This window comes from Rhizophagus irregularis, chromosome 1, assembly GCF_026210795.1.
Source record: "Rhizophagus irregularis chromosome 1, complete sequence".
Lineage (NCBI taxonomy): Eukaryota > Fungi > Glomeromycota > Glomeromycetes > Glomerales > Glomeraceae > Rhizophagus > Rhizophagus irregularis.
The window spans coordinates 1,021,075-1,093,163 of NC_089429.1; the positions used below are offsets into that span (position 1 = coordinate 1,021,075).

The 72,089-nt window shown below is 26.8% G+C and overlaps 18 protein-coding genes across 18 annotated transcripts; 10 read left to right on the forward strand and 8 right to left on the reverse strand.

Moving 5' to 3' along the window:
- Positions 1–7,038: 7,038 nt before the first annotated feature.
- Positions 7,039–7,461, forward strand: OCT59_000175 (uncharacterized protein; the record flags this gene model as incomplete). The annotated part of the gene is made up of 3 exons (XM_025325939.1): positions 7,039–7,048; positions 7,117–7,187; positions 7,267–7,461. 3 exons carry the CDS (start codon positions 7,039–7,041, stop codon positions 7,459–7,461), a joined length of 276 nt encoding a protein of 91 aa, XP_025178815.1.
- Positions 7,462–10,616: 3,155 nt separating this feature from the next.
- OCT59_000176 (uncharacterized protein) lies at positions 10,617–11,515 on the forward strand (the record flags this gene model as incomplete). Its single annotated transcript, XM_066138643.1, has 7 exons — positions 10,617–10,713; positions 10,792–10,803; positions 10,990–11,058; positions 11,127–11,180; positions 11,255–11,290; positions 11,362–11,430; positions 11,505–11,515. 7 exons carry the CDS (start codon positions 10,617–10,619, stop codon positions 11,513–11,515), a joined length of 348 nt encoding a protein of 115 aa, XP_065988121.1.
- A 4,860-nt stretch (positions 11,516–16,375) lies between these two features.
- Positions 16,376–16,777, forward strand: OCT59_000177 (uncharacterized protein; the record flags this gene model as incomplete). The annotated part of the gene is made up of 1 exon (XM_025325937.2): positions 16,376–16,777. One exon carries the CDS (start codon positions 16,376–16,378, stop codon positions 16,775–16,777), a length of 402 nt encoding a protein of 133 aa, XP_025178811.2.
- A 304-nt stretch (positions 16,778–17,081) lies between these two features.
- OCT59_000178 (uncharacterized protein) lies at positions 17,082–17,282 on the forward strand (the record flags this gene model as incomplete). Its single annotated transcript, XM_066138644.1, has 1 exon — positions 17,082–17,282. One exon carries the CDS (start codon positions 17,082–17,084, stop codon positions 17,280–17,282), a length of 201 nt encoding a protein of 66 aa, XP_065988122.1.
- A 273-nt stretch (positions 17,283–17,555) lies between these two features.
- Positions 17,556–17,783, forward strand: OCT59_000179 (uncharacterized protein; the record flags this gene model as incomplete). The annotated part of the gene is made up of 1 exon (XM_066138645.1): positions 17,556–17,783. One exon carries the CDS (start codon positions 17,556–17,558, stop codon positions 17,781–17,783), a length of 228 nt encoding a protein of 75 aa, XP_065988123.1.
- Positions 17,784–20,027: 2,244 nt separating this feature from the next.
- On the reverse strand, positions 20,028–21,879 carry OCT59_000180 (uncharacterized protein). Its single transcript, XM_025317225.2, has one exon. It carries the CDS (start codon positions 21,859–21,861, stop codon positions 20,215–20,217), a length of 1,647 nt encoding a protein of 548 aa, XP_025178810.2. The 5' UTR covers positions 21,862–21,879; the 3' UTR covers positions 20,028–20,214.
- A 4,916-nt stretch (positions 21,880–26,795) lies between these two features.
- Positions 26,796–27,473, reverse strand: OCT59_000181 (uncharacterized protein; the record flags this gene model as incomplete). The annotated part of the gene is made up of 1 exon (XM_066138646.1): positions 26,796–27,473. The coding sequence occupies one exon, from the start codon at positions 27,471–27,473 to the stop codon at positions 26,796–26,798; it is 678 nt and encodes a 225-aa protein (XP_065988124.1).
- Positions 27,474–29,584: 2,111 nt separating this feature from the next.
- OCT59_000182 (uncharacterized protein) lies at positions 29,585–30,585 on the reverse strand (the record flags this gene model as incomplete). The annotated part of the gene is made up of 3 exons (XM_066138647.1): positions 29,585–29,782; positions 29,846–29,994; positions 30,060–30,585. The coding sequence occupies 3 exons, from the start codon at positions 30,583–30,585 to the stop codon at positions 29,585–29,587; spliced, it is 873 nt and encodes a 290-aa protein (XP_065988125.1).
- Positions 30,586–30,674: 89 nt separating this feature from the next.
- Positions 30,675–31,352, reverse strand: OCT59_000183 (uncharacterized protein; the record flags this gene model as incomplete). The annotated part of the gene is made up of 2 exons (XM_066138648.1): positions 30,675–31,168; positions 31,262–31,352. 2 exons carry the CDS (start codon positions 31,350–31,352, stop codon positions 30,675–30,677), a joined length of 585 nt encoding a protein of 194 aa, XP_065988126.1.
- An 83-nt stretch (positions 31,353–31,435) lies between these two features.
- On the reverse strand, positions 31,436–33,046 carry OCT59_000184 (uncharacterized protein; the record flags this gene model as incomplete). Its single annotated transcript, XM_066138649.1, has 3 exons — positions 31,436–32,130; positions 32,230–32,613; positions 32,686–33,046. The coding sequence occupies 3 exons, from the start codon at positions 33,044–33,046 to the stop codon at positions 31,436–31,438; spliced, it is 1,440 nt and encodes a 479-aa protein (XP_065988127.1).
- Positions 33,047–37,679: 4,633 nt separating this feature from the next.
- On the reverse strand, positions 37,680–38,254 carry OCT59_000185 (uncharacterized protein; the record flags this gene model as incomplete). The annotated part of the gene is made up of 2 exons (XM_066138650.1): positions 37,680–38,101; positions 38,251–38,254. The coding sequence occupies 2 exons, from the start codon at positions 38,252–38,254 to the stop codon at positions 37,680–37,682; spliced, it is 426 nt and encodes a 141-aa protein (XP_065988128.1).
- A 6,180-nt stretch (positions 38,255–44,434) lies between these two features.
- Positions 44,435–44,802, forward strand: OCT59_000186 (uncharacterized protein; the record flags this gene model as incomplete). The annotated part of the gene is made up of 2 exons (XM_066138651.1): positions 44,435–44,658; positions 44,748–44,802. The coding sequence occupies 2 exons, from the start codon at positions 44,435–44,437 to the stop codon at positions 44,800–44,802; spliced, it is 279 nt and encodes a 92-aa protein (XP_065988129.1).
- A 654-nt stretch (positions 44,803–45,456) lies between these two features.
- OCT59_000187 (uncharacterized protein) lies at positions 45,457–45,846 on the forward strand (the record flags this gene model as incomplete). Its single annotated transcript, XM_066138653.1, has 3 exons — positions 45,457–45,477; positions 45,565–45,672; positions 45,736–45,846. The coding sequence occupies 3 exons, from the start codon at positions 45,457–45,459 to the stop codon at positions 45,844–45,846; spliced, it is 240 nt and encodes a 79-aa protein (XP_065988130.1).
- A 182-nt stretch (positions 45,847–46,028) lies between these two features.
- OCT59_000188 (uncharacterized protein) lies at positions 46,029–46,978 on the forward strand (the record flags this gene model as incomplete). Its single annotated transcript, XM_066138654.1, has 4 exons — positions 46,029–46,048; positions 46,111–46,149; positions 46,327–46,573; positions 46,748–46,978. 4 exons carry the CDS (start codon positions 46,029–46,031, stop codon positions 46,976–46,978), a joined length of 537 nt encoding a protein of 178 aa, XP_065988131.1.
- A 3,913-nt stretch (positions 46,979–50,891) lies between these two features.
- OCT59_000189 (uncharacterized protein) lies at positions 50,892–52,718 on the reverse strand. Its single transcript, XM_025325936.2, has one exon. It carries the CDS (start codon positions 52,699–52,701, stop codon positions 51,043–51,045), a length of 1,659 nt encoding a protein of 552 aa, XP_025178802.1. The 5' UTR covers positions 52,702–52,718; the 3' UTR covers positions 50,892–51,042.
- Positions 52,719–54,307: 1,589 nt separating this feature from the next.
- OCT59_000190 (uncharacterized protein) lies at positions 54,308–55,994 on the reverse strand (the record flags this gene model as incomplete). The annotated part of the gene is made up of 7 exons (XM_025310791.2): positions 54,308–54,508; positions 54,607–54,687; positions 54,759–54,808; positions 54,998–55,265; positions 55,562–55,605; positions 55,668–55,740; positions 55,875–55,994. The coding sequence occupies 7 exons, from the start codon at positions 55,992–55,994 to the stop codon at positions 54,308–54,310; spliced, it is 837 nt and encodes a 278-aa protein (XP_025178801.2).
- Positions 55,995–62,199: 6,205 nt separating this feature from the next.
- OCT59_000191 (uncharacterized protein) lies at positions 62,200–62,718 on the forward strand (the record flags this gene model as incomplete). The annotated part of the gene is made up of 2 exons (XM_025325935.2): positions 62,200–62,404; positions 62,480–62,718. The coding sequence occupies 2 exons, from the start codon at positions 62,200–62,202 to the stop codon at positions 62,716–62,718; spliced, it is 444 nt and encodes a 147-aa protein (XP_025178800.2).
- Positions 62,719–67,589: 4,871 nt separating this feature from the next.
- OCT59_000192 (uncharacterized protein) lies at positions 67,590–69,232 on the forward strand (the record flags this gene model as incomplete). The annotated part of the gene is made up of 4 exons (XM_066138655.1): positions 67,590–67,773; positions 67,873–68,111; positions 68,205–68,463; positions 69,219–69,232. 4 exons carry the CDS (start codon positions 67,590–67,592, stop codon positions 69,230–69,232), a joined length of 696 nt encoding a protein of 231 aa, XP_065988132.1.
- Positions 69,233–72,089: the final 2,857 nt, after the last annotated feature.

The following is a 72,089-nucleotide window of genomic DNA, read 5'->3' on the forward strand; positions in this document are numbered from 1 at the left end:
GATTATATTAGAAAAAAATGTTTTGCAACTTTTTTTTTGATATTTTATTGAAAAACGTTGCAAAAACATTTTTTCTATAAGATTATATTAGAAAAAAACGTTTTTAAAATTATTTTTAAATTAAAACTAATACTAAATTAGCTAAATTAGAATTAAGCAGTATTAAGAAAAATTCGCGAGAATTTCCCTTGATACTGCTTAATTTTTTAAATTAAAACCTAATACTAAATTAGCTAAATTAGAATTAAGCAGTATTAAGAAAAATTCGCGAGAATTTCTCTTGATACTGCTTAATTTTTTAAATTAAAACCTAATACTAAATTAGCTAAATTAGAATTAAGCAGTATTAAGAAAAATTCGCGAGTATTTTCCTTGATACTGCTTAATTTTTTAAATTAAAACCTAATACTAAATTAGCTAATTAGAATTAAGCTATTAGGTTGTAACATAGATTTTTTCGAATGTCATGATTTTATTGAAATGAACAAGTTCAAAATAAATCATATTTCATATACTTTACATTTTATAGTCCTAACTCCCCTTTAAACAGAACTCTTGTTTTATTGAAAAATATTGCGAAGACGTTTTTTCTATAGAAAAAAACATTTTGCAATGTTTTTTTTTGATATTTTATTGAAAAACGTTGCAAAATATTTTTTCCTAATATAATGATATAGAAAAAAACGTTTTCACAACGTTTTCCAATAAAATATCAAGAAAAATGTTGCGAAATGTTTTTTCCTAATATAATGTTATAGAAAAAATGTTTCGCAACATTTTTCTTGATATTTTATTGGAAAACGTTGTGAAAACGTTATTTCTATATCATTATATTAGGAAAAAATGTTTGCAACATTTTTCTTGATATTTTATTGCGAAATCGATTTTTCTATAAGATTATATTAGGAAAAAATGTTTTGCAACGTTTTTCTTGATATTTTATTGAAAAACGTTGCGAAAACGTTTTTTCTATAACATTATATTAGGAAAAAATGTTTCGCAACTTTTTTTTGATATTTTATTGAAAAACGTTGCGAAAACGTTTTTTCTATAACATTATATTAGGAAAAATGGTTCGCAACATTTTTTTTTTATATTTTATTGAAAAACGTTGTGAAAACATTTTTTATATAACATTATATTAGAAAAAAACATTGCGCAACATTTTTTTTCAATAATTTAATAAAAATCATTTGGGTTAACCTGAAATTTTTTAGGTTTCAGGTCAGGTCAGGTCAAACAGATAATCTGATATAACCTGACCTGACCTGACCTGACTAGAGCTCCGCACAGGTCGGGTCGGGTCGGGTAATTTGTCTGACCCGAACTGAAAATTTTTATCAGGTCGGGTCGGGTCGGGTAACCTGCTCTGACCTGACCTGACCCGTTTGACCTGAAAGTATTCGGGTCATTTCAGGTAACCCGTTTTGACCTGAAAATATTCGGGTCATTTCAGGTGACCGGGTAACCTGATTTATAAAAAAAAGAAAAAACGTTGAGAAACGTTCTTTTTAAATTAATTGTATATTAAAAAACGTTTTTGCAACGTTTTTTTTATTTAATAAAATGCTAAAAAATGCCGTTTCAGCATTTTTCCATCAAATAATATGAAAAAATGCCGTTTTGGCGATTTTTTCATAAAATAAGTGGAAAAAAATGCCGTTTTGGCATTTTTCCATAAGATAATATGAAAAAAGCCGATTTGGCGATTTTTTTCATAAAAGAAGTGAAAAAAAAATGCCGTTTTGGCATTTTTTCATTAAATAATATGAAAAAAATGCCGTTTTGGCATTTTTTCATTAAATAATATGAAAAAAATGCCGTTTTGGCGATTTTTTTCATAAAAGAAGTGAAAAAAAATGCCAAAACGGCATTTTTCCATAAGATAATATGAAAAAAGCCGCTTTGGCGATTTTTTTCATAAAAGAAGTGAAAAAAAATGCCGTTTTGGCATTTTTACATAAAATAATATGAAAAAACGCTGTTTTGGCAATTTTTTTCATAAAAGAAGTGAAAAAAAATGCCAAAACGGCATTTTCCATAAGATAATATGAAAAAATTGCCGCTTTGGCGATTTTTTTCATAAAATAAATGAAAAAAATGCCGTTTTGGCATTTTTACATAAAATAATATGAAAAAACGCCATTTTGGCGATTTTTTTCATAAAAGAAGTGAAAAAAAATGCCGTTTTGGCATTTTTACATAAAATAATATGAAAAACGCCGTTTTGGCGATTTTTTTCATAAAAGAAGTGAAAAAAAATGCCAAAACTGCATTTTTCCATAAGATATTATGAAAAAATTGCCGCTTTGGCGATTTTTTTCATAAAAGAAGTGAAAAAAAAATGCCGTTTTGGCATTTTTACATAAAATAATATGAAAAAACGCCGTTTTGGCAATTTTTTTCATAAAAGAAGTGAAAAAAAATGCCGTTTCGGCATTTTCCCATTAAATAAAATGAAAAAACGCCGTTTTGGCAATTTTTTTCATAAAAGAAGTGAAAAAAAATGCCGTTTCGGCATTTTTCCATTAAATAATATGAAAAAACGCCGTTTTGGCGATTTTTTTCATAAAAGAAGTGAAAAAAAATGCCAAAACTGCATTTTTCCATAAGATAATATGAAAAAATGCCGCTTTGGTGATTTTTTTCATAAAAGAAATGAAAAAAAATGCCAAAACGGCATTTTTCCATTAAATAATATGAAAAAACGCCGTTTTGGCGATTTTTTTCATAAAAGAAGTGAAAAAAAATGCCAAAACGGCATTTTTCCATTAAATAATATGAAAAAATGCCGTTTTGGCGTTTTTTTTTAATAATATTATATGAAAAAATGCTGAAACGTTTTTTCTACAATTTTTTTTATTTTTTTGCAATATTTTATGAAATTTTAATGATCAACAAAAAAATGAAATTATGCAAATATTGAATGATGCAACAATTTAACAGGGAATTTTAGTGGCACAGGAAGAGTTTTTGCGAAAAGTTGGCATTAGAAGTTTTTTTCATTGACATTGTCATTGACATTGACATTGACATTGACATTGACATTGTCACTGACATTGACATTGTCATTGACATTGACATAAAGTTATATAAGATTAATCTGAGAGTTTTTTACCAAAAAGGAAATTTTTTTATAAAAAGGGAAATGATTTTCAATTTTAAGGCAATTCAGCAGGTGTTTTAATAACAAATTGAGAAATGATTTCCATAGAAAATCTCGTGACAAAATTTATAATAAATTTAAAAATAAATGATCAACAAATGATCAACAAAATCGTTACTAGTTTTATAAAAAACGCCCAATAATATCTTTTTATTGTTTTAATATTATGTTGATTCTTATTTTTTTGGTGAATTTTTCTCATCTTTCTTTTTTGCTTTCTGCTTTTTGGAGTTTTTCTGGGGGGTAGGGGGGTATCCCAAAATTGATCAACATCAGGTGGTTTGTAGATCTTTTCTTTTGAGAGAGTTGGGTGTAATTTAAGGGGGGTGCAGATCTTGGTAATCAGTTTTTGGTCAGGTGAGGTCAAGATGGCACATGTTTGGACTATCATGGGTTTTTTTCTGCGGTTTAGTTTAGATTGGAGGGATCGTTCGAAATGAGGTGGGTGTCCTTTCGGGGATTGCACGACACTAAAAAGTTCCCCTTTAGTTTACTCTTAGGTAGTTTATTAACTCTGGTAATATAGTCACTTGGAGAATTTATTTTTATCGACCAGTGTGGGGGGATTTTTCCAACCAGGGGCTGGCGGTTCAGTTTGATAATCTGCGGGGTACGGGCTTCAACTTACCAAAACTTAGGTTTACCTAGGCGAGAGTATGGGAGGCAGTGGCGTTATCTGGGTTTTTGTGTCATGGGGTCTAATTTTAGTATCTCACATTATACCTTCTGCCTGTTAATTGCCCACCGGTTTGAGTAGATTATTTTCACGTGTAGTTTAGTTAGTATTTTTGTCAATTTTGACTTATATGTAATTTTCTACTTATAATCGCGTCCATGTTAGGTTTCTAACTGGAATCCATTAATAAAAATAAAAATAAAAATATTATGTTGATTCTTGCATGACACTAAAAAGTTCCCCTTTAGTTTACTCTTAGGTAGTTTGTTAACTCTGGTAATATAGTCACTTGGAGAATTTATTTTTATCGACCAGTGTGGGGGGATTTTTCCAACCAGGGGCTGGCGGTTCAGTTTGATAATCTGCGGGGTATGGGCTTCAACTTACCAAAACTTAGGTTTACCTAGGCGAGAGTATGGGAGGCAGTGGCGTTATCTGGGTTTTTGTGTCGTGGGGTCTAATTTTAGTATCTCACATTATACCTTCTTCCTGTTAATTGCCCACCGGTTTGAGTAGATTATTTTCGCGTGTAGTTTAGTTAGTATTTTTGTCAATTTTGACTTATATGTAATTTTCTACTTATAATCGCGTCCATGTTAGGTTTCTAACTGGAACCCATTAATAAAAATAAAAAAATAAAAAATATTATGTTGATTCTTTTCAATGAATAAGTAAATACTATTATTATCATAATAAGGTAAATTCGAATAAAAATATCTAATATTTTTACAATATTTCATAATAAATTCAAATAATTGTTGTTTATGTTCATTATATTCGACTACTATATCTCCATTTTCAAATCCAAAATTTTCTAAACAATCACTAAATTTTTGTAATAATAATAGTAATGATTCAATATGTTCATCAAGTATTATTTCTTTCATAAACAAAGATCTTAATTTAAAAGGTTTAATGACCTAATAATTTGTTGAACGAAATCTGAATTTAAAGAATCACAATAAAGAATGTGAATAGATTCTAAAACATTCAATTGATCAAAAACCTCTTGTAAAATACTATTTATATTTTTAAAATCAATGAAATAAAATATAATTGTATTTATGTATGTATTGTATGATAAATGTGGTAATTTCATGTATTTTATTACCAAATATAACTATTTCACATTTTTCATTATGATTGTGTACTGGCTAAAACAATTCAACGTGTATTATTATAATCTTTTTTTCTTTTTATTTAAAAATAAATATTTCTACCATGTTTATTACTTTTCATTTAAAAAAATTTAAAATAAATATTTCTATCGCGTTTTTATTACTACAATCTCTTTCTTTTCATTTAAAATATTTCTATTACGTTTATTATTATGTCTAAAGTAAATTCTATTATTCTTTCAGATATTGAGACTATATCTGATGATGAAACTATATCTGAAAATGAAATTTAATTCCTTGAGTCATCATCTATGAATATTGTAAATATTTGCATTATCTCTAGCAATACATTAAGAAATATTTATTTATAATAAAAAATAATTTTTTTTTTTTGTAAATACTAATCTTTATGTTTGGCGAAAATAAGTATGCCATACATAGCAAACGTTCATTTTAATATCCATACATGTATGGACACAATCAAAAATACATAAGCATACAATACATACAATGTTAAGCATACACTACATGTTTTATAATCACCTTCCATACATGTATGGATATTAAAAATGATGTATGGCATACTTATTTTCGCCATACATAATATTAGGATTTACAAAAAAAAAAAATTTAAGTATTTTTTTATTATAAATAAAATAAATATTCCTTAATGTAATGCTAGAGATAATGCAAATATTTACAATATTCATAGATGATGACTCATAAGGAATTAATTTTCATTTTCAGATATAGTTTCATCATCAGATATAGTCTCAATATCTGAAAGAATAACAGGATTTACTTTGGACATAGTAATAAACATAATAGAAATATTTTAAATGAAAAGAAAAGAGAAGATTATAGTAATAAAATTGCAATAGAAATATTTATTTTTAAATTTTTTTAAATGAAAAAGTATTAATAAACACAGTAAAAATATTTATTTTTAAATAAAAAGAAAGAAAGATTATAATAATACACGTTGAATTGTTGGGTATATAGCAAACATGTATTGTATTGTTAGCTTTGTATGTATTGTATTATTATAACTTTTTAATGTATGTATGATCTTTTCCCAATTATGTATGTATTGTATGATAAATCTTTTTATTACCAAATTTAACTATCATAATGATTGTGTACTGGCTAAAACAATTCAACGTGTATTATTATAATCTTTCTTTCTTTTTATTTAAAAATAAATATTTTTACTGTGTTTATTAATACTTTTTCATTTAAAAAAATTTAAAAATAAATATTTCTATTGCAATTTTATTACTATAATCTTCTCTTTTCTTTTCATTTAAAATATTTCTATTACATTTATTACTATGTCCAAAGTAAATCCTGTTATTCTTTCAGATATTGAGACTATATCTGATGACGAAACTATATCTGAAAATGAAAATTAATTCCTTATGAGTCATCATCTATGAATATTGTAAATATTTGCATTATTTCTAGCATTACATTAAGGAATATTTATTTTATTTATAATAAAAAAATACTTAAATTTTTTTTTTTTGTAAATCCTAATATTATGTATGGCAAAAATAAGTATGCCATACATCATTTTTAATATCCATACATGTATGGACACAATCAAAGCATACATAAGCATACAATACATACAACGTTAAGCATACACTACATGTTTTATAATCACCTTGAATTGTTTTAGCCAGTACACAATCATTATGATAGTTAAATTTGGTAATAAAAAGATTTATCATACAATACATACATAATTGGGAAAAGATCATACATACATTAAAAAGTTATAATAATACAATACATACAAAGCTAACCATACAATACATGTTTGCTATATACCCTATGGTTTTGAACACAAATGCATACATAATTGAGGAGATAAATTTTATTGGTTCTCATTTATCAGTCCGAATATATATATTATTAATTTTTTTTTGTAATAAAGATTTATTTGGAAATTTATAAATGACTCATATTGACTAATTATAGTATTTATATTACATTCACCCTGCAAAAACATTGCCAAAATTGACTGTTTTCTTTATTTTCTTTATTTAATATATTTCTAAATATAAATTAAAGAAATGCAAACGCGTAAACGCGCTTTTTCTTTTTCTTTACTATTTTTTGATTGTCTAAAGTCAGCCCACTTATTCTTTCAGATATTGAAACAATATCTGATGATGAAACAATATCTGAAGATGAATCTCCAAGATTATTAGTAGATGACCAGGTATTTTTATTGTCATCACATTTTTTATTGATAAGTTTGAATAAAGTTTACTTGATAACTTTTTTGAAACTTAATTTAGGATAATAATGATGAAGATGAACAAGTGGCATTTTTAACTAAACATCTTTCAGTTTCAGAAATCATTTATTCAGCCTCTCCTATTGAATACCCAAAAACTTCACCACAGGGAGTAGCTACCATTTTCAATATTTCAGGTTGGTCAAACCCAATGGCATGTTTTAATGATGTAAGTATTTGTAATTATTTAAAATAAATAACTTTTAAGTAGATTGTCATGTATTATTATTTTTTGTATGCTAAAAATTCATACATGTATGGTTTATTGCAAGTCTGTATGGATTTGCATACATAGATTGAAAACAATACTGCGTAAAACCATACATACCATACAGTACATACATAAAAAACCATACCATACAGGTTTAAGTAACACCTGTTGATTTGGATTGATTTGCAATTAGAATATAAAAATTCTAAAAATGCAATATTTTGATATAAATCATTATTATAAATATGGAATGTTAAATTTCTGATATCATATATAAGATTTGGATTTTGTAAAATCAAGTATATATTATCATCAAAATAATTATAACCATAAGACCTAGGATGTACAACTTCAAAAGAATGTAAATTCCTTTCATTTTCAATGAACACTTCAAATAATAAACTATAAACTAAATTTCCTAACCTATTATCGGATTTATCTACTAAAGTATCAACCCAATATTTAATAAAATGACAAATTTTACTTATATCTAAGTATTTAATAAAACTAGGATAATTGAATAATGGATTTGTAAGAAATAAATTATCATTAATTTCATATTTATTAAATCTTGCTTTATCATCTTCATTTAAAAAGCAGAAATAAGTTTTAATACAACGATAATTTTGGGTAGGAAGTGAAAATGGATCTTCCCATAATAATGGAATGGTTAAACGACACCATAATCTATTAACTAAAATAAATGAATATAATGTTGAAATATCTTTTCTAAAATACTGTATAATTTTATAGGTTAGTTCAGGTAAATCTCCTGAAAATATTTTTGAGCATGCCATGTTGGTAAAGGAGTTTGCTTTCATTTCAAAATGTATCAATTTCGGAGCTGTACAATTTATTTAGTATTCCATAAAAAGACAACAAAAGAACAAAAAGAACATGTAAATCATTCCTTTTTATTAAATAATTGTTTAATTAAGCACATATAGACTAACTATATAAGATTAGCTCCTTTTGTCAATCGGGTGGGTGGGGTGTAATTCCGGCCTGCCGATCTTTTATTTGCTACAGCGTACCGCCGTACCGCGTACGACATCTCATAATGTATAAATAATTTGAATTGTGTAACATGAAAACCCGGGCCATGATATTAAAACCCTGTGACATACTTGCGCCTGATCTATTCCTTACCTGTTACTATTTATTATTACACTAAATCGTTACGTAATAATTTCTTTCATTAAAACATTTTTTTTATTAAACCATATATTTTTATTTAAACATATATTTGTGATCCATCAACATCCTAAAAAAAAAAATAATAATTATAATTCTACAGAATTTCTTCTCTTGGATATTTTTAGTAGAAATAATAAATTGAATGGTTTTCTTATAATCTTTCATGTTTATTATTCGCCACGTTGTTTATTCAATTGAAAATAACTAAATTGACTTTTTCATCAATCATGTATTCTTGTTTATATTGATTTTTTAAATAAGATTTAAAAATAACAACAAATTAATATAATATATTGAATAACAATCATTGATTTTGTTTATCAAATTAATCAATAACCAAGGATAATATCTATTTATTATAAAATAAATTTTTAATTTTAAATTATTATACTAAGTATAGAAAGTATAATAATAAATGGTTAGTAATATTCTTTCTTTTTTTGGTTATGGGCGTAAAATATTACGCCTCAAGGTCACAAAATTTATGTGGGACAACATGAAATTTTGATCAACAAGTTGCATTTTACTAATTTATCAAGTGAATGAATTTAAAATAATTCATTCATTCTCTCTTTCTTATTGATTACATTATGTCCACTCTTCGAAAGGGGTTAATTCATGCGACACTTAATAGAGCAGTAACATTAACAGATACTAATATTTACAATGATAGACACAAACAATTTGAATTTCAAAAACAAACAGTCCTTGCTGATAAAATCCTTACAAATGATGAAAAAACTTATGCAATAAGATGGTTAACTAAAGATTATGATCGAAATAAAGTTATGGATAATGATGGTACAAAAAGAATTTGTGAAAATTGTAAGCAAGAATGTTTAGCCACATTATATTGTGAATATTGTGTTCGAAATTATTTAAAAGAAGATTTTTCAAATTGGACATCTGGAAATGATGATATTGATAATTCAATCAAATGGAATCACTCATGCCGAATAGTATAGTTGAATGGATTCCATATAGTAATTTAAAAAATATTAAATATTTAACAAAAGGTGGATTTTCTGAAATTTATACAGCAGATTGGATTAATGGACATTATGAAGAATGGGATTCTGAAAAAAAACAATTAACAAGAATTGGAAATTGCGACGCAATATTAAAAAAATTAGAAAATGTTGAAAGTGCAAATCAAAGTTGGTTTGAAGAGGTTTGTCTTATTGTATTCTATATTTCATAAAATTATTGTAATTTTTGTATTAGCACTGGTATTCTTACAAATTATTATCTTTTAGGCTAAATCACATTTAACTATAAGTAATAAATGGTCGGTTGTTGTTCGATGTTATGGTTTAACGCAAAATCCATCAAATGGAAATTATATGCTTGTAATAGAGAAAATGTATATGTATTTAAGAAAATATTTACAACAAAATCATAATCAACTTACATGGAAAGATAGAATGAAAATTATTGATGAAATAACTGTTGCACTTTATTATATTCATGAAGCGAAAGCAATTCATAGAGATTTGCATTCTGGAAATATATTATATTTACAATTAAGTAATTCTTGGTGTGTTAGTGATCTTGGATTTTGTGGACCTGCTGATAAATCTTCAACAAGTATATATGGAAATCTTCCTTATATAGCACCCGAAGTTATTAATGGAAAAGAATATACTTTTGCATCTGATATTTATAGTATTGCAATTCTTATGTGGGAAATTTCATCTGGACAAACACCATTTATAAATTATGAACATGATTATGATCTTGCAATGAATATTATTAATGGTATAAGGCCAAAAATTGTGTCGGGAACTCCATTAGAATATAAAAATTTAATGAAAGAATGTTGGGATGCTGATCCATTAAAAAGACCTGATATTTCTACACTTTGGGATAAAATGAGCAGAATTAATTTACACTATCAAAATATGTCGGATGAATTATTTCAATCGGAAATAGATAAGTTAGAAATGAATAAAGTGAAAGAAAATTATACGAGTAGCAGATTATTTACAAGTAAAATTCACAACTTTGAAAATCTACCTGAACCGAGAAATGCAACAGAAGGTATAAGTGTATAATATTTTATTAATGAATATATTTATTTTAAAATACATTATTAATGTTATCTTTTTATTATAATAGAAGAACAAGAAGGTATAACCGTATAAATAATAATTTCTGCCATTTTTGGTTACTATCATAATTTAATTTTAAATACTTTATTTTACTGCTAATAGTGTTTCATAGTAAATTGTATGATTTTAACATTCCTGACAATAGTAAGTATTTAATAACATTATAGCGTTTAATTATCATATAATGATTAATTTTTTATTTTAGTTAACGACTTTAATAAATCAAATGAGCAGAATAGTAGCAAATCATCAAAAGAAATTACTATTTTTAGAGGTAATATATTTTAATTATTTTCAAATCGAGATTGATTTATATGTTAAATCTATATCTTTAATTTTTAGATAGTAATAAAAAATTATCTAAATTATTTAAAAAGTTGCAAATAAAGTCAAATGGTAAGTAAATTACTAACAAATAAAGTTACTATATCAATTTCATTTATTTAACGCGACTTTTATTTAAAATTTAGATGACGAAAAAGAAAAAACTCAAAAATATGTCGATGGTAGGTGAAAATTTTACGTAATAGCGAACGATTTTAATACTGTTTTAATTATATTTACTTATTTATTACAGATGATGACGAAGTATATAATAATCCAAACCTTCATTCAAAAGAACAAGATGAACTGGAAATTCCTGATGGTAAGCTCTTAAAATAAAGTAGAAAAATAAATTTCTTTATAAAGCAAATAATTAATCTATTTTTTATCTTTTAGATGGATTTTAAATTGTCTTTTAATAAATCAAATTAACAATATTTTTTTTTTTATATCTTAAATTATTATCACATTATTTATTTATCATGGATTATTTAAACACTAGGACTAGAGTAGTAAATGTTTTACAAAATTCTTAGTTTGTAATTTTTAAAAATAATTTTAATAAATTTATTCAAATTATTAAATGTATTGATTTAGGCGAAAATTAAGTATCTTAATGTAAATTTATGTTATAAACATTATAGAATCATGACAGATTATTCTTTATACATGAATTTATTAAAATAAGTTGAAAGAATCAACCTCATGAAAGTATAACAAGATATTGTGCACACGTTCTATATTAATAAATTTGTTTTTAATTTTTTACAATAACCTCTTGTTAATTCCACAAAATTTATTATGTGCATGATCAATATACTGTATATAATAAAGTACATAATTCTCATAATAATTAATAAAAATTTTTGGGAATTGTTAACCGATCATCGCCTGGGTTTTTTTTTCAAATATGTCACATGATGTACAATATATAGTAAATCGGCTGATGGCTGATTTTTTTAACTTTTGATCGGTTAAACTTAAAATTTTATTGCGAAGATATTTTTAAAAAAAATTTTTGCAAACATATTTATTCAAAATAATGAAATTTTATTTTTATTTGCAAATATTAAAATTTAAGTCACACATTTACGATTTTAAAGAAAAAAATCACCGTATTTATTTTTAATGAAGCGATACAAATAAAAAAAACAATAACAATAAATAAAAAAGATAAGTAAATTACAATGATCAAGGAGAAAGATAGATGCTAATAAAAAATGAAACAACAATGGAAGTAATGGAAAGTAATAGAAGACGAAAAAGAGTAAGAAAAATGATAGGAAACAAAAAGGAGAAATAGGACATGATGAGAGATGAAAAGGAGTGATAGGAGACGAAGAGGAGTGATGGGAGGTAAAAAGGAGTGATGGGAGACGATAAGGAGTGATGAGAGACAAAAAGAAGTGATAGGAGACGAAAAGAAGTGATGGAAGACGAAAAGAAGCAATGGGAGACGAAAAGAAGTGATGGGAAGATGAAGAGGAGTTGATGGGAGACGAAAAGGAGTGATGAGAGGCAAAATGAAATGATGGGAAGTAAACAGGAGAGAAAAAGAGATAATAGAAAATGAAAAGTTGTAATAGAAAATAACGGGAGACGAAAGGATGGAATAATGAGAAGTAATAAAATGATCATGATAGGAGGTTAGGTAATATAGGAAACCAAGTAAAAAATAGTTAGTAAGGAATGAAATATAAGATAAAAGCGAAATAAAAAAAAATAAATAAAAGATAAAAAAACATACCCTTATTAATTGTAGAACCGAAAGAACTAAAATATCTAAAAAAAAAATGAAATAAAATTATTGAAAACCGAAATATGAAACAGAAACAAAATAAAAAAAATAAGTAAGAAACGAAACGTAAAGTGAAAAATAACTGAACCTTAATTGCAGAACCGGAAGGACTAAAGGACCTAAAAATAATGAAATAGAGTAGTAAGAAACAAAGTGTAAGCAGAATGTAAGTTAGAAATAAAAATAAAAGAAAAGAAAAATACCTTGAGACCGAAAAAACCGAGGAAACTGAAACATGACGCGATCATGTGGCCAATCTGGCCAATCAAAAAAAATCAAAAATATTAAATCTGTCACGTGATCTAAGTCGGCGACAATCGCCCAGGCGAGCGACGGTTAGCAATTCCCAAAATTTTTATTGTAAATTACTTGATGATCAAAATTCTTTTTCTATAACATAAAAGTAGGAATTTCAATTTGCTCAAACAGCCAACAGCCTTAAGGTTAAGCTGTGAACTTAAACGTACTAGTCATATTCTAGAATTATTTGTGATTATTTGTAAAAATCGTATTATTAACTTTTAAATAAATTTGACTTTACAATAAATATTTTATGACTATAATAACCAATCAATAATTTCAGAGTATTGACAGTAGTTTATTATGCTATATATTGTATGAACTATGAAGGTTTGATAAAAAAAAAGGAATTTTTTATTCTTTTAATGTATTTCATAGTTAAGTAAATTTTTACATTTAATTTCTTTACATTTAATTTCTTAACTAAAAATTTTTTTCTTTTTTTTTCATTATCCGTTCCAGACTATAACAATTATTAGTTCCTTCATAATTTTTATTTCGAATGATAATCGAAACAAAAATATTTTGTACACTTTAATTATTACACCACTAAAAGATTTGTTTTCTTTCTTTAATGTTAATAAAAGTTTTTCCATTTTTTCTTCTATAAATTCATTTTTTAATTCTGGATGTTCAAAAATATCTAATTTCATCTTCTCCTCTTGTAAAAATTTTTCAATCATCAACATTTCTAAATAATATTCTTCATCTATTCTTTTCCTATTACCTAATTGTTCATAAAATTTTCTAAACACCTTCTAACTTTCTCATCAATTCCTAAAAGAATATTACTCCCGTTTACTATTAATATCATACCTATTATTAAACTTCTTATAAGAACTTTAAATTCATCCTCTTTCGTAGTTTCAAACTTTGCACTAAATCTAATCTCATTAAAATCTCTATCTCTTAACACCCATATCACCAAATACTATATAAATTTAATTCCTTTTTCCGATATTTTTATTTTCTTTTTTAAACACTCTATTATCAAATAAACACTCTTTCTTCTCTTATCTTTGGCATCCGTCTCGATTATACTATTTTTTTAAAATATCGATAAAACCTTGATCCGCCTTTATCATTTCATTTATCATTTCAATTCTTTTATTATAATTCTGATCTCTCTCATCATCTATTAGAATTTCATTTTTCATTTTTATGTTTCTCATCGATTCATATGGTTTTATTCCTCTTTCTTCATTTCTTTTTTTAATAATTCTACTTTCTTCATTTTCTATATAGATCAAACATTCCTTTTTTTTCCTTCTTATATCTTTTTACCAATATTTCTCTCACACCCTTCACAATTACTAAATATGGCGAATCATCATCTTCTTCATTAGATATTATCATATGATATCCTATTCTTCTATATCTTTTACTTTGCGATTTCTTTTTATCTTTCGCAAAAATCACTATTCTTTTATTATTGTTCCATGTAATTAAACTATTTTTCGAATTTTTCTCTCCTTCATCAAATAGGTTCATATGTATATTATTTCTTTCATAATTTTGATTTATATACTTTGCTTTTAATTTTCTTGTGAGTATGCATATAAACTGTACTGTACGGTTGGCTAAACTGTACTGTACGAAGTGAGAACTCACCAATCAGATTTTACTGTACGATAAATAAAAAAAATTTAAAAAATTTGATAAGTATACAATGAGTTATGATTGGCTAAAATATTTTCGTACAGTACAGTTTAGCTGACCGTACAGTACAGTTTATCTATTTACCTAAAATTTTACTATCACAGGATAAAATATAAAGCATCACCAAATAATCACACGATAGACATATACCCTCTAATTTCTAAAATTACGAAATCGTTCGATAATTTCAAAAGAACTAACATCAAATGTTATTGTCGCTAAATTGCTTAATTCAAGGACCAAAAACTCGTTTCACGGAAAAAGTTGGCGAAACTTACACAAATGACGACGGTATTGGTATTCCCTTTGAAGACTTCACCGTTTCAGATTTCAGAAAGCAACTCTTTCGTAAGCAACGTGTAAAAAAATTCTGAAAATATGAATCTTTTGAAAGTTGAACTTGACCTTATGGAACTTAAAAGTAAAACCGAAGATGAGATTATAGATTTTTGCCGGTGATGGATTCTTTTTCGTTATTTGCTGATTATTTTAATCAAACTGACAAAAGGATCTCTTCACATCTTATATAAGCTAGTAAGTGTCTCCTAAACGTTTTACCTCTCAAACAAAAAATTCGCAGTTCATTATTTCACTGCTGAGACGTGTTTTGCTGACTTAGTAAATTTCTTTTTTTGTTGTTTTTCTACAGGACAAGAGACAGTGAAAACAGGTAGGATTGTGTAAAAGTGTTGTTACATTACGGCAGAATTCAATTTTAATCACACTTGTTCCCCTTGACATCAGTTGAGGTCTTGAGGATATCATCAAGTTTGTTCTGGAGGGTTCCACACCCTTGGCACCTAATACCGATACCTCACAATTTAATTTGCATAACATGCCACTAAAAGATCGAGATCTCTCTATTATAGCTAAAATTGTTAGGGGTAATGTGATGAATAATTCATGAGCGTTGCAACATTTAAGAACCTATGATAAGTTGGATTTCAACATTCTGGTTTGCGGAGGAGCACCTGGGATAGGTATGGTTTTTTTTTGAATGATCCAAATATTTTATGCATGTTTTTCATCTATTTCTAAAATATCGCATATAGGTAAAACTCGGCTTGGTAAAGAGCTTTTCAATAATATCCAAGCCAACAAGGGGAGGATTACTAAGAAACATTTTGACCATTTTGTATACCTTCACCTGGACTTTGAAAACAGCATCAAACTCAATAAGCAAGATTACCTTCTACGGCTTCTAGAAAATGATAAGATTATTTGCTTGCTGATTCTCTATAAGTACTTCATCATGGAAAAATATGAATTAAGTTTTGAGATCTTCCGGGAACGGGCTTCACCTTACATCAAAATTCTCAATATCCAAAACGTCTTTGCAAGTATTCGAAAAAGTTTGTTTTTCAAAGGCACTCAGAGATTTTTTCGCATTTCTTCATATTGATGAGTTTCAACTGATTTTTAAATGGGATGAGGATCGAAAGGATAAATTATTTAAGTATATAATTAAAATTCTAGCACAGGATGAGATGATAGGAATACATGATTGGTAATGGAAGTAATCTCACTTTTGTGCAAGAATTTCTTTTGGGAACAGCAAAGCAAGCTGCTATCAGGGAAAGAGAAGCGACAAAAGGCCACATTAGTACCTATAAAGTGTCCAATGCTAACAACTAAATCTATGTTTCAGATCGTGGATTTTTATGCAGAGAAATGTGGCGCAGAAAAAACTGATGACGAGCATATTTGGAAACTTTGTAACCTATTTCTTCTAATTTTATGGGACACTGGAGGACTACCTCGTGCATTACAATTTATGCTTAGTACCTGCTGTAATAAATTAAATAAGAATGGTAAAGCATTCTTTCACAATATAAAGGATCAAGATTTTGACAAAATTTTTAAGGAAACTACTATCACGCTTGAGGAAAATATGGCATATACAGAAGCGTAAAAGAAAATAAACGTCTAGCCCTGGAACTCTTGTATTGATGCATGACGGAAAAGCTTGTCACCCCTGACGAGTGCCTAGACCCAAATGATGAAATTCGTACTATTGAAAGCCTTGAGACTACACGTATTATTCTCGAAGAGAGTGATTAACCATTTCACTTTAATATTAAAATGCCATTCTTCTTTGTCGTCTTTTATAATAATATCCTAGGAATCACTCCAATAGAACTCAGAGAAACATTTAATGTTAACTACTCTATACGTTGGGAGCTATTTTTGCACATTATGAGGCATTTATCAACAACATGCTTATTGCATGTGAAAATAAGAGTGAGGCAACTCTTAGGGAGCTGTATAATGGTGCACATGGAAAATATGTTACTTTAAATGAAACTGTGAAGCTGAAGCATCTCAATGTACGCCAGTCCTTAAAGCAGTTTCCATGTCTTAATTTATCAGACAAATATGACAACAAACTGATTAAATGGGAAGAAGGAATGCCATAATCGTTAATGGCAAAGAGACCCATTTGGAGATTCGTTTGTTGCTAGGAAATACTTTACAATTCTAAAAATTCTAATGCTCTAATGATAGTGCAAGACAAGTAGGACTACGATGGAAAGGAACTCACAAAACTAGGATATAAAAGAATACATAAAGAATCTGAAGTCTTGTGAAAAAATCTGAATCCATAATAAACTCTTACCCCGATCCTTGTTGTATCACGATTCTTGTTACTACGCGAAGGTGTAACTTTGATTATGAACAGTTACCAGAAGATGTCCTGGTTATCGACCAAACCAACTTCAAGGAATACTTTGGTCACATTTTATCTTGCCGAAGATATCAATCCTAATTTCTCGAAACTGACAAAAATTAAAAATATTGTTCCTGATGTTGGAGTTGTTACCGCTGATAAAATTATTGAAGAACAGCCATACTATAATTTAGAAGATTTCTTAGAAAAACATAAACATAACAAGCGTCAAAAGCTTGAAGAAAGCTAATATAAATTAGAAGTTTTTCCATTTGATATATAAAATTGTTAGAGCTATTCACAAATATGTTTTAAAAGAAGAATAGAAGCGTAATTCTGCAATACATTCCCAACCACTTTATGCTTTAATAATTTTGGATCTTTAAAATTTTAAATTTTGTTTAAATCAGAAGCTTTTTTAATTATAATTGGTATATAGTAGTGGATGTTAAATTAGGTAATACATAATTAGCCCTAATATAGTATTGTAAAATAATTATATATCATACTGCATTATTTCGTAACAAATTTATGTTAACTTATTATTACCTTTAAATGGCAAATAGGTCAAAAATAATCCGTCATTCCCTTTTAAACGAAGAAATTTTGTTAAATCATATTAGCAAGTGTAAGAGTGATACTAATGAAACATACTATGTATCCTAACGGTCGTGGTAAATTTACGAAACAAAATTTTTTTTTTAAATCTGAAATTTATAAAATATTTTTCTTCTTTTTTGTGAGAAAATAGAAATTGTTTATAAATTAATAAATATCAAGCAAATTAGCACGTAAAGATTTGATATTTTAGATTGAACCCGTTACTCATTATTCATGAGGCGAGTAATAAATATATAGTTAAAGTTAACAAACTTCTACTCAATTCTAGCTGAAAAAAATTAACTAACTCTTACTACCTGGAAACAATAAAGATTTATATATATTCCACATAATTATACAAAAATATATTAATTCTTTATAATTTTTCATAACATATTTTCATAAAAGTAAAATTTTATTTAATTTATTGGATTTATTGGATACAATAATTAGTAAATTAGCTATTTTAAAGACAAGTAAAAAGAAATAAGTTAGTTTATGTTTATGTTTATTTTTGTATAAGGAAAATGTTAATTCATTGAAAATACCAAATATATATACAAATAATTATGCGTCATTATATCTACCACTAACAATTTCAAATAGAATTAATAATTTGTCTAATTTCAGATAATGCTTCAGAACTAAGATTAAATTTTATTGCTCCAACATTTTCTTCCAAATGTTTACCTTTTCTTGTTCCAAGAATAACAACCATATTATCTTCCTGTGAAAAGTATATATAATTTTAAATAAAGTGTTATGATATTAAAATGTAATAAAATTCAAGGTTAATACTTACATAAGCTAGAATCCAAACAAAGTTGACCTAAAGTTACGCCTTTCTTTTCGCAAATTCATTAAATTTATGTACAATTTCCAAATTTTTATTGAAATTTCACCTTGAACCAGATGATTTTAGACGTTTTAGACGCTTTCAAAATCATCAATAGACTTATATTTCCCTAAAAAAAATATACATATTTATATATACATATTTGTATTTGTTTATTTTGAGCATAAAAAAGTTTATTCTTTAGTTAATTTAATTGATCCAACGTATAAAATATTAAAATTTCATTGAAAAAGAAATTTATTTCTATAACATTTTTTTTATCATGCATTATTATTGAACTACTTTAATGTTAAAAAATTATGAAAACCGGGTTTAAAAATATAGTACAATAATCGTAGTAGTATGATTTGTAATAAAATATACTTTATGATTATCAATGTAATTAATCAATTCACTCGTTAAATAAATTTTAAGGATTCATACAATTTTTAACTGTATAATTTTTGTAGTGTAAAAGTTATTAAAAATTATTAAAATATTTTATAATAAAACTAGTCATTCAATAGGTTTGCATTTTTTTTAGCTACCATTTGAATATATAATACTCTATATACAGTATATTTTTTTATACTTACTTTTCATACTTGGAAAGATTTTAAGTATAGTAGCTAAAATGACAATATCACAATATAATATTATGCGAACAAATTCAGGCTAGACATTTTCTGGACATTTTCCGGTAATTAAAAATGTCTCGGCGTCCGGAATATTGCCATTTTTCAGACATTTTCCGGACACCTGGACATTTTCCGGACATTCTTTTTTTATAGGGTAGTTCGATGATAAAGAATTAAGGATTTATAGTTGTACGAAGCTAATTGGGATAGCCGCGTTAAGCCATTCCATTTCAACCGTGGAAAATAATTTTGCTAAAAAAAAAGTGAAAAACTAGTAGTTCCGCGAAAGCCCACTTTTTAAACCCGGACTTGGACTAGAATTTTTAATTTTTGCATTGAAAATATTATAAGGTTATTTAACGCGAATTTCGTTTGCATATTTTAAAGTAAAAATTTCGAACAGCAGTAAATTACATAAACTTTAGATTTGAAATAGATTTTATTGTTTATTTGCAAAAAATTTTTAATTTCAAACATTTTGTCATCAATCCCAATATCCCATATAAAAAAAACTATAAACCAAGATAACTAATACGATTCGTCTATAAAATCACTAACTTGAACACATAATCAATTCCAATATTCCATATAATAAACCTCCAAGATAACTAATAAGATTCGTTTATAAAATCACTAACTTGAATACATAAGTAATTATACTTTTTAACTTGAATATCATAAAGTTTAAACTCCTTTACTTCATCTTTTAAATAATATAGATCCCTTCTTTCATTATTAGTAACGGGAAGATTTTCCATAGCTAAATATGAAACCCTTTTTTCTTTCATAACATATTCCTTAATACAGGGTAGAACATTTTCATTTTCTTGATAAAACTTATTTCTAATTAATAATTTCCTAATAAAAACATTTTGAGAATTTTTAAAAAATACTTCCAAATCATTTATATTGAATTTAAGTGCCATACTCAAATATTCTAACCTATCAGGAAGAATTTGACCTAAATTATGTAATATAATTGAACTAAGTTTATCATCATAACTTATTTGATCATAACCAAATTGAGAAAAATTAATAATAAGATAATTAAGATTGTGTTGGAATTCTTTAACTAAATCAAGTGCTGGAAAACTAATCTTATCATCAAATCCAAGTAAACTCAAAAATTTGATTTTGATACAATAAATTTGGAATAATTTGAATAAATGTAATTTTAATTCATAATCTATTGATGATTCAAATCCGACATATTCCAAGTAATCACCAGATTTTTGTAATAATAATTTCAATGAATCGATATGTGGTACGGATCTTTTGTCCATGAATAAGGATTTTAATTTGAATGGTTTGGTCAAATTAATAATTTGTTGAACAAACATAGTATTTATAGGATAACAATTAAGTATATGGATAGATTCCAATACATTTAATTGTTCAAAAGCTTCATTAAAATTTACTCCTAAATTCTCAAAATAAATGTCATAAAATATAATTACTTTTAAGGTATTTGAACAATTGGAGTTTTTCAAACTTTTTAAAGGATAAATTTTACGATTAAAATAAATTTTTTCAAGATTTTGTTGTAAACTAATTATTCTAGATAAATCTTTTTCAGCATAATCATCCATTGAGGAATGAATATAAAGTGATAAAATTGAATTACAAATAGGATTAAAACGTTTCAAATATGATAATAGATTACTAGCTAATCTATTAAAATTAATTGCTAGATTTTTAATTTTACCAGTGAATTTAGGATTTCGTAGCATTAATTGAAGAACTGATTTAAAACAATCATTAGTTATATTTTCTAATGTATATGAAACTTCAACTTCAAGGGTATGTAAATTAACTTCATTATCGATAAAGATTCTGATTAATGACAAGAAAATAAAACTTGGTAATTTAAAATATTGATTAAAATTTGAAAATTTTGTTTTAATTTCAACCCAGGTTTTAATAGAAGAACTAACTTTTTGTGTATTTAAACATTTAATAAAACTAGGATAATTAAATGTCGTATTTGAAGGGAATAATTCATTATTAATTCCATATTCATCTAATTTTTTTTTGTCATCATCGTTTAATCTATTTAAGTAAATTTCAATGAAGTGATAATTTTTAGGATTATTCTTTAAAAATGGGTTCTCCCATAATAATGTAATCGCCAAACGACACCATAATCTATTAACTAAAATGCAAGAATGTAATGTTGAAAAATCATTCCAAAAGTATTTTATAATTTCATTTGTTAATTCAGGAAGATCTCCCGAGAAAAGTTTTGTACATGCCATATTGTAAAAAGTGAAAAAAGTGAAAAAAGTGAAAAAAAAGTGTAAAAAGTGAAAAAAAGTGAAAAAAAAGTGTAAAAAGTGAAAAAAAGTGTAAAAAGGAAAAAGGGGATAGAATATCACGTTTTAAAATTTTCAAACAAAGAAATAATTTATATAATTTTTTCGGAGTTGCACTCCGATATTTGGACACAGCAGCTCAGCTGATCATAACATTAGATCACGTGTAACAAGATCTTCATCCGGATATTTTTTTTTCCGGAGATCCTGAATAATCGCGGATTAATATCCGGTTGAACCTGGATATTAAATAATATTTTTTTATAAAAAAATTTCATTCCGTTAGAGAAATCTTAGCGTAGAGATTTTGATGAACCACGATTTTGACGAGCCAAAAAAAAAGAAAGTTTACATTTTCACAAATTTCCAAAAAATTGAAACGTATTTCCGGTTGAAATTAAAATTAATAATTATCTGTTATACATGTAATTTGATTGAGTAAATGACACGAATGACAAATTTAATTAAATAAATAAATGCACGAATTTTATTTGTAATACCGATCTACAAAATAAAGTATTATTAAAGCTCACCAGTGGTGATGGTTACCATACCAGCATTATAAACTACAGGCCGGTATTACATTAATACATTATAAAATTAACCACTAGTGACTAGTGATTGTCACCGCTGGTGATATTTAGTAACGGATTATCTGGATTTATTTTTTACTTTTAGACCCACAATAATTTTTTGACAATATAAAATATTTTTGATATTATATTAGCGCTTGACCTAAATGAATACTAGATTCTTATTAATAATTTGAAATTGATAAATTTGACTAATATGTAAATTACCCACCCGAAAAGTCAAATAAACATTTTCCTCGGATTCTGATTCTTCACTACTTCTTCTATTTCCCTTTGATTCGACATTTCCTCTAAAATATGAAAACCTACTTTACAGAAATCTCGTTATTTTAAACGATATCATTTAATATCAAAATAATATCATTTTGATATCATTATGATATCGTCACAAATATAGCTACTATACAATATCAAAACGATATCAAACAATTTCATTACAATATCATCACGATATCACTTATCGTTACGAATGTAATTTGTAACGACATTGTTTTGATACCTTATAATAAATATCAAAATTCAAAACAAGGTCGTTAAGATAATCTTAACGATATCGTTAACAATATCACTACGATATAATTTCGATAATTTCGATATTGTTGTTAAGATATTAGAAATTGTTACAATATCAAAAATGGGGTCGTTAAGATAATCTTAACGATATTGTTTGAAATTTTAGGTTTCAGTAAAGTATTTATATTAATATTTATCGAAAAAATATTTTTCTGTTAATAGCGTTGGCCTTAATGTTGATTATAACAAAGTAGTTTTGTTTAAAATTATTATTATTTACTTTATTACTTTTGATGATTTGTTAATTATTTTTAAATAGAAGCTAGATTTATCAGAGATCCGTTAATAGTCCGTTAATCTGCAAAAAAAAAAAAATTGTTTTCCCACTACGATAAATAAATATGGATTTTTATTAAATATCTCACGGTTAGTACTACTTACTATCCGTTGTAAATCCGGAGCAAAAAAGAAATAACTGAAAGTTGCGATTTTATTGGTTGATAATCTCGTACGTGAATGGTCAGAGAAACGCCTGTGACCACAAATTTTTTCATAATCATCGCTTCGCTATGCCGAATATAACTTTATAATACACTTTCATCATAAAATTTTGAATATCATACGAAAGAAATTTTTTTTTTAGTAGCGACACAGAACCCGAAACATATATAAAAAGTTAGAGGACGATTAAAAGCTTGATAATTTCAGTCGGTGTCCAAAAAAAGGCAGTTTACCACCGGTATTATATAAAAATCGTACGAAAACCCATAGTATTTCGTAATCCTTTACGCTATCTACTAAGTTAACTATAACAAAAATTTCAACCTCTTTTTTCTTAAATTAATTAACTTAATAAAAAACCTGCCGACATCACCTAAACACTGGAATCTCACCTTGCAAAATAAAAGAAAAACAAAAAAAAATACAATGACCATTTAAGTCTACATAGGTATTACGTCGAGTACCCTTGATGCATTTAATACTTGATGCTTAAATTTTTTTTTTTTTTTTTTTGATAAATTAAAATCTGCTCATAACCATTAGACAGATTCTTCATTGTATTTGCAAATCCTGACTGAATATTTTTATATGATTGTTTTATTATAAAACGATTATCTCGTTTCTATTAACACAGGAAATATAAAATGCTGTTCAAAAGTTTACGAATAAATATACTAATTACTGTAATAAATTAATAGTAGGTATTTAGACAGCCATGAAAATAACCGACGGCGTCCGACGCCATTTTTCTGGCTTTCATTTTACCGACATGCAAAAATTACCTAGCTTCATTCACCGAAATATCATTTTACCAACATGAAAAATTACCCGCCTTGCCATTTCACTGAAAATTCAGTAGTTAGCTACGCGGCTACGCCTCGCTCCTTATTGCGTCTTAATTTTAAATTAATTTAGATAAAATTAAAAAAATTATAGGCATATTTACTTTCAATTTGCAATAAGTTAAATTTAATAGTTCCAAATTTGCAATCTGTTATAACAACTTATTCAGTGAAATCCTTTTCGTTTTATTGATTAGAGGATGATAGTTACAAACATTTTTAATTGCGTATATTAAAAAAAAGTGAAATGACTAAAAAATAAATATAATATTTTCAAAAAAAAAAAAAAAAAAAAAAATACTATTATGAAATGCAAAATTTTATATGATCATGTTGTTTGATCATGTCAGCAAAATGGCTATCAGATAACTTGAAGTCGGTAAATTTACGTTGTATAGTGGACTGGTTTGTTCTTTGTACTGTACAAAGTGGCAGATTGGAATTTTCCCATAATCTTAGCATTATACTTTAAAGAAATCATAGTAAGAAAAATTAATCCTTTTATTAATAATGATTAATCGTGTCAAAATACTTTGCAAATTATTCTGCATCCCTATAAAAATCTGTATATGGAAATGATATGTTTTATACTGTATGTTTTGTATACGTTTAAATGTTTTTCTAAAAAAAGTCAATGTACAGTATACGGAAAAATTAATATACACGGAATGACATTCCGGTCATTCCGTGTATATTAAAAATTCGTCAACTTAATCCTTAATCCTTTTAGATAATAATTTTATCGTCATTCTGTATCATAACGCGTGAACACGTGATTGTTTATTGTTTTATACGTTTTTTGTTTTTTTTTATACAGTACATATATATACTGATCATACTGATAACCCTCCTTTTTTTATTCCCACCCACTACTCCTTTCTTTTTAAATTTTTTTTTCTTTTTTATTTCTATCATCGTCACCCCCTTTAAAAAATTGTTTTTTTTTTTTTGATTTATTTTTTCATTCCCCACTCGCTACTCTTTCTTTTTTTTTAAAAAAAAATTCCTTTCATTTGTCTCCCCATTTTTATAAAAAAATTTTTTTTATTTTTCTAATTTTATTCATCATCCTCCTTTTCCTAAAACCGTCAACCTTCCTTTATAAAAAATTTTTTTTATTCTTTCATTCCTCACTCAATAGTACCTTCTTTTTCCAATTTTGGTTTTTTTTATTTCCTTTTTTTAGGCTTTTTAAAATTCTTTTATTTTATATTTATTCTTTTTTTTAGACTTATAGGTTGAATATATTTTTTTTTGTCGGTTGATTCTTCTTTGTGGGTCAGTTCTTCATGTGTCAGCTCTTTTAACGTGAATCAATTCTTTTTTATGTAGATCAATTCTTTTTACGTGGGTTGTTTCTTTTCGTGGGTCAATTCTTTTTCGTGAGTTAATTTTATTTCATGGGTTGTTTCTTTTTGTAGATTGTTTCTTTTTTGTGGAATACTTCGGGATTTTTTCTTTTTTGTAGGTCTTTCTGTTACAAGACTCCAAACTTTAGAAATGCCAACTCTTAGAGACTTGGGATGATCACAGGGGAAGTTTGGTTTAAAGAAACGTTTTTATGTTTCTTTTTTTCATTTTTTAGGTTGTTAGATTCTAGAAGACTTGAATGAATCTAGACTTATAGATAGATAGGAGAAGTGGGTTTATCTTTATCTATTAAGAAATTTAAAGTTTCTTTTTGTTTTAGTTTGCAATAGTTAGGAAAGAACTTTTCATAATATATTTGCATTTTATTTTATTTTTGTATTTATTTAGTAAATATTATTTTTAAAATTAATTTTTATAATATAACTAGCAATAAACTGTAGTTTAAGTGGTAAATTTTGTAACCAAATTACATTAAAAATCATCATAAATTCAGTGTCCTAATCATGTGAATTCCGTGTGAGTTCCATGCAAATTCCGTATCCAAATTGTATTCTTAGTGATACGGAATTGTGTATTTTCCCGTATCCTTCCAACAGACTATTATGATACGTTATTTTTAAGGAAAAAATCGTATAAAAACATTATTAAAAACGTATCCAGTTTTTTTATAGGGCATTCTAGGTGCTATCAGATATTGTATATATTTTGGTTGGATTATTATGTTCATAGTAGATATCATATACTAATTCAACTTTACAAGGAAGCCTTTTACATTATTAAACTGATTTAACATTGATTTTGTTACAGGTACTGTATTTTAATGCTAGTTAAGATTAATAAGTAAAGGATTACTATAAAGGGACTAAGGAATTGTATCGATATATGTTATATCATGAAATTATATAAAATATCAGTATAATGAGGTTTTTTTAAGTGGAACGGGACATCAGTATATGTCAATTATCAGTATATAAACCATTGTTTGGCATATTGAGGTTAGACTGTATTTTTTTAAACAAATATTACATCAGGTTATTAAAATATGTAACATGTTATTTTATTTATTAAAATTGTGAACAATATCATTTCCAATAATACGTAAATTACAATATTTTTGAACTATAATATTATGCAATTTAAATTCAATTACTTCATCTTTCAAAAAAAACAATTCTTCACCATCATTATGACTAGGAAATGTCTCTAATAAAATAGCTAAATATTTAACTTTTTCCTTTTTCATAATATGTTTCTTTATGTAAAATAAGACATTTTCTCCTTCATTTTTCATCGTATTTTTAATTAATAATTTCTTAATAAAAGTATTTTGAGAATTTTTCAAAAATATTTCAAAATCATTTGTATTAAATGAAAGTGACAAAGATAAATATTCTAATTTAGAAGGAAGAACTTGTCCTAAATTTTGTAATACAATTGAGCTATATTCATCATAAAATGTATGATAATTGTAATTATCTACTAGAATAGTAAGATAATTAATATTTTGTCCAACATTTTCAATTAATGAATAAATATCAATGTCATTAGGTTTATCTGAACTAATATATCTAATTTTTGTACAATATTTCATAAATGATTTAAGTAATTGTCGTCTTGATTCTTCATATCCATTAGTATAATTAGTATGTGATTTGGTCAATTCAAAATTTTCTAAATAATCACCATATTTTTGTAATAGTAACCGTAATGATTCAATATGTAATATTTCATCCATGAATAAAGATCTCAATTTAAAAGGTTTAGTAACCTTAATAACTTGTTGAACAAAATCAGAATTCAAATAACAGTAAAGGATATGAATAGATTCTAAAACATTCAATTGATTGAATACTTCTTGTAAAATATTATTTATCTTTCTAAAGTCAGTATAATGAAATATAATTGTATTTAAAGTATTTGAACAATTAGAATTTTTTAATGATAAAAATGGATTATATAAATTATTATTACGACGTCCAAATGAAATTATCTTGAGATTATGTTGTGAAATAATTACTTCTTGTAAATATTTTTCAATTAATGAAACATTCTTAATACTTGAAGCAAAATTTAAATAAAAATGAAATGACGAGATTGAATTGCAATTAGAATATAAAAATTTTAAAAGGGGAATGATAGTATTCATAATAGTATTTTGAATTATATTTCTATGAATACAGATTTTAAAATTTTTGATATTATTCATAAAATTTGGATTTTGTAAAATCAATTCTATAATATCAAAGTATATACAAAAAGCATCCGTAGTCATTACAACTTCAAAAGAACGTAAAATTCCTCCATTCTCAATGAACACTTCAAGTAATGATCTATAAACTAGCTTTTCTAGCTTCTCATGATCATAATCCACTAGAGAACTAAGCCACTTTGTAATAGAATAATAAGCGCTATTTATATTTAAATATTTAATAAAACTAGGATAATTGAATAATAACGTATTTGAAGGTAATAAGTTATTAATAATTCCATATTCATCGAATTTTTCTTTATCATTTTCGTTCAGGGAGGATAAATAAATTTCAATACAGTGATAATTTTTGGTAGGAATACAAAAAGGGTCTTCCCATAATAATGGAATTGCTAAACGACACCATAACCTATTAACTAAAATACATGAATACAATGTTGAAAAATCTTTCCTAAGACACTTTATAATTTCATTTGTTAATTCAGGCAAATCTCCTGAAAATATTTTTGAGCATGCCATATTGTAGAGAGGAAAGGTGATATTACGCTTAAAAATTTCAAATAAGTGAAGTTTATAAAATTTTTCGGAGTCGTATTCCGATATTTGGACACAACAGATCAGCCGATCATAATAATTAGAATCACGTGATTAATTATTTCTACTTCAATTTGTTCACAGCAGTAAAGTCGGACAAACAATATAAACCAATAAATAAAATTGTTCTGGAGGTTAAGATATTTCTTTTTGTTCCTTTATTTTATACAGATTTTTGACATTTCAGATTTAAATTAAAATAGTTTCATTTTATTATACAAGCTTTTTGATATAATTTGTTTATTAAAAAATTTTATATTTATTAAAAATATAAACTTAATATAATCTGTATCTAGCTGTCCAGATATATATATATATATATTTCCTGATACTGTATTCTGGATAATCATTGTTTTTATCTGATAAATATCCTAAAATAACCTATATGAAATCTAGTAATAAAAACAAAAAAATTTTTTTTACTATTTTTTCATTCAGTTAGGGAATTCTTAAAATAAGAATCGATTCGTATGATAGGAATGAACACAAGAGAAAATTACATTTCCTTTTTCTTTTATTTAGGTTTCGGTTAGAATCGATCAGTCGTTCTTATGTTTCAGGAAAAATTTATCAAAAAAGCGTAAAGAAAAGACTATACCAGTCAGCGGAAATGTCACACTTGATGTCGATCATTAACAAATAAACTTCGTGTAACTAAAACAGTGCGAAGTTAATATCGGAGCCAAAATTTAACTATACATTGAAAATTTTTTAAACTTTCACCAGTGATACTTTATGAGTTATACTACATATTTTTATAGTTTTTGGAACACTTCAAATATTTATATAAAAAAATATTAGCGACGTAACTTTACCCACTTTTTCACCTTTATGCCGCTGATTGAACTGATTAACACACCTGAAAGTTTGCGAATACCACCCAGATATACGTATTTCGTAGCGATCTCACACAAAACATAAGCAAGAATTGGCGGTTTAAACGACAGTTTTTGTAAAAATTTCAAATTATTGTTTTATATATATGATATTTTAATTACTTTATTGTAATTTTGCAATTATAATACAAAATAATAATAAATTAATTAATTATTTTTATTTACACGATAATTCCACCAACTATAAACCCTTTTCTTATCCCATTCAGTTCCAAGTTGTTGAAGGATTTCATCATATACATGGGCTGGAATCTTATCATTATAATCTAATAGACGACCCAATATTTGTTCTTCATGTGGGAGTATTTTTCTTCGTTTTTTGGACTCCTGGTTATCAACTTGTGGCTAAAGTAGCATAGAAAATTAGGTATGAGTTAAGGTCACAATAAAGTATTGTGTATACAGTACCTCTGGTTGGGATATTTCTTTATCATGCTTTTGCCTTCTCCTTGTCTCCCTCCCAGTTCTTTTTTTCTCAGCGTAGTCCTTGTATCTCGTTCTCCGAATTTCTAAAGCACGTCTTCCTTTTGCATTTCGAGGTTCGATCTTTATCACATCTTGTTTATAAATTACTTGCATTCGCTCTAAACCATTTTTATAACACGCGACCAATTTTTCATACCCTCTTTGTGTAATTCAGGTGGTTCAAGATCTTTAAAAATTTCATGAGATAACGGATCTACCATATCAAAAACAATAACCAAGTCTTCAATTAACTTCCATAATACTTCCCATCTGGAATTAATAGCGCGTTCACTCTGAGAAATTGAAGTGTCATCAAGATATTCGCTTAAGAGTAGATCAATTCTATCCCTTTCTGATTGGGCTGCTTTAATACTTGCCTTTAATTTTGCTTCATCAATAACATTTCCAGTAATGTTTTGTTTTATAAAATGAACACCAAACGTTTCAAGGGCTTCGTCAAAGCCAAAACAAACAGGTTTTTGATCTTCATTTCTGTTATCAGTGTTCTTTGGTATTCTGAATGCCCCAACATATTGCAAAATCTCATTTAATCTTGGATACTTGGTTAAGGTAGAAAGGTGCTGGGCAATCGCTACTGCATAATTAAATTTACCGGCGCTTGGGAAAAGAGGTGAGGCTGCAGAAAAAGCATCTCGTTGCAAATTGTGATTTCCAATCCTCATTCCTATTCGATGCACTTTCCAAATTCCAGCCCATTGATAATAAAGATACCAAACTTTTAACAAAATATTCGTGTCATTATTTCCATCCATTATTTCAGACAAAGGAATATTTTTTTTTTTGCAAATATATTAACTGCAACTCCAACTGCTAACCACAAAAGATCTAATACTCTAGATGTTGTCCGGTAATCAACAGCAGCTTCAAACTTATCTAAAAATCGAACACCCAATTTTCTCGCAAAATTTAAAAGCCCATAGCTAGAAAATAACACAATTAAAACTGAACAGAAGTCCTTCGAGGTGTGCCATTGTCCAAGCAATAGTCTTAATTGGGGAAATTGTGCTTGACATCTCATTAACTGGCGAAAGATTGCCTCATCAGCAACGATATCAAGGTATCCATTTTCTTGCAAATTAAAATCAGCTTTATACATATTAGCAGCTTCTAAAATCGCTTGATCTGAGTTTGGGTTATCAGCTGGCTCAAGAATCACAACATGAGGAGAAGGACCTTTACAACCATGTTCAAATTCTGCTAATATTTCCTTTTTGATTGTTTCAGCATCAAAATTTCGATTATATTCTATATTTTCTTCATTTATTCTTTAAATATCTAACAATCTTTCTAATATATTTTGAAATCTATTCAGAGCTTCTTTCGTAGTAGAATTCATACCAAATATATTAGTGGCATAATTTTCATCTAAAGTAATTATTTCTTCCTGACGTGATGCAAGATTATTGGGAATCGTTGACTGAAATACCATTCTTAAGGTCGCATGTGAAGTGTCTCGAGTGGTGTCATATATATTCCCAAAAGAAAAGGTTTTTTGCTTGAAATCTATATTGTCTATAATTGCGAGATTCCATATATTTGATGCTTGGTATAACCTTTCTGTAGGAATAACTTTATTAATACGTCTTTCTCTAGATTTCGTTCATGACGTTCACTATGTCCAATTACGTTCCATATAGTAAAAAGACGATGGAGTGATGATAATAATTTTGGTTTGCGTGCTAAACTACTCAGCACATTAGTTAACCAAATTCCACATGAAGGAAAGGCTATACTAACAAGAACAGAAGTGAAAAAAGTAACCATTTTTATAATTATATTTTCAGGTAAAGTTTTATTTTTTTGTTCACGTTGTTTTTTTTTTCTATTACTAATAGCAAGTTTTCGATTAAAGATTTCTATCAACAATCCCTGAAAAAACGCCGTAATAAAATCTGGGAATGCGTGAAAATATTCTAAAAGTGATTCAGGTGAGTTTAATGAATCTTTTTTTTTATTTATCACTTCACATGATTTCCAAAGTTTAATTCCAAATTCTCGTCCAAACTTTTCACAGTCTATATTATCACATTCTTTACTATTGCTGATGGGTATATCAAGAAAGAGAATTTGAAGAATGAAAAGGCTAGGGGTTTCATCCGATTTGAAATTGTTTAAAGTTAATGATGTAGTTTTAGTTGATGTGGGAATAAAAGGAAGAATAACTTTAACAAGAGATCTTAAAATATCTTCTTTTTTTGTTTCTTCATCTGTATGGGAAAATTTATTAAGCCAATTCGCAATTAGTTTAATTCCTTTTGTAATATCTTCTTCATGCAATTTATCTTGAACACAGTTTGATCTTTTACCTCGACCAGTACGTTTATGAATATGTCCACCCAATCGTTCGTAACAAGCACAACAAACAAATCTTGGTTTCTTTGTTTCGTTAAAAGCAGGCTTTGATATAAAAGAATTCCTTAATGCATTACAATGTATTGCCCCATTACAAGGTACTTGAATATTTCGTTCATTAATCAACCAAGAATGGGTTCTACATCCTTCCCCTCGACTAAAAAAATTGTAAATTCTTTTACATCCTATACATCTTCGATGTTGAACTATTGCATCTGTAAATTCTTTAAGTACTTTTTCTTTAGGATCGTGAATTTGGTTTTGATCATACAAAAAATGTGAATCACATACCCCTAATTTTAAATGATCGTTATTGACTTCCTGAACTGTATCTTGATCTATTTGCCATGTTCCAAGTAAGTTTCACATTTTTCTAAGTTTATAAGTATCACCACATCGTTTAAATGTACCATGAATATTGTCAATAATTACACAAGATGAAAGTGCATTGTATTTTTGGTTAATAGGTTCATCATTTGGTATTATTTCGTCTCTCTCTTCTTGATTATTATCAAAATTCTGTTCAACATTAACTTGTCCTAATTCTTCTTCAATATCACTATCATATTCACCCTTATATACTTCTATTTCAATATCATTTTCTTCTTCATGAGCTATCATTTCGCTTAATGCATTACTAAACCTAATGGTAAATTCTTCAAAATTACTATCAAAATCAAATACTTCTTCGTCACTGTCCGTTAAGTCATCTTCACTAGTATATTTTAAGTTAAATTCTTGACGCGGTATAGAACTGTCAAAATTCGACATTGTTAAAATACCCCTACTTTAGGCTTCTGATTGAACTGAATGTAATTAAAACTCTCGTCAAAGTAATACTTTTATTTTATTGTTTCAATCGTGTACTCTTGCGTTACTTATTTTGTAAAAAGGCGTTTCATTGTGTAATTTCAGTGTTACCTTTGACCTGAAATTTCCGAATTTAACTAAATTTGGGCCGGCCTTATAATTTCGGCCGGAGTTAAGAAAAGTTTGACCAGAATTACGATTTAAAGATCAGCATTTTTTAACTAATTAAAGTAATTTTTATTATTTATATATGCACTAGCTGGATGCCCGCGTTTTACGCGGGCCTGGCTATTAAAATTATGAAAATCAGATACCTTTCTGCTAAGCTGTTATATAAAGTCTAGAATGGTTATTAGCATTAATTTAGAATTTTGTGGTAAATAGGGAATCATAGGCTGTGTATGGCAAGGGATTTTTATAGGCGCCGTCGGAATTGCCGAATTGAATTTATGGCGTTACGAAATATGGATTTTACCATTTAAATATCTAACAAATCATCAAGATCAGCATTATAGATTTACGGATTACAAATTATCTTCGGCATAATAAAAAAAAATATTTACTTTCTCTGTGTAATTTTTGTATATTTAGCATTAAATAATTACGGCATTACGACGATTTAATATATTACGGTATAAACTTCATATGCCGTAGTGATTTTACAGCACTCACAATCCTTGTGAAATATTTTAAAAATTATTACATATTAATAGGAATATTAATCATTACAAAGTATAACAGATAATGAGTGTCAGTATAAATAATATGCAATACATTTTTTATTATAATAGTTATTATAATAGTCATAGTGGTTCATTAGGAAGCCGGGCAAACCTAAAAAACATCCAAAGAATCATTAGACCTAAAAAAAGGTACCAAAATTTAAAAAAAGAAAAGAAAAAATGATTAGTAATTATGAAAAAGAATTTTTTTAAAAAAATTAAAAATATAATTCAAACTAACCTTCACTCTGAAAGGTACCACCAAAACCTAAAAAAGAGAAAAGGGGTGTTCCCTACAAAAAAAAAGTTAAATTAGTGACATTTTTTAAAGTTTAAAATTCATTTTCAGAACTTACCCAAAGTTCTCAAAAATTGATCATCTACTAAAAAAAGAAAAGAATGAATCATCAATAATGTTTCGTTAAAGAAATAATGTTAGGAAAATATTATTTACCAAAATTTACATATGTCCAAGGTGTTGCAGTACTGTCTAAACTACAAAATATAGAACACAAAATGTTAGTTTTAATGTTTCATTTCATTAAGAAATAAAAAAAATTAATGAAAAACACTTACAAATTCCATGTCTGGAAAGAGCCAAAGAACCATCCTACAGAATGCAAAAATAAACATTAGTAAACATTTTGTTAACTAACATTATGTTAAAAGAAGCATTTTAAAAGAACCTACTAAAATTTCACACGTCCAGAATCATGAACAAACCATATAAAAAAGGAAGAAACATGATGTTAGTAAATGTTTTGTTAAAAAATTTTTCAAAGAAAAAATACTCACCACAATTCTGTTCGTGTATAAATTATTCCTTATTCAGTTATCTAAAAAAATAAAAAATCAAACTGTTAGAAATGTTTGATTAAAAGAAATGTATTAAATCCTTCCTTACCAAATTTCCACGCGTCTGAAGACAAACCAAGAAAACCACTGATACCTAAAAAAAGAAAGCTTTATTTTTTGGGTTTTTTTTTGGTTTTTTGCATAGTTATTAAATACCTGTAATTGCTGTTATTAGAAATGTTCAATCCCCCTGGTAAAATCCTACTTTGAGAGCTGTGCAGGCATTAGAAATTAAAAATTAAATGTAAAAGAAAAGGTGTATTTTTTTTTAAAAGAAAGGGATTTTTTTTCGTCATATGGGAAAATTCAGAAACTGAAAAATATTTATTTTTTTTAAAAAAAAAAGAAAATGTGTCGTATGGGAAAATCCAAAAAACTTTTTTTTAAAAAAAACAATGACGATTGCTCAATAAATTTTTTATATTTTATATTACAATTAGTACTAATTGGATTAGTTGCTATAATTTGTTTTTACGCCAATCATTTATGCAGCCTAATTCAAAATTGTATTGGGATTAGAGCTGCTAATCAATGTCAAATGATGCGCCACTCCGAATCCCTATATAAAAATCTGTAGCACAGGGCGCAGACACATGATGATGGACGATCCAATTTAAATCCACCTTTTTATGCAGGGTAGTCTTAACGTCACGGTCGCACAATGCTTTTTTTTTATAGATAGAGATTATACAATGTTTGTATTGACGATTTACATTATGAATTTATGATAATTAGTATAAAAAATATCAAGTGTGACATTTCCACTGACTGATACCTTTAATAAATACAAAAAGCAAAGTAAAAATGGAGTTTTTTTATGCAAGGGAGAGTTTGAAGAAGGAACATTAATTAGCCATAAATTCGCATTGATTACGTATTTGCATGTTATATTAGCCATCCCTATAATGTGTGATGTGTAACAGGTTACGCCGAAATTTGTTGACTAAGTGGCGCGGTTAACTGTAATCGTCAAATTAACCTAACAAAATTGACCAAAAAAACTTAGAATTTTTTTCGTAAACAGACAATAAAAATAAATAAATAAATACTATTAGGTTTTTTATCAATAAAATTTCAAACCGTCATAATGATTATATAATGATGGATAAAGATGCTCACTTGGTCCTGCGGTTTTGTATGGCATGCCGCTTGTTAGAACTGGGTACTGAGTTGACAAAAGATCAGCATCGGGTTGATTTCGTGAAGAATTTTTTTTTCTTTTTTTTTATTAACTTTTTTTTTTATAAAATAAATTTTTTTGGTAGAGAATTTTTTTTATTTTTTTTAATATAGGTAAGGCTTTTCTTTGATAGAATTTCTCTGGGAAATTTTTTTTTGATAGAAAGATTTTTTTTTTTTGATAAAAAATTTCGTTAGAGAATTTTTTTATTGATACGGTAAGGGAATTTCTTTTAATAGAGGAGTTTTTTTTTTGATAGATATTTTGTTGAAGAATTTTTAATAAAGAGAATTTTCTTTGACAGATAATAATTTTTTTTAACAGGAGAGATTTTTTTTAATAGTGAATTTCGGTAAAGCATTTTTTTTTTATAGAGGAGAGTTTTTTTGATGAAGAATTTCTTTGAGAATTTTTTCTTTGTAGAAAATTCATTGAAGAATTTTTTTATAATAGGGAAGATTTTTTTTTTATAATAATAGAGTTAAGTTTTTTTTTTGATAAAGAATTTCATTGAGAATTTTTTTCTATAGAAAATTCATTGGATCAGAACTTTTTCTTGATAGATAATTTTCTTTATAAAAAATTTCTTTTGAGAATTTTATTTAATAGGTGAAAATATTTTTTGGTTAACGTCTTTTACCACAACCCAAATATGTAAAGACATAAATTGAATAACGAACTTAAAAGGAAGAAGAGGCGGTGGAAATATTAATAAAGAGTTGTGCGAGAATAATGTATATAAAGAGCGTAGAAATGATATTGGGAAAGTAGAAAATCAAAATTCAAACCTTCAACGCTGGCTGCGAGAGGCGCAGCAAAAAAGGATTTCACATGGTAATGATGCAAAAAAAGAAAGTATCCTAGTGGCAAAAGAACGAATCATGTCAGAGAAGAATGAAAAGTTGATAAAAATAATATTTGGAAAAGAAAGAAAAAGAGAAATTATTAAAACGTAACAAAAAAAAAGACCAAAAAAGAAATCAGCATAAGATCAGATGAAGGTCATGGGATCAACACAGAAAAATACTGTGCTCAGTCATGTAAATTGTTTGTTCGATTAGATGGAACAAAGAAATGATGATTAAAGCTCTGAGTCTGTGTAAAGTTGTAAAGCACCTTAGTTTAAAAAACAACATAAATACCAATCAGCAAAAGTTGTTATTCACCTAACTAATTAATCAATTTAGAGGAAGGGGAAAGAACGTCACATGTAAAGAATCTTCGATATCAATACTAGTACTGATAAGACTTAATCAAATTTTTATTTTTAGACGGTTTCTCACTGACTTTAAATTATTAGAGAATCATGACATTTTCAAAGGGTTTCATATCGAAAATTACCTGATGATGTCAAAAATTTGTCAGTTTGGGACAACAGTGATGAAATGATATATTTTCAAAAAAAATAATTTTGATGAAAGGCAAGATTTTATGATCATGTCGATATCATGTCATATTGGAAAAAGTGGTAAATTTATGTCATGTAGTGGAATGATTTGCTGCTATAGGCAAATTGGATTTTCCACTACTATCTTGGCATTCTTGGTATTATACTTTAATTTTTTATTGCCGGAAGAAACATACTGTGATTCCTTTAATCTTTCATTAATAATGATTACTCGTATCGCAAATTACTATTCTGTATTTCTATGAGCTATCAGATATTCTATATTATTTGGTAATGATTAGTTGGATTATTAATAATGTAAAAGGCTTCCTCATAAACTGATATAATATGAATTTTGTTGCAGGTACTGTATTTAGATTGTCCCATTTTTACTTTACATTCATGAACTTCTATATTACATCAGATTATTAAAATATGTAACATGTTATTTTATTTATTAAAATTGTAAACAATATCATTTCCAATGATACGTAAATTACGATATTTTTGGACTATAATATTATGCAATTTAAATTCATTTACTTCATCTTTCAAAAAAAACAATTCTTTACCATCATTATGGCTAGGAAGTGTCTCTAATAAAATAGCTAAATATTTAACTTTTTCCTTTTTCATAATATGTTTCTTTATGTTAAATAAGACATTTTCTCCTCCATTTTTCATCGTATTTTTAATTAATAATTTCTTAATAAAAGTATTTTGAGAATTTTTCAAAAATATTTCAAAATCATTTGTATTAAATGAAAGTGACAAAGATAAATATTCTAATTTAGAAGGAAGAACTTGTCCTAAATTTTGTAATACAATTGAGCTATATTCATCATAAAATGTATGATAATCGTAATTATCCACTAGAATAGTAAGATAATTAATATTTTGTCCAATATTTTCAATTAATAAATAAATGTCAATGTCATTAGGTTTATCTGAAGTAAAATATCTAATTTTTGTACAATATTTTATAATTAATTTAAGTAATTGTCGTCTTGATTCTTCATACCCATCAGTATGTAATATGGTCAATTCAAAATTTTCTAAATAATCACCATATTTTTGTAATAGTAATTGTAATGATTCAATATGTAATATTTCTTTTATGAATAAAGATCTCAATTTAAAAGGTTTAGTAACCTTAATAACTTGTTGAACAAAATCAGGATTTAAATAACAATAAAGAATATGAATAGATTCTAAAACATTCAATTGATTGAATACTTCTTGTAAAATATTATTTATATTTCTAAAGTCAGTATAATGAAATATAATTGTATTTAAAGTATTTGAACAATTAGAATTTTTTAACGATAAAAATGGTTTATATAAATTATTATGACGTCCAAATGAAATTATTTTGAGATTATGTTGTGAAATAATTACTTGTTGTAAATATTTTTCAATTAATAAAAAATTCTTAGTATTATATAAAGCAAAATAAGCAACAAAATGAAGTGATGAGATTGAATTGCAATTAGAATATAAAAATTTTAAAAAAGGAATGATAGCATTTTCGATATTTCGAGATGAAATATTACAAGTATGAATTTTAAAATTTTTGATATTATATATAAAATTTGGATTTTGTAAAATCAATTCTATAACATCGTTAAAGTATTTACAATAAACGTCCGCATACATTACAATTTCAAAAGAACGTAAAATTCCTTCATTTTCAATGAACACTTTAGATAATGACCTATAAACTAGTTTTTCTAGCTTCTCATGATCATAATTCACCAAAGAACCAACCCACATTTTAATAGAATGATAAGTGCTATTTATATTTAAATACTTAATAAAACTAGGATAGTTGAATAATAATGTATTTGAAGGTAATAAGATATTAATAATTCCATATTCATCGAATTTTTTTTTATCATTTTCGTTCAGGTAGGATAAATAAATTTCAATACAGCGATAATTTTGGGTAGGAATACAAAAAGGGTCTTCCCATAATAATGGGATCGCTAAACGACACCATAACCTATTAACTAAAATACATGAATATAATGTTGAAAAATCTTTCTTAAGACACTTTATAATTTCATTTGTTAATTCAGGCAAATCTCCTGAAAATATTTTTGAGCATGCCATATTGTAAAGAGGAAAGGGGGAAAGATATTATGCTTAAAAATTTTCAACAAATAAAATTTATAAAATTTTTCGGAGTATTCCGATATATGGACACAACAGATCAGCCGACCATAACATTTAGAACCACATGATTAAAGATTTACGTTCAACAAACAATATAATTGGTAAATAAAAATTTTTACACAGTGACTAATCAGGAATAAGTAAAATTTTACTAGAATCGGATAAATGATCGGCCGATAGGAAAGTAAAATTTTACTATTCCAATTAGCCAGGATATAATTGATTCATCCCCTGCCATTATTCACACAATAATAAGTGTTTTATAGTATATTATGAGTAAATAAATATAGTATATTTTATTATTGAATCCTATTTTCTTTCGCTTGGTTTTTTTTCATTTTAAAAAATTTTAAAAAAACGATTAAATTTTAAAAAGCTTCGGAGCTATTACTATTACACTTGAAAAATAACATTGATATTACGAATAAATTAAAAGAAAGTTTTTCTCATTTGAAAAATGCAAATCTTTCTGAATCACTCAAATTTTCAAATCCGTCTATTACAATATATATAATTAATAGTTAATTTTTACTGAAATCTCCTAGGAACGGATAAACAAATACATGCTACCTAATAGGTATAACTACATTTGTATAATCGTGTAAATGATGCCCGATCAGGGGATAATGAATTAATGATAGTTTTGGCATTTCAGATTTTATTAAAGAAATTAAATGGTTTCATTTTATTATATTTATTAAAATTCTATACACAGTGAAATTCGATAAACCGGATCTATCGGTTCCACTAAAAATATCCGGTTTATCGGGATATCCGGTTTAGCGAAAAAATTTCGATATATTGAAAATCTATTATATTGAATTTTTAAAAAATTTTCATGCTAATAAAACTAATATACACTATAATTTGATTTTTTCATCTAGTTTTAAGTCATAGAGGTCATGAAAATGAATATAAAATATTTTAAAAGTAATACATAACTTCAGCCGGAATTAAGATTTTTATAATTCCGGCCAAATTTAGGATTTACCGCATCACGTCACTTAAATTTTATTGGTTCCCAGTCACGTTATCCGGTTTATCGAATCATTTTTACTATAGCTGGTTAGAAAATTGATCCGTTATAGCGAATATCGAGCTTTTACTAGTAAACTCCGGTATATCGAACCTATTTTAATATACGTGATTTGGTTCCAGCAAAAAAGTCCGGTTTAGGCGCAAATCCGGTTTATCGAATTTCACTGTGTATTTATTAAAAATATAAACTTGTATCAACCTGAAAACCGGATCATGAAAACAAAAAAAAATCTTTTGTTTTTTAATTTTCATTCTGTTAGGGAATTCTTAAAATAAGAATCGATTTTAGAATCAACCAATCATTCTTACCGTTGGCCACTGCATAAAATACCCAGGTCTTATTCAAAAACTCGACTTTTTAAATTGAATAGTACCCATGGGTGTTGTGAGGTAAATGGCAAAATTAGCCTTTTTCTACCAGAATTAAGAATTTTATGTCATGTACAATACAAGGTCTTAATCACGGGGTATTATCTTTGGGATATTATATGCAGCGGCATACGGTATGTTTCAGGAAAATTTTATCAAAAAAGCATAAAGAAAGGACTATTATACTTTTATTAAAATATAGAAAGCAAGGTAAAAATAAAGTCTCTTTTATGCAAGGAAGAGTTTGAAGAAAGAACATTAAGAGATATTAGGTGTTTTATCTATAAAAATTTCAAAACTGTTAGAATGACATCTTCACGTTATATAAATAATGGTGGATATGGATAACATCTTATTACATGTGGCGAAATTTTTTTTTAGATCTGCCAATAAATTTTTTTATAATTCTGATAATTTGAACCAGATCTGTAGCAATTTTTAGCAGGCTTTAGATAGTTTCAGCCAATTATACAATAATTTGGCCAGGATGAAGGTCATACAGAATCAACACAGTGCACAGTCACGTGAACAGATCAAACATTGTTGTATCTCGTGACTCCATTCATGATTTGTATAAAGACAAGCTATCAACTCCTAAATTTGTAACGCCTTTGCGGTCTGTCACAATTTTAAAATAAAAATAAAATTAAATTAAAAAGATTTGTATAAAGATATTTCGCAATCAAAAAAATTATCGTTCAGCTAATTTTGAACTACTTAGTTTTTGATTCTAGAATTCAGTTTCTTTGTAATTTGTTCTGTAACTTTGTTCACGTTGAGAAATAAAAATAAAGATAAAAATAAAAAATTAGCGCAAAAAATTCCTATTTTTTCACCAAAATGTTGTTTTATCAGAATCAACAATGTATGTGTGTGTAGCATCAGAACAATAAAGATTATGATAAATTTTTCAAAATCGTTTAAAACCCTGAAATTTCAAAAAAAAATTCCGTTTAGAAAAACTGAAAAAATAATAGATGTATTTCAATACAGAAAATTAAGCAACAAAAGACGAATTCCCCTGTAAAATGCATATTGATTCTCCTATCTCTAAATAATTTTAAATTTCCATCAAACTTGATCAAATATTATTGAACTGACTATCTATAAACGTATTTGTTTTGCCCAAAATGTGTGGTTGGATATAAGTCTTAAAAAAATGAATTAATGAAATAAAAATAAATTCTTTATATTATGAATGATTGAATGGATACGAAAAATATATTCAGATTGATCAGATTAATGGATAGAGAAATTTTAAAAACAAAAAAAAAATTTCAATGCAAGTTGATCGTACAGTACATGTAATTTGCGCGTTCCATTTATATGTATTAAATTCAAGTAAAAAAAAATTTTTAGACTAAATGTATTATATATCTTTATTTCAATTATTTCCCCAATCTGAACCTACAGTAAATGACAAAGGAACGAAAAAAAAATTATTAAAAGAAAAATATTAGTAAAAAAAAATAAATAAATAAAGGAAAAAGAAATTGAAAAAAAAGGCGCCTACCATGGCTAGCAGTATCGATCTGATCCAGATTCAAGCCTAAAAACAAAAATAAATAATGATATATTTTTATAAGTTGATAAAAATATATAAGATTAATTATATAAAAAATATAGAAAAAAAACTAAAAAGCAAAAATTTTTTTGGTTTAAAAAAAAAACCAAACAGTTAAAAAAAACTAAAAAATTTGGAAAAAAAAATTTCAATTAAGAAAAAAGCTAAACCGAAAAAAAAGAAATTTTTTGGTTTTAAAAAAAAGCCAACCAAAGAAAGGAAAGTTTGAAAAAATTTTATTTAAGCAAAAAAATCGAGTCAAAACAAGAAATTTTTTAAAAAAAACAAAATCAACATACCGAAATTTAATTATTTATTTATTTTATTTCTAAAAGAGTGGTAATTAAAGTATATTACAAATAACACGTATTTAGCACCGAAGTGCTTAATTGAACTGTCTATATGTGTAGATCTCTAACTTTCATCCCATCAGTTAGGACCACACTCTTCGTTCGGAAGTATTTGAGAAAATAAGTCTACGCTATTTAAACAAATTTTAAAATAAAACAATCCAAGGTCGCAGACTGCCAGATCCGTATTTTTCTTTCTCCCGGAGACGTTACCTGTAAATACTGTAAGAGGCAAAATGATTCACACTGTTTTGAGTGGTTAGTAAAGGGTTATCACGTAATTAGCAATAAAAGTATAAACAAATTAGTTATAGAGACTCTTCATAAATGTAAGAGAGTAAAGAAATAACTTGTTGCTGGGACTTACATTAAATGGCCTAGGATCTGCGTACTCCCTCCCTCTTTGATAGCATCATTTATTTCAATCGCTATCCTTTTCTTTGGTCGGTTCTTTGCTCAGACATTTTTTATATTTCTTAGTAGAAGATGCATTATCTGAAAATTTAATAAAGTTTTGCCCGATACAGTATATGGGCTTTTATTTTTAACAATGTACTGTATTTTGTATGTGAGCAAATAAATGGGCTGATCAAAAGTCACGCGATTAGTATAATTAATTCTGAACTTCCCCAGCGTAACCATTAAAAAAAGCTCAGACACGTGATTCATGTGATATGACTGTGGCTAAGTGTGGCTATGGAAATTGCACTACGCAGTTATCGACCTTAAGAATCCAAAGGTAAAAGTTTCAGCCTAAACTAACCTTCCTTACCTAACCCTAAAATACTCCAACGTCTACGTTATCTTCAAGGATAAGTATTTCCGCCTAAGCCAACTTTCCTTACCCTAACCCTAAGATACTCCAACGTCAATGTTATCTTCAAAGATAAGTATTTCAACCTAAACTAACTTTCCTTACCTTAAGATCTCCACTCTAAAGATGATTGCTTGAGAATATAATGAAATTTTATAGATGTTAATTCATAAGAGTAAAAACAAATTCTTTTAAATTAATAAAATTAGAGTAATTATTTTATTAAAATAGAATGTAATGTTAATTTAACAATAAAATTTATTCAATTTCAATTTATTAAAATACATTAATTTAAAATAAATTATTGTAAATAATGAGTGCTATCAGTATTCCCTTCCATTTTAATGGCATGGTTCACTTATTTTGATAATGTTCAACGTCTTCACCTAATTTATTAATAGAACTATATGACTTACTTACTACTTTATAATACAAACTAGTTTTTGCTCTTCTAGAAGGGAAGGTAGCATTAATTAGTCAAAATAACAGTTGCAATTTAGTTTGTTGAACCGGTATTATTGCTTACTTGGCGATTTCCAAGATATCAGGTTTATTTCTACAGGTTCATATTTTCTGCCAGTTTTGTTTTAAAAGATTTATAGCTATTGTAAAGAAAATAAGCCAACCTTTTATTTTAAAAAAAAAATTGTATTCTTGGTATTTGGTAATGTAGACGTGAAAAGAAAGCTTAAATAATAGCTTAAATAATACGCGTAAATAGATCAGTTACCACAAACTGCGCCGTATGTAACAAAATCAAATGCCCGAGCTTTTTTGATGGTGTTACTGGGTAAGATGCTTAATTCTGATGTTGATCACACGTTTCCGAAATGACTCATTTTCTTTGTTTAAAAAGTGGCTTGGTAGCAATATTTTTACTTTGGTTTATTCGAACATGTCTGCTGTTAAAAGAGAAGAATATTTTAAGGAGACTGAACCGTCAGAATGGTCACTTGTCAGCTTTTTGAGTTGGAGATCCAAGCAACATGAAGTATTACAAATGTCACTCGAATATAGCACCTGGAAGAGCTTTATTGAAAATATTGTTAATAACTCTCAACTACAGTATATAGTGATTTTGCATCGCGAAAGGCTCAAGAATTGGTACTTTCGTTTAAGGTAAAAATGTTTAAATAATATGATACAATATATGCTTGGAATCTGTTGGACGAGCCTTGATCCCACAATTTCATTATGGATCTTGGTAGGATGCCTCAGTCTATTGCTGGACACGTTTGGGAGGTCCATGAGCCAACCAAATGATAGGTCCCTGAGCCTTGTCCAGTTCGATCAACAGTGTAGTGATAGGCCATGAGTTCTGATATCTCTTGGTAGGATGCCTCAGTCTATTGCTGAACACATTTGGGTGGTCCCTGAGCCAAACCAAGTGATGGTCCCTGAGCCTTGTTCAGTCTGTAACTGCGTCCAAGCATATAGTTGCTATTGATTCAGAGCACTAACTGCATTACCTGAATCTTATAATAATAAAAATTTAGAAGTACGGAATTTTTGGGATCAGCAAAAAATCTCTGATCTTTGATAATAGGTTGGAAATTGTATCAAAGGAAACCAAATTACAAACAACCATTTCGGATGTGGAGTTTTTATATATTAATTGTTTATTACATATGTAAATTGACATGTTTCTACCAGCTCAAATACATTATCGACAAATCCGAAGCAGCAACAACTCACTCTGCTCTTATGGGAGAAAGACGGAGTCAGATTCTGGAAAGTGAATTGAAACACAAGAGAAAGGTAATTAATGATGCCATGATCCACAAAAAAGAATAGTGTAAGTTCGCTATTTATGTATGTTTCATTGTATTTTTGTAGGATTTCTTTCAAAGTCCTGCTGAAGTATCAACAAATGTACTTATTAAACAGTAGAAAATAGATGAAGACATTCTCAATGAAATGGACAATGAGGAAAGCGATGTATGTTTTTCAATAATCCACAGATATTAAAATCAGGGAAATATCCAGGATTATGTTTACCCATCTATTTTTTTTTTCTATAAAAAGCTTGCCAGTTATGCACATTTGCAGAAACTATTGAATGAAGGGGTACAATTACCAGCGAGTTATAAACAAAAGAATGAAGTCAGGGAAAATGCATCTACATGCAAGAAGGTAAAAAATTCTAGGTAGTAGGTTAAGAGAACTTAAAAATTCATGTATATTTTCTATATTTAGACAAAAAAGCGTGTGAAAATTACTATGAAAACAAATTATTCAGGTGAAAAGTTTTCTTCTAAGTTTCCTTTTTCTTCTAATGAGGAAGATGAAGAAATAACAGTGAAATAACTTTTGATTTTACCAACCTTGAAAAGGATTTGTTTCGAGAATTGACCAATGAGGTATACCACTCCTTATGTTTTTATTATTTTCCATATCTCACAGTCTGCATCCTTATATCAATATATCAAAAAGATTTAGAGAATACCAGATGAAAGCACTTGAAAAAGCAAAAACCGAAGGGTTGAAATATGATGACACATGAAATTTTGTAAGTGTTCGTAAAATTGACCAGCCAATGATTTATGTTAATCATTCTTCTGTTAATTTTAGAACTTTATTGTCAATGATGGTATTCCATTGGCCTTGTCTGTATCCTTTGTTTACTATTGAAGAATGGGAGGAAATAATGTCAACCAACCCATACAAGATTCAAGAATCTCTTCTTCCACAGAATAGTGGCGTACTCATTTAATGATTTGTAAGTTAACTTATTTTATAATAACTGCTCATGAGTTACATTGTAATATTCTTTTTAATGCATTACAGGTATAACTGTATTCCAGACATTGCACCACAAAAGATGACTGAGAATGAGCACTGTTACAAGTTTCTTCACCCAATCTCCCGTCCAATATTCTCTAATTCAAAAAAAGAATATGAACTAACATTGAATCATGCCAATAAAAATTTAACAAAGAGGCCAGTCTTTAGTTGTGTCATAGAAGATATACCAATCCTTAACTCAGAATTCAAACCTCTTGGTAGCATACCATTACAATGTAATAAAGATGAGGTGAAAGTACAGCTAAAGCACAGCTAAAAGCACAAAAATTGATAAATCAACAGCTACGAAGCAAAGGAGATCCAGGAGAAGTGGGCATATTCTTAAATATAGGTAAATGAGAGATTATTTAGAAAGTTGTTATTTTGTGTGTATTAAAATATTAAAGTATCTTCTGATAATCAGGTGCATGATTTGATGAAAACATATTTCATGAATTTGAGATATGATGGATTATATTCTTCATGGGCATTTCAAACAACAATGATTGATAAAGCATCAATCCCATTAGCAGATTTTTCAATTAGTCATCTTATTGCTTTAAAAGCATGTATTTTTTTTGTCAACAATAACGAATCTTGTTTACTACTTTCATTTGTTCTTTACAATCGTAGGAACATAGTGAAAGAATCGTGAAGGACTTCAAATACAGAAAGTGTAGGACTGGCAGTACTACAACTCCTGAACAAATATCATATATGCGTGATGAACCTGTTCTCCACAGATAAAGAAACTCCTTAGATATAATCCCCTTAAAAGAATCAAAATAAAAATAAGTAGTGTATAAAAATCATCTGCTATGATCTTGTACCATTAAACTCCGAAGAATAATATTCTTATATGTGTGTGGGTGATATGATATGATGTATGGTATATGTTTATAAAGTGAAATCACTGCTATAACTTATAAATACACTTGATTGTTTTGAAGAGCGTGCAATTTATATGAAAAATGCGTTCAGAAATCATTATGTGCTTCTTAATAATTAAACAGCCGAATGGTTTGCTAAGAAAAAAAATAATCACTTTCAAATCTGATTGGCCGATATACAGTAGGTACTGTATTTAGATTGTCCCATTTTTACTTTACATTCATGAATTGTAATATACAGTGCTTATATTACATCAGGTTATTAAAACATGTAACATGTTATTTTATTTATTAAAATTGTAAACAATATCATTTTCATTAATAAGTAAATTACGATATTTTTGGACTATAATATTATGCAATTTAAATTCATTTACTTCATCTTTCAAAGAAAACAATTCTTTACCATCATTACAAATAAGTTGTGACTCTAATAAAATAGCCAAATATTTAACTTTTTCCTTTTTCATAATATGTTTCTTTATGTAAAATAAGACATTTTCTCCTTCATTTTTCATCGTATTTATAATTAATAATTTCTTAATAAAAGTATTTTGAGAATTTTTCAAAAATATTTCAAAATCATTTGTATTAAATGAAAGTGACAAAGATAAATATTCTAATTTAGAAGGAAGAACTTGTCCTAAATTTTGTAATACAATTGAGCTATATTCATCATAAAATGTATGATAATCGTAAGTATGCACTAAAATAGTAAGATAATTAATATTTTGTCCAATATTTTCAATTAATGAATAAATATTAATGTCATTAGGTTTATCTGAACTAAAATATCTAATTTTTGGACAATATTTTATAAATGATTTAAGTAATTGTCGTCTTGATTCTTCATACTCATTAGTATTACCAAAATTTGATACGGTCAATCCAAAATTTTCTATATAATCACCATATTTTTGTAATAGTAACTGTAATGATTCAATATGTAATATTTCATTCATGAATAAAGATCTTAATTTAAATGGTTTAATAACCTTAATAACTTGTTGAACAAAATCAGAATTTAAACTACAATAAAGAATATGAATAGATTCTAAAACATTCAATTGATTGAATACTTCTTGTAAAATGTTATTTATATTTCTAAAGTTAGTATAATGAAATATAATTGTATTTAAAGTATTTGAACAATTAGAATTTTTTAATGATAAAAATGGATTATATAAATTATTATGACGTCCAAATGTAATTATTTTGAGATTATGTTGTGAAATAATTAATTGTTGTAAATATTTTTCAATTAATGAAAATTTCTTAACATCACGTATGATAAAACAATTAACAAAGTGAAGTGATGAGATTGAATTGCAATTAGAATATAAAAATTTTAAAAAAGGAATGATAGCATTTTTGATATTTTTTTCTGAAATATTACTAGTATGAATTTTAAAATTTTTGATATTATATATAAAATTTGGGTTTTGTAAGATCAATTCCATAATATCATTACTGTATTTACAATAAAAATTCGTATGAATTTCAATTTCAAAAGAACGTAAAATTCTTTCATTTTCAATGAACACTTCAAATAATGATCTATAAACTAGTTTTTTTAGCTTCTCATAATCATAAACCACTAAAGAACGAGACCACATTCCAATAGAAGAATAAACACTTTCTATATTTAAATATTTAATAAAACTAGGATAGTTGAATAATAATGATGTATTTGAAGGTAATAAGTCATTAATAATTCCATATTCATTGAATTTTTTTTTATCATTTTCGTTCAGGTAGGATAAAAAAATTTCAATATAATAATAATTTTGGGTAGGAATATTAAAAGGGTCTTCCCATAATAATGGAATCGCCAAACGACACCATAACCTACTAACTAAAATACATGAATACAAAGTTGAAAAATCTTTCCTAAGACACTTTATAATTTTATTTGTTAATTCAGGCAAATCTCCTGAAAATATTTTTGAGCATGCCATGTTGGAATAGAGAAAGGGGAGGATTTCATTTCAAAATGTAAATAAATTTATATTTGTACAATTTCCATTAATCCATAAAAAGGCAACAAGGGAACCAAAAATGATACGTAAATCGTTCCTTTTTTATGTAGTTCAGATAATTCCTGCTGATCTCTTATAGGTCATCGATTAATTTGTTTTATTCATAATCATGTGAAATTAGTATATGTATATGAATCACTATGAAATAATCTTTTAATTGGGTGTGTCAAATCCTATAATTATTTACAAATCATTATTTTTTGAACTTTAATTTAATTCATGATCCGTAAGTCAACCGCAAAAAATTCATATATGATTTCAGTGCAAAATTTATTTTAATACATAATATTTATCCCAAAGTTTTAAACAGTTTAATTTTTACAATAATTTTTTTACCTTTTATTTGATCACGAATTAAGTCATTTATTTCATTTCTCAGAGGAAAAATTTTTTCATAATTTATAATGTAATTATTTTCACCTTCTTCTTGATTATATCATTAATGAATAACTTTTTAATAAAATATTTAAGATACTTTAAAAGACACTATCTTAAAATCTTGTAATATAACTGGGTAAATTTTAATTATTTAAATATTGAACTAATAACAGCTCATGGATCAATGAACTCAAATTATCTAGATAATTAATTGTGCGCACACAATTAATAATATTCTGCAAACAAATTGTAATATGAACATCCAAAATTAAATTCTTTAAATTTATTAAATTTACCATAATTCCAGTAATATTTTTTTACTGTATTATATTATATCATATCATATCGCTTTATTTAGATAGCAGTTTTTTATTATATTATTTTTGTTACACTGTTAACAGGTGGTTAGGTCTAATTGGCACATCTTGTCACGGACAAAATTTAGTTGTGCATATACTAGCCATAATTAACAAGTGCAAAGTTTACTAAATATGAGATACCATCTTTATATATAGAGATCTAATGACAAACACTTAAACAGCCATTACTACTGTATCTGAGATGCATCAACTGTGACATGATATGCATATTAAAATTGGCCTAAATTCTAGAATGAAAAAAAGTATTAGTTAGTAATACTTTTTATCCCACAGTTCCTAGTTAAAATTCGTGATTTTTTTTCTTGATATTTACACGGGTGGTGTTTATTTTAAAAGATGGGTAAAAAAGTCTATCAATATTGAAATAAAAAGTCTATCATTGTTAGTCCAAATATGTATATTAAAAGGCTTTATGGTACAGATACCGTGATATAAATCAGTTATTTCACGGAGTTACTGTGGAATCCCCGTGAAATAACTGTTACTTATTTCAATGATTTTATAAACCTCATACTTCTCAATTAATATAAATCTCTCAAAATCTTTTAAATTTTGAAACCACATAAACTAACATTTACTTTTGTAGAAATGCTATACCCTGAATTATAAAAAAAACTATTAAATTTACCAATTTTAAGTTATTATTTATTCGTTGAGGATAATGTTTTATTCCAAATGTTATTTAAAAGTAAAAGAATGCCCCGAACTTTAAAAATTATCATTTAAGTAAAAAGAATTCGTATATGTCACTAACCTACAATGTCCAAGCTGATCAATTACCTTAAATTCATCATTATAAACTTAATGGTCGTACCTAAAGGTATTCATGATTTAACATTTAATGGCTTCATATTTACAGTGGTAATCTTTTATAGATTTTATTTATTAATACAAATAAAAAAAATTTTATTAATATTGATCTGATGGCAACAAAGTTGCCATACATTTAGCCTAATTTAATAGTTACAGTATATTAATAATTGAAATATTTTGTATCTTTCAGTTTTTAAGATACACATGCAAGTTATTAAATCATTTATTTAAAATGTAATAATCTTCTAAAAAACTACTTGCAGTAATATATAAATCAACATATTTTTGAACTATAATATTATATAATTTAAATTCATTTACTTCATCTTTTAAAAAAACCAACTCTTTATTATAACCTTCATTCTCTTCATTCTCTGCATCTAAAAAAGCAAAATATTTAACCCTTTCCTTTTTCATAATATATTCTTTTATATAAAATAAAATATCTCTTTCTCCATCAATATTTTTAATTAATAATTTCTTTATAAAAATATTTTGTGAATTATTTAAAAATATTTTTAAATCATGTATATTAAATGAAATTGATAAACATAAATATTCTAAATTAGAAGGAAGAACTTGTCCTAAATTTTTTAATACATTTGAACTATATTCTTTATAAATTGTATGATAAATGAAATCATCCAATTCAATAGTAAGGTAGTTAATATTTTGTCCACTTTGAATTAGTGAGTAAATATTAATATCATCAGGTGTACCCGGATCAAAATATATAAGGTTTGTACAATATTTCAAAATAAATTCAAGCAATTGTCGTTTTGGTTCATCATATTTAGTTTCTTCTATAAATCCAAAACCAAAATTTTCTAGATAATCACCAAATTTTTGTAATAGAAGTAGTAATGATTCAACATTTAATATTTCATTCATGAATAAAGATTTTAATTTAAAAGGTTTAATGACCTTAATAATTTGTTGAACAAAATTAGAATTTAAAGAATCACAATAAAGAATATGAATAGATTCTAAAACATTTAATTGATCAAATACTTCTTGTAAAATAGTAATTATATTTCTAAAATCAATACTATCAAATATAATTGTATTTAAAGTATTTGAACAAAGAGAATTTTTTAATGATAAAAATGGATTATGTAAAATATCATTAGATCCAAATGAAATCATTTTGAGATTATGTTGAGAAATAATTATTTGTGAGAAACATTTTTCAATTAATGAAAAATCATTACTATTAACATTAAATATATGAAAATGAAAAATAATTGATGAGATTGAATAACAATTCGAATATAAAAATTTTAAAAAAGGAATGATATTCATAATATTTGAAGGTGAAGAGTTATAATTATAGAAGAATTTTATATTTCTGATGTTGTAAATAAAATTTGGATTTTGTAAAATTAATTCCATAATAGTATAATTAAAATCACTATCCATGGCCATTACAACTTCAAAAGAATGTAAATTTCCTCCATTTCCAATGAATATTTCGAACAATGACTTATAAACTAAATTTCCTAGCTTATTACAATAATCATATTTCATCAAAGTTTCAATCCACTTTCCAATAGAATGACGAATATTTTGCATATTTAAATATTTAATAAAACTAGGATAATTAAATAATGTATATGTAGGTACTAAATCATAAATTCCATATCCATTAAATTTTGCTTTACTATCTTCATTAAAATAGTGTGAATAAATTTCAATACAATGATAATTTTTGGTAGGAGCCGAAAATGGATCTTCCCATAATAATGGTATCGCTAAACGACACCAAAATCTATTAACTAAAATACATGAATACAATGTTGAAAAATCTTTTCTAAAATACTGCACAATTTTATATGTTAATTCGGGTAAATCTCCTGAAAATATTTTTGAGCATGCCATGTTGGTAAAGGAAAGATGAGAGGCCTTCATTTTCAAAATGGAATTAATTTATCAATTGTCGGAACGTTTGTTGTACAATTTATTTAGTATTCCATAAAAAGGCAACAAGGGAACCTAAAAATAACATGTAGATCGTTCCTATTTTGTGTAATTCTGATAATTCCTACCGATCTTTTATCGGTCGCCAATTAATCATAATGCCTGTGCTACAAGAAATTAGTATACCTGATATGATCTTTTAATTGTTTGTGTCAAATTCTATAATTATTTACAAAATTAAAGTATTATCATTTTTTGAACTTTAATACTATAAGTCATTTTTTTTTTTAGAAAAACTTTTTTTTTAATATATATAATAAATTGTTTTACGTCTTTTACCTCATTCCTCAGTTTATATTATTAATAAATAATCTTTTAATAAAATTTTTAGAATATATTAATAGATTAACTCAAATAATTTGAAATTATTTTTAAGAATTTTCCTAGATTTTATAATATAATAGTGAACTTAAAGAATTCATTATACTTTCAGTGATAAAAAATTATATGTTATGAAAAATGACATCGTTCACCGATAAATAATCAAAATTTTTAGCAAAAAATAGTGATGTAATCAAAAAACGATCAAATTATTATCATACCATTACGTAATTCTATGATAGCAATCCTTAATAATTTGTTGGGACGTTACACAATTCAGATTTATTTATTGCAGTGTAATCAGTTAGTGTAATTTAAATATCACAAATTTTTTTAGTTGTATAGATTTTAATTTTATGAATCTTTCAATTTAACTGAATCTGAAATTATGTGATTGCAATAATTTCATGCTGGGTGTATCATTGGAATACACTACATGTTAAATATTGGATTATATATTCTACCATATGAAACTTTAATAGCTTACACAAATAGTATAAAATTTATACAAAGGCCAAATTAATTTGCAAAAAGCTTATGATATTTTCAAATAAATTGAAACGTGATTTGTGTGAGTATGCAAAAAGGATATATATTAAAGTGACTCATTTGATTTATTCAACTTTTTGGGCATATTATTTGGACACAATTTAATGCATTTCAACAAAGTTTATTAAAAAAAAATTATACTATCGTCCCGTAATTAATTAAGAAATTTACAATAAGAAACACACACACAAAAAAAAATAATAATAATGTTTTAAAATAATTTTAGTTACTTTCGGTAAACAGATTCTTTTCAGTAAACAAAAGTTCAATATTAACTGGTCGTAATAAAAATTAAGAACGAAAAATCGACTTTTCTTTGTTAATACTATCTTTTGGAATACTTTAACAAATATATTTTTATTTTATTATATAATAAAATAAAAATATATTTGTTAAAGATTAAAGACATTATAATAACTTACAAAACACGGAAAATATAGCTCGTTGTTCCATTAAAGTAAAAATTTAGTCCAATTCTAAGAAAAAATAAATAAATAAATAAATAAAAAAAGTAATCAAGTAACCAAATTAGGACTCTCCATAATGCTTATGGTGAAAAAATACGTACCAGTTCCTATGGCCAGCAGAAAATAGGATCCAAAAAAATGGATGCCTTTTTTCATTCATTAAAAATCTATCAGGATTTGTATTGATTTGGATTTTCCCAGTATTTAAAGTTATGATGGATTTGCCATATATTCATGATACACAAGACACCTTTAGGTACAACGTAAGATCCAATTTTAATCGGTTTTGATGGTTTTCGAAAATTTGTTAATGTAGTTGGTGGATGAATTCTTAAAGATTCCTTAATGATTGCATTAACGTAATTCATTTCCTAAATAATGAAAAGGTTGAATGTTTGCATATATATACATGGCAAAAAAAGAGATGAACGAAAAATTCTGGCATATACTATTATACTTATATACTTACTTTTAATTGTTCTGAAGTTGGTATGGTTAGATTATTTCCAAGTATATTAATTACTTCTGATCTAGTTCTTTCTTGCATTTCCTATTCAAAATGAAAAAATATTATACCAAAATCATACAAAAAAAAAATAATAATAATAATTATCGACTTACGGGATATTTTGCAAGATAATAAAATGACGTAGCTAATGCAATTGACGTGGCTATTAAAAAAGACCAATCGTTACAACTTAATTGTTACAACTCAATTGTTACAACCAAATTGCTATAAATCAATTTTATAACCTAATTGTTTACAACCCTATTGTTATAACTCAAGTACTAAGTCATGACCCACAACAAAATTATTTACCATCTCATCCATTAATTGGTATTAATTTCTTCTTGTTCACCATATTCTAACATTTTAGTTAATAAATCAGTGCTATTTTCTTTGTTATTAATCTTATTATTTTTCATTTCATCCTTCTTCTTTTCTATAATTTCATAAATAAAATTATCAAATTCTTCGACAGCTTTAAAGAATTTTTTATTTGATTCCAAAGGTAATTCATTAATTTCATTTATGAATGAAAATATCATACGAAGAGGAGTTCCAATGAATGAAATATTATGTTTATTAACATTTATATAATGAGGAATTTCGGGTGATTTCAAACACTAGAAAAGAGAAGATCAAATTATTTCCCCGATCATCAAGATACCAACAAATTAAAAATTTGTTTACACCAAATTGATGACTGAAGGCCATTTTCCCCAATATTTCAATCGTAATACGTTGAAATAAAGTAAAAATATTGATCGGTCCACTTAAATTCTTTTTCATAAACGTAAAAAGTTGCAGAGTAGTTTTATCAATCAAGTCAAACTTTCTATATGTTTTCCATAAATGGGTTAAGTGACCAATCAAATTAATACGGTATAGTAATTATTAAAAAAATTTATATCATACATACTTCATCATTAGAATAAAAAAATTCAAATTTTGGTACATCCTCCTCTAATTGATTATAGTTTAGAATTATGGTTTTACTTTATGTAAATCCTTGAACTTCATATTACCCGGTGCCATTAATAGATCTTTTACACATTCGGGACTTACAAAACTAATTTGTTTGAATGGACCAATTCGAGTCTAACAAAAATATAGTTAAAAAAAAGTACTGCGCCCGCCCGCGGACAGTTCACGACATAAATCACATAAATTATAAAACATTTTTCTTTTCATGAGGAAAAAAAAAAAATTAAAATGAAATGTTTTGGTTTTACCAAATATATTTCATGATCTCCTGAAGATTTTGACATAATTTCTTCAATTTCATCATGAGGTTTCTGTCTCATCAATGCCCACATCGTTGGTAATCCAGAAACGTATAAAATTATAAACATAATGAATAATAATAATTAAAAGTATAGTAAAAAGTATGATCAAAAAACATGATTTAAAAATAAAAAAAATATTTTCTTAAAATAAAAATAATTTAAATAATTTGAAGTTTTTGTTTCTTTTAAAAGCGGGTAAATATTAGACATTTCAACCATGATCATCTGACTTTGATAAATTATTTATAATGAATAAAAAGTAAATGTGAAAGATTGTGAAAATAACGGAAAAAATATAATTAATAAAAGAGTATATAAAAAAGAAAGAAAGAAAAGGAAAAGGAAAAGTGCACAAAAATCAGCTGATTGATCTGCCGTATATCAATTAGGCTCGTTCTACCTTACATCAAATAGACTCATTCAAATCTTAATTACTTTAACAAATAACGAGTATGAATGTTTGGATGAATTTATTAAATTTATATTGTTTCAAATTCAAAAAGTTCAAATAGTTTCCAAATATACGTTCATTCACGTTTATTCATTAAAAAATTTTGCGATATATTTTAAAAAATATAACAATAACAGATAATATTACGTCTATAAAAAAAGTACTAGTAAAAAAATAACGTGTCGATAATAATGTGATTGTGAGCGTCGGGTTTATGTTGTAGCGGGATTCTGATTGTTGGATACGGATGTAATCAAATAGATAAGAAAATATTATCTTTAATTAAACTCATAGAAACTTAAAATAAAAAATCCATCCCATTTCTGATATGTATAAATGGTGTTATGTAAATTTTTTCTTTGTACTAGTTCTACATCTATTACAAATAAATTGATAATGTTTTTACCATAAAAAAAAAAAAAATAATAAAAATAAAAAATCCGAAATCTTTTTTATTATAATAAGAAGGTTTTTAAAAAATTGGGTCGTGCATATGCATAATTAGATTATTTCTATTGGTAAACTTTTCACATTCTTCCTACGATATCATCCTAATTTCCAATTTCATTAATGATAATATTCACCGAAAGTATAAAATTGGAAATAATGTAAATGAATAAAATGCATTATCATCATACCTCAAAAGTCTTTTTTAAAAGAGAGTCCATTGTCTGCATGCAACACTACCAAAGATTTAAAAAATCATTGTTTTTTTTTCTGTTTATTCTCATTACTCAATAATAAATAATTGCTTACATTATACATAAATGAGTGTGACTTTTACATCCTAAACCCTAATCTTTAGAATCCTGTTTAATCATTAAGGGGGATATTATACTATTTTGGATCTGTAAAATATTGCTTTCCTCCGCTTATTTCTGTCTCTTTTTTTTTTATTATTGTTTAGAATATTTCAAGGAATGTTTTTACTATCTTATGATATTATTTAATTTTTTAATAACAGATAAAAGAAAAATAAATAAAAAAAATTTTATATACGTCAAAAATCAGAAGATATTTTCGTTAATATTATTTTTTCTTTTTTTATTCAAAACAAAAAAAAAAATTTATAAATCTTTTTTCTTTTTTCTTCTTTTTCTTTATTCTATTTGTTTCCTTAAAAGAGAAGTCCAATAATCTTTTTTTTTTTGTAGGAAAAGTTTAAGTATTGTTTTTTATTAAATACGTTCTATTATTAATTTGGAAATAACGATTTTTTTTTCTAAAGTTAATGCAATAATAATGGGTATCATATCCTAAAAAGTCTTTTATCACGACCAAGTAAACTAAATGATTTCGAAAAAATTCCATCAATACCTACACTAAAATTTATGTAGACTATGATTAGGGATGCCAAAAGTTCGGTTATAACCGATCATAACCGGTTTTTACCGGTTCGGTTATCGGTTCGGTTTCAGTCCAAGACCGACCGGTTAACCGTCAGTTTTATATATAAAAAAAACCGATCAAAAAACCGATCGGTTAATTGTAAATTTTAATATATTCCGGAAAAAAAAAATGATTTTGTTTATTGAGAATACCATTAAAAACTATTGTTTTAGTGTTTTTATGTATAATATTCTCATTTTTGAAATTATCGAATTTACGCGTTGATCACGTGATTTTTCGTTTCTCTGAAAAAATCACAACATCGGCGTTATTGTTGTAAATAATTACATAAATTCAAAGAATATTATTCAAAAAGTTATAATTGATACTTTATGGCATTATTTTATTCGATTTTGCGGTATTTTTGTAATCGGTTTTGTAGTTCAGTTTTATCGGTCGGTTTTGCGGTCGGTTCGGTTTTGGTTGAAAACTGCAGTTTTAAAACCGAAACCGAACCGAACCGACCGTTGGCATCCCTAACTATGATTAAGAAAAAATCTCAAGATAAATTCAAGAAATTGTATCGGGAATTTCTCATGAAGGAATTCTCACGTTTTTAAAATGGAATTGCGAACGCTGGAGCCATAACTTCTTTTATTTCCAAGATGTTGAATATATAAAGCAATTTTTAACAAATCAAGTAAGTATCTTTTTTATTTATCATGGCAAAAAAAAATAACCAAATAGCAGCGCAAAGTATAAATAACAAATAAAAGCTTTTTTTCTAAAAAAAAAAAATTAACAATTAAATATTTTATAATAAAAACCTAAACCTTTTTTTATTTTTAGACGTGCCGCAGTTGGCAAATGCTGAGTCTTGTCACATGATGTCATTGGCGAAGATGCTTTCACTTGATGGATTTACATATTCATGTCTACTTACTTGACTATATATGCATAATTACACTATTATCTACATTGGTGTGTGCATATTGATATAAAAAAAAATGAAAGCGTGTTACTATAGCAACATGCCTGCCCACCTCGAATTGCTTTCATACTATAATAATGTTCTATGCACTCTTCATGCATTGATATGTCCTGTTTTCATTTAGCTTGTCACTTTGATCATAACTGCATTATATATAATTATCTTATTGTCACTCATTTTGAAAAATGCGCTTATACATGTAAGCTATACAAGCTAAACCTAATATGTCGTACCATAGGGGACAAAAAAATACTGTACACGTCCGTAAATCACCAATTCCAAAACTACCGACAAATTTTTAGCAATCACGTGATTGATTTCACAGATCATTCCTAAAATGGATAAGTTAATTTTAACGAAAAAATAAAAAATAAAAATAAAACTTGATAACAAATATCATACATTTTTTAAACTTACAAGAAATGTGTATTTTTGCCCACTCTACAAGTTTACCTAGGTGATAAAAGTAGGTTTTGAATATGGATTTTGACTTTTTATATGATGATTTGTAAATAATTAATTTTACAAAACTCTGTATCCAAAACCTACCTTTATCGCCTAAGTAAACTTGCAGAACGAGTAGGCATATTGTGTGAGTTTTAAAATGATATAATGTCTGAGTTAAGTTTTATTTAAAAAATAAAAAAGAAAAAATTTTTTCGTTAAATTTGCCATTTATGATCATCAAAAATCGATCACGTGACCGCTAAAAAATTTGTCGGTGCCACTGGGGTAGTTCCAATTCCATGCTATTCCTGCGGGAAATGGGGGCAATTAGGAAACATGTAGTGTATAGAGACCCTTGTGTGTAGTGTATGGTGAAATTTAGCTATGTACGTATGGTTGCACTGAGTGTACTGTACGTACAGTGGCCTACAAAAAGTCAGTGAGTACCTGTAAAATACAATAATCATTATGCAAATATGCTCCAATGTAAAGTTTTTTTTTTATTAATTGACCCACCTTTTGTATTATAAGTAAAGTTGATCACCAAGTTGAATTACACCTACTCTGAAAATTACACGAACTTCTAATTAAAATTGATTTTTGTATTTAAAATTTATTGGAAAAAATTAGATTTTTAATAGAAATCTTTTAGTATTAATACAACGATAAACTAACTTATTTGATCATATTTTATTTTTTAAATAAATTATTTTCCATAATTTATAACATTATATGAAGTATCTATCATCAGTATTAACGCAATGATCAGCAAGTTACAACATTTTTACTGGCATTTGCCGATCATTTGTAGATCACTACCAGATTATTTACCGGAATTTAGCAAAACTAGTGCATTAAATTTAGCCAAATTTTTTTTGTATGAATGTTGGAAATTTTGACTATTTGTTTCTAACTTTTTTATTATAATCATAATATAAGATCATGATTTATTCTTTATTTAACAATTTACAAATAATTAATAGATGCCAAATATCTTTGCCAAACGTGTGTAACTTGCTAATTATTTTGTTAATGTTGATGATACTTCGTGATCATTATGCTGTAAATTATGACAAATAATTTTATTAAAAAAAAATTAAGTGTTTTAAAGCAAATATTTTAATGCTAAATTATTACCATAGATTTCCATTAAAATATCTAAATATTTTAATAAATTTCAAAATATAACAATTAATTTTAATCAGAAATTCATGTAATTTTCAGAGTAAGCATAATTCAACTTGGTAATCAACTTAACTTATAATACAAAAGGTGAGTCAATTAATAAAAAAAAAACTTTACATTGGAGTATATTTGTGTAATGATTATTATATTTTACGGGTACTCACTGACTTTTTGTAGGCCACTGTACATACATGGCAAATAAATAATAATAAATATTAATTAAATCAAAACGTACGTACGTATGAATGAAATAAGAGACCAAACGAACGTAAATACAAATGATAAGGCGCAGCCGCAGTAACTGTCTACACTAGTACTAGCCCAGCCGCACCGGCAATTTTTGCACAGTCACGTGATCTATTTTTAATTCATCACATCGTCACGCCCGAGCCTTGTTTCACTGTTTATAATTATCTGAGGGACTTAGTTTTTTTCGAGTGAGTAAAAACTTATTCGTCACGCCTTTATTCGTCACTTTGTTTTCACGTGTTAGTGCATAACGCCGTAATGCGGCCCTGTTTGCAAAATTTGCCGGTTCACATATGCTGCGCCACTGGATACATTTATATATACATATAACAATTACGTATGGTTAGTGTACATACGTACAAAAAATATGTTTGTCATGTCGTACAATCACAAAATCAACGTATAGTGCACATCACTATACACTACATACATAGGTGTCTATACATAACATCTTTTCTATATAATCTCTAATGGCCGAATTAAAACTTCGTCAAGACGTTACTCCCCTCGACAGGGTATATGAGGCAACGAAGACCATTTATTTTTACTGTTACATAGCTGCCGGGTTTTGTTTGACAAAGATAATTTCAAACTAAACTTGTCGAGAGTCGAAATGGGCAAGGAGACCTTAATTATGCAGTAGAATGTCGTTCGACTGATAAGATCCTTGGCGTAATCGAAGTTAAGAAAGAAGATTTTATGAAGGGGCTCGCCCAGGTGTCCGTGCAGATAGAGTCAACTTGACACGTAAACGCAAAGCCGATGAAATCAATAATGGCCAGAATGTGGATAGGGTGTTTGGAATTGTCACCGATACTTTATGGAATGTTCGCTAGATAACGAGGGGAAGCCATCGTTTAAACTATCGGAACAAGTGACCGTTGTGTACAATGACGAAAATTTGCAAGATAAGGTGGAAAAAGTTATTACATTAATTCCTATTTAAATTTTAGAGTCCTCGGATATATCGTATGGTTGTTAGAGGAGACACAGAAATTAAGAGGGCGAGGTCAACAAGCAATCAAACTTGCTGGAAAGTCAGTTAGTTTAGATAAGTCTTAGCATAAAAAGTTCTTTATGTCCTGAACCTTTCGCATGTATTACGGTCAACGTCCCGATATGTATTTATTTTTTATCTCTGTATTAAAAAAGCAAGTCTTTGCATTCGCAAAATAATATTGAGTATTTCTCTCATGAATAAAAAGTACTACTAATTATGTTGATTTAATGAGGCCAATCGGCCAGCCATTAACCCGGTGAGATAAACACGTGATTTTTAATTCATGAGTCAACTTATTTGCAATGACTCGTGTTTGAAAAAATAATTCCGTAATACACGTGAAAACGTGAAAACGCTCAATTATAATAAGCACTTCCGAAATGTGTGACAGGTTATGTATATTATTATTATATATTTAATTGATAAGATACTAATATATACACGATTACTCATTACATGCAAATTTATATTCAAATAATATTTACGCGTCCTGGTCATGTGAGTTCGATTCATTACAAATCAGAATAATTGTACGAGTTCGTGTTACATCAAAATCTATTAAAAACCACAAAATGACATCACATCACTACTCAAACTTTTAAACTTAAGAAATCTAAATATGTCAGAGTCTCAATTTCCACGGTCTCTTTTTCCTCAATTTACGGAAAAAGATTTTAAAAAAGCAAGTGAGAATTTTAAGAGTTACGTGAACTGGACGGAATACAATAAGTGGGTTGAAGCCGGAAGTCCGTATGAAGAGCACGACGAAATACTTATGAATCTGAATCTCGAACATAATGAATCTTCTCAAACAAGATCAACTGGTAAGTCTATTCTACTATTTCATTTTCATGTATATGTTTGGTCATATAGTCAAACTTATAAAATTCTTTTTTAAGGAACCCGACGATATGTTAACGGAAGAAGAGAATACAGAAATGGAATTTACCCTAACGGAAATTCCAGGAAGACAAATCATAAAGCCGGGAAAACAAGCAATGCAACTCCTTCCAATGAAGGAGCCAAAACCGCCGCTTGTAAGAAAAGTGAACATTGTAATCAAGGCTCTGGACCAAACAACGTTCCCAACACTAACAGGGTACACAAATCAAATGCTCCTAGATCTACAAAAGGATAATATTCTTAATACAGTGATCGGCCGGGATGTTATTGGAGTAGTTAGGGAGTTTAAATTTAATAAAACAAGTGATCGAATGGAGTTAATTGGATCGAATACTGACGCATTTGACATCGTACCTAAGGAACTATACATGTACACTATGATCTTGCCACGTAATCATTATTTGATGTTAAGACATATAGAAGGAAGATGGTTTAGGGCCTTAGCTTATTTTTCTAATCATGATTCCCTATGCACATTTTCTTAACGTATTCTTTACTAATATTTCTAACAAACTATAAAGAATTATAATATTTTTTATTTATCATAGCGCAGTATATATAATTTTTTTATACAAATAATAAACTAAAGACTCGTTTTTACTTTGCTATATATTTTATCGTGACGTATACACATATTTAGTTTATTTTTTATTTCCACGAATTCATTGAATTACACGAATTCCTATCATTCTGTTTTTTTTCCTTATTTACTTTGTGAACGTAATAAAATCTAATAAAATTGATAAACTCATATTTTTTATCATTACCGAATTTATAGAATTCCTTGATTCTAAGAATACATATAGTTCTCTGAATTCTAAGATTTTTTTCTCATGTGTATAGTATAGGATATCTGTTGTTGAGTACTATTCGGATAAATAAGTAACTCGTTATTTCCATCTTTCCACACATACTACGCAATACAACTTAACCAGCTTCCACGTTCTATTAAAAATGATTTGTGGCGACGTCTCACAACTCGGAAATATCCGAGAAGAGGCGAGTAGTATTCATCCTGGAGTGGAAGAACTGTTGAATCAGGAGGTAGCTAATTACGCAAAGAAAAAGGATTGTCAGCGACTGAAAACAACAGCAAATAAGATCCCAGGTGGGATTGATACTTTTAACAGGTTAGTTTTTTTCGAACAGTCTCTTTCTGAAATCTGAACGAGCGAAGAAATTGTAACAAGCAAAATTAGAAATTCAGAAAACAATAACCAATCAAGTTAAAATGGAAAACGATGCTTATCTTAGTGCTGAATCTCAACATTTGCAAGATGAACATGAAAAATTTGTATATGACATACGTTCATTAAAGAAAAAATTGGAGGATCGATATAATACAAAATGCAACGCATTGCATCTTATGAAGCCGCCATGAGCAAATCCATAGAAGAAGTAAGAAAAACTCTTACATTTGCGGAAAAGTCTATTGCTATATTAGAAAGCAACAATCGGAGATATTATCTCCGCAAATTATTACTCTCTTCGATTTATTTATTACTTTCGTTTCTAATCAAGCAAATGATAGTACTATAGAACCGAAAAAATATAGCACTGTGAGATAGATGGAACAATTTGCGAAGTGATATTGAGACTGACCCAACCCAGAGATTCGAAAAAAATATACTTTCCGAAGAAAAATGGAAGATAATCGTTCCTACAATAATGAATTAGAAAATTACATGAAGCCGCTATTAAAGCAACTTGCCGACCATAGAGATTATTTTTCATTGTCTGAAGGGTGCTTTCTGGAGGTACTTAGTTTAACTAATTTATTGTTGCGAGGCATTTTCTGGCCTTGACCCTTCGAAGAAATAGCTCTGCTCTGCTGAAATAAGTCTCGCGTTTCTTTAGCAATAATTAGACCATATTCAAGAGCTAGTTTAAGTTCTTTCACACGCAAGCTCTGCTCAAAACATTCTAAGCATTTTTTTTTTTAAGTTTTGTTCACGAAGTGACTTTATTCTCCCTAGTAATCGCTTCTCTTTGGACTTTGTGAATCGAAAGAAGGATAGTTATGATCTTGCTATTATAATTTACTGTGAACTCGCCCTTCAATATAGGTTCCCATCCAGTCTGATGTTGCCAAGGTACGCCCAATATTAATATTGATTTGCCTTTTCCGTTCCTATTCTTTTCTGTTTCAACAACCAGAAAATCATCTCTAATTGTTATAAATATTTATGATATGATGCAACGTACAACCATTCAAGTTGCTTTCGCTTATAAATTTGGTGTATGTTATTAATGTCCTAATTTAAAAGGATAACATATTTATACATATTTATTTAAACGTCGCTATCTATCGCCTCGCTAAATATCCTGTGGGTTTAATTTTAAAAAAATATTTCATCTATTCGTCTAACAATTCCAAACGATTACGTCGTATATTATTCCTCCAAAATCTTATAATTGTCATTGTTTGACACGTTCAGCATGATCCTAAAATTTGGAAAATTTTAAATCAATTTGTCCCTGAAAGATTTTTAAACGGTGAAAAGAGACACTCGGATTCCTTTCAGTGGCGATCCAAGAAATTGGCATGTAATCAAATCGTATTTCTTACTAAAAATGTAAAATCGTATAAGATTCTAAATGAACTTTACATATTATATAGTGCCGGTCAAAACTTCTCATATATATAATGCCGGTCAAAATTCTTCTTTAATGGAACAAAGGGTTCTTTTATCCATGATACGTAAGTAAGTTTTTAAAGATCCATTTTTTTTTATTTTTTAAAAATATTTATATCATTTTATTTTTATATTTCATTAATTATTCATATAATAGTAGTTAAAACGTTTGCCGTGCCGTAGTTATAAATATTTATATCAAAAACTAGGAGTAACCCGTCGCGCTGCGCCGGGAATAAAACTTGCCCATCAAGTCAAAAAAAGTAAAAATGATATGGCTATATTTTAGAAATAGGCTTAATATTTTAATAATATTAATTACAGTATGATAAGGTTAGAAGAAAATCTAATAAATTTATATAATTTACATATTTATACTAATAAAGGTGAATTGTGTATGAATGTTATATAACTGGAAATTGACATTGATTCAAAGTAAAGTCTCGTCACTTTCACCTCATATTACTTCTCATTATTCGTCTCCCATTATTTTCTATTACATCTTTTCATTTTCCATTATTTCTTTTTCTCTCCTGTTTACTTCCCATCATTTCCTTTTGTCTCTCATCGCTTCCTTTTGTCTCTCATCACTTCTTTTCGTTTCCCATAACTCCTTTTTGTCTTCCATCACTCCTTTTCGTCTCTCATCACTCCTTTTCGTCTCCCATCACTCCTCTTCTCTCCCATCACTCCTTTTCATCTTCCATCACTCCTTTTTGTCTCCTATCACTCCTCTTCATCTCCCAACTCCTCTTCGTCTCCCATCACTCCTCTTCATCACCCATCACTTCTCTTCATCTTCCCATCACTTCTTTTCGTCTCCCATCACTCTTTTTCATCATCCATCATGCCCTATTTTTCCTTTTTATTTTCTATCACTTCTCATTACTCTCTTTTACTCCATTTCTTCTTCTATTACTTTCCATTACTCCATTGTTATTTCATTTTTTTTTATTAGCATCTTTCTCCTTGATCATTGTAATTTACTTATCTTTTTATTTATTGTTATTGTTTTTTTATTTGTATCACTTAATTAAAAATAAATACAGTGATTTTTTTCTTTAAAATCAAAAATGTAGGACTTAAGTTTTAATATTTGCAAATAAAATTTCATTATATAAGATTATTTTGAATAAATATGTTTGCAAAAAAATTTTTTAAAAATATCTTCGCAATAAAATTTTGACCGATCAAAATTAGCTGTTTGTTTTAGTACCTTATATATGGGGAGTAACGTAAATAGACCTAAAATAGTAATTTTACGATTATTTTTAATTTGCAACAAATAAATTCATATGTTTGCCGATCAAATAAATAGCCTTAACTTTTAAGTTTAAATCAGGCACTGAATCATGTGAAACACAAATAACACAATTCAAAGATTATTTATACAGGCTAATCTAAACGTTAGAAGTATTTTTTTATTATATTATAAGAATATAGATATAGATTATATAGATATAGATGTAGATTTTAATAGATTTTACGTTAATTATTCATAATATAAATAAGTTTAATCTAACTTTATTTTAATAGTAAATCAATAGCCATCTATTATTAAGAAGTCGTGAAAAATCTTAATAAACGAACGTTGCTTATTACAGTAATATGCTGCGCCACAACTACAACTTCGTTCAACTTTCAATTTATTTGATCCTTTAGTATTCTTTGTTGTATCCCTCCTTAGAATTCTATAGTTTGAAACATGCCGCTATATCATAATTGCAAGAAATTATTTGGTTTATGTTTTATTACTTTTGGAATAAATTTAATAATATTATTTATTTATCTAAGCAATTTATATAAATATTTTAAAATTTTATTTTATTAGAAATAAATTTATTATTTTTTTTTTATTCACAATATTTTGAGCACAAAAAATTTATTGAGTTACTATATTTTAGAAACATTTACGTCATTAGCCAAAAAAAGTTTAATACTATATTTATTTTTTCTGGAAACAATAAAAAGAGAAAACAAATTAATTATCAATAAAACGTTTATTTTATATAAAAAAAAGATGTTAAAATAAAAATTTTAATTTTCTGGTTTCATTATAATTTTTTTACCAACAGTTGAAATTTCCTAATTACTTTAAAGGTTAAATAATTGAATTATACTTCCATTTATTTAATGATTAAATAACTTCTTAGTTGAATCATAATAATTCAATCGTAAATGAATATCACTATCAATAACAGAATGCATTAAAAGATAATAAATAATTTCTAGATTAAAAAATCTTATAATAAATAATTTTCACTTGTAGTTGCTTTTTGTGTAACAATATTTTTTATTTTTGTGATCATCGGCTGATTTAAAATCATGCAACATATAAAGGCGTAACAATATTTTTATTTTTGTGATCATCAGCTGATTTAAAATTTGGCATGCAACATATAAAGGCGTAAAAATTTTTTTTTTAAAAAAAACTATTCCCCTTCTACGTAAAATTGACCAGTAATCTAATATGGAAGAATTTAAGCTCAGTGATGATGTAATTGAACAAATAAAAGATTTTGATTATTGGGATTTAACAAATGAACAAAAATTGTTAGTTGATAAGTTAATATTAAATGAAGAATTAAAAAAACGTTTTAAAGGTTATGGTTTGTGCAAAGAATGTAAACAGCCTAATACTGGTGGTGATTGGTGTAAGTCATGTAACGTTACGCATTTTCAACAAAATTTCCAAAATTGGTCTAGTAAAAATAATGAAGTCGATAAGTTTATTCAAAAAAAACAACTCAAAGCTAAACGTTATGAAGAAATTTTAGAGTGGATTGAATATGATAGATTTGAAAATGTTGAATATTTGGCTGAAGGAGGATTTGGAACTATTCATAAAGCAATTTGGAAAGATGGATATATAGTAAAATGGAATTCTGAAAATAATCAATGGAAGAGAGAAGAAAATTGGTTACAACATAAAAATTTTCCAGTTGTTTTAAAATGTTTACATAATTCTGTTACATCCAAATTTTTAAGAGAAGTAGGTTATTTATTTGTATATAATTTTCAAACTACTGTACCAATATAAATGTTAAACTTACTATTATTATTATTATTATGGATTCTTTTTTAGATTGAATCTCATACTATGGTTATTTCAAGTTGGGTAACTCGGTGTTTTGGCATTACTAAAGGTCCAGATTCTAATAAATTCATGATGGTAATAGAATATGCAAAAGAAGGTAGTTTAAGACAATATTTAAATAATATATTTAATTTGATAAATTGGGAAGAAAAGTTGGAAATTTTACAAAAGATTGCAGGTGGCCTCGATTCTATTCATGAAAAAGGATTAATTCATCGTGATTTTCATAGTGGTAATATGTTAAAAGGTGATGGATATACTATTATTACTGATTTAGGATTATGCCAACCAGCAAATGTAAAACCTGAATATGAAAAACAAGTACTATATGGAGTATTACCTTATGTTGCGCCTGAGGTTTTAAGAGGAAAAGAGTATACTCAAGAAAGTGATATCTATGCATTTGGAATTATTGCATATGAAGTCTGTACAGGGCTTCCTCCTTTTTATGATTTTGCTCATGATAAATTCTTAGCTATTAGCATTTGTGAAGGGCATAGGCCAAAAGCTAATTATAAAATTCCTCAACTAATTTTGGACATAATTAAACAATGTTGGGATGCTGATCCTTTGAAACGACCTAAAGCATGTGAATTATATAAATCATTATATAAATTATATTATTCAAGTGATCAAGAAATCCATGAGCAAATTAAAGAAGCAGAAAGAATTAATGAAAAGTTTACTTCTACTTCATTACCATATAATGGTACTACTCTTTCATATACTACAAATCCTCAAGCAATTTACACAAGTAGACTTTTAAGCTTTGAAAATTTACCAGAACCTAAAAATGACTATTCAGGTAATTAATGTCTTAGTTTATATTAGAAAAAGTATTGTTGAAATACTTGTAATTAACAATTATTTTTTGTTTTCTAGTATCCATAGAACCAATAGATTTCACTAAACTCAATCTAGGTACTAATTTACATTAACTTGCTTCCTGCATGATTAACTTTACTAATAATATTAACAATTTACTTTAATTCATTCTTATAGATAAAGACAACTAAGGAAGAAGATTTACAAATATTCAGAATATAAATTTCTTTATTTGTGTCTATTATTTTATTATTTATTTCTTTATGATTTTTACAGCGTGTGTATTTTATTGGAATATATTTATTATTATTAAATTTTATAAATAAAGTTTTTTATAATTAAACCAAAAATAAATATGATGAATTACTATATGCATTGTATATTATAAAATTATGAAGAAGTAATAAATTACATTATTTATATTTTTTCTTGACTTTATAGTCACATTTTCAAATTTAACATTATATAGTTTAACCCTTTTAATATTCCTTGTGTATTCCTCTTTAGAATTCTTGAATTTGAACGGGATATTTATGATTAGTATTGCTCGATTGTTGCGTTGTCAACATTGTCAACATGTCATTTTTTTCAATTTAATTTATGTTTTTACTACACTTTAGAAAGAAATAAGCATATTTAATCATTCATGTACCTTTATGTTTTTACAATTATGTTTTTTGCTTTTCTCAGGAAATATTTTAACCCTTCCTTTGTATTACTATATATTCGCATCCTATGTATGTAGTATGAATGAATATTCTTATTAATTTATTTTATAGTTAAAAAACTAAAATAATCTATTAAAATACTTTATCAGATATTTAGATAACCTCATAATGTAATTTTATTTTACAAAATTATATACAGTGTAATGCCGTAACTTACCTAATAAATTTATTAATTGTAAGGCGCAGTATTATATTTAATATTAGTATAGTAGTTTAAAATTGTATTTTAATTGGTCCGCAATGACATTAAACTATGATGAACCATAATTAGGAAGGATTAACGTCCGAGATGACGTTTAACTAATGAATTATTGAGTCAGGTGATTAGAACATCAGGTGATTAGTTTGTAGATCATGACATTAAATATAAGGATAATTTTAAATGGTTACTAGAACGGATTTACATTAAAGAAAGGAGTTACAAATAAGTAATGATGAACATTGTTTGTTTAAAGTGAAGCAACGCTTTTTAGCAATTTATTCAGTAAATATTAAGATTTGAGGCAACGCTCAGTATAAAAAGGTGTAGGATTAACAGGGTACAATATAAATATAAATAGATGGCGATTTTGACTTTAAAATGAGGTTAGAATAATTTTTAAATTTTAGGATAAATATTTAACCGTTATTTAATATTATTAAACCAAGCATATTATTGTATTTATTTATATTATTAATAAAGTATTATTTTGTCAATATCTATGGTGGCAACGTGACTTATCACGCCCGTAGAGCTGCGACCCGTTACCCATTTATCCGGATACAATCCGGGTATACTCGAGTATCTATGAGTATCCGGGTTATGGAATAGCAAACGGGTAATACCCATTTTGTATCCGTTTTATGTTGACATATATATACCCGCGGGTAATTGCCCCATAAATTTTGCTAGAATTTTAATGCCGGCCGGAATTAATGTTTATAAATCACTTGGGTGATCGTCACTAATAAGTACGGTTACAAGTTTTAATATTTGAACGAAAAAGTTACCACAAAAAATAACTTTTGTCCCATTTTATTAATTCTGGCTAAAATTGTAATTTTCGGCTAGAATTAAATGTTTACCACTGGTGAGTTTTAGCAATGCTTATCGTAAAAGATTTCTTTTTTTTTTTATATATATTTGATAGTTTTCTTAATTTATAGATTTATTGAGAAAAAACCAGGTTTTTATCCGGGTAATACCCGGGTATACTCGGGTCATATCTAACAAAAAAGATAAACGGGTATAAACGGGTAATACCCGTTTTGGAGTCGGGTAACGCATTTTTTGATTTGAGTATGATCCGGATACAGAAATTCTGACGGGTCGCAGCTCTATATCACGGGCATAGGTATTACAACAGTCATATATAACTGAAATAATGAACTACACATGTGTATAATGTTATATAGTTTAAATTCATTTACTCCATTTTTTAAAAAAAAAATTAATCATCATCATCATCATTTCTACGATTTGTATCTAAAAAACAAAATATTTAACCCTTTCCTTTTTCATAATATGTTCTTTTACATAGTATAAAATATTTTCACTTTTACCATTTTGGATTATATTTCTAAATTAATAATTTCTCTATAAAAGTATTTTGTGAAATTTTGAAATTTTTTAAAAATATTACCAAATCATTCGTATTAAATAAAAGAGTCAAACGCAAATATTCTAATTTAGAAGGAAGAACTTGTCCTAAATTTTGTAATACAGTTGAACTATATTCATCATAATTTGTTGTATGATAATCGTAAACATCCATTTCAATAGTAAGATAATTAATACTTTATATTTATTTATTATTTAAAAATAATGAATAAACATTATCAGACATACTTGATTCAAAATATCTAATCTTTTTACAATATTTCATAATAAACTTGAATAATTGTTGTTTTAGTTCAATATATTCAGTATCATTTTTAAGACAAAACCCAAAATTTTCTAAACAATCACCAAATTACTTTGATAGTAATTGTAATGATTCAACATGGTAGTATTTCAATCATAAATAAAGATTTCAATTTAAAAAGTTACTTAATAATTTGTTGAACAAATTTAGAATTTAAAGAAACACAATAAATGGTATGAACAAGTTTCTAAAACATTTAATTGATCAAAAACCTTTTGTAAAATATTAATTATATCACTAAAGTTAATATAATAAAATATAATTGTATTTAAAATATTTGAACAATTAGAATTTTTTAATCGATGATAAATATGGGTGATTATAAAGTAATATTACTAGATCCAAATGTAATTATTTTGAGATTATGTTGTGAAATAATTATTTGTGATATACATTTTTCAAACAATGAAAAATTA

Excerpts from the sequence above, each read along its gene's own strand:
- OCT59_000180 (XM_025317225.2), bottom strand. The coding sequence starts at position 21,861 with ATGGCATGTACAAAACTTTTCTCGGGAGATCTTCCTGAATTAACAAAT.
- OCT59_000189 (XM_025325936.2), bottom strand. The coding sequence starts at position 52,701 with ATGGCATGCTCAAAAATATTTTCAGGAGATTTACCCGAATTAACATAT.